Source organism: Podarcis raffonei, chromosome 12 (genome assembly GCF_027172205.1).
Source record: "Podarcis raffonei isolate rPodRaf1 chromosome 12, rPodRaf1.pri, whole genome shotgun sequence".
NCBI lineage: Eukaryota > Metazoa > Chordata > Lepidosauria > Squamata > Lacertidae > Podarcis > Podarcis raffonei.
Genome location: NC_070613.1, coordinates 6,932,177 through 7,003,094, shown reverse-complemented (window position 1 = coordinate 7,003,094; position 70,918 = coordinate 6,932,177). Strand labels below are relative to the sequence as shown.

Sequence of the window (70,918 nt, the reverse complement as noted above, 5' to 3'; positions counted from 1 at the left end):
GCCAAGAAGCAGAATATCTGAGCATGAACTGATCTGATAACCTCCGTGGAGGGAAGGATGCAAGCTGCCATCCATCACTGTTTATGAGCCATATATCACATGCCCTGATGTAATTTGGTATTTGTCTTACCAGTTTGACAGATGGATATTCTTAGAAGCAGAAGGAAAGGGTTTGCACACACAAATTTGCAGATGGCAGGAAAAAAATGGTGAGTGGTTGCAAAACCTTTGTTCTCATCATCAAATGTGTCTGATAGGAAAATAGCAGCTGGTGTTGCACCTCTATAGGAAAGAATTCCCTGAACATAGAAAAGAAGCAGGTCAGAGTTCTAAACTAGCCATCTCCTGACACACAGAGCCAGTGTGGTGTAGTGGTTAAGAGCAGTAGATTCGTAATCTGGGGAACCGGGTTCGCGTCTCCGCTCCTCCACATGCAGCTGCTGGGTGACCTTGGGCTAGTCACACTTCTCTGAAGTCTCTCAGCCCCACTCACCTCACAGAGTGTTTGTTGTGGGGGAGGAAGGGAAAGGAGATTGTTAGCCGCTTTGAGACTCCTTCAGGTAGTGATAAAGTGGGATATCAAATCCAAACTCTTCTTCTTCTTCACACTAGGTGTCAAATGATGATGACTATTCTGCTTTTCCACCAGTCGGTGGCACCCTAAAAGTGGCTTAAAGGTAAAGGTAAAGGAACCCCTGACCATTAGGTCCAGTCGTGACTGACTCTGGGGTGGCAGCGCTCATCTTGCTCTATAGGTCAAGGGAGCCGGCGTACAGCTTCCGGGTCATGTGGCCAGCATGACTAAGCCACTTCTGGTGAACCAGAGCAGCGCACAGAAACGCTGTTTACCTTCCCGCCGGAGTGGTACCTATTTATCTACTTGCACTTTGATGTGCTTTCGAACTGCTAGGTTGGCAGGAGCAGGGACTGAGCAACGGGAGCTCACCCCATCGTGGGGATTCGAACTACCGACCTTCTGATTGGCAAGTCCTAGGCTCTGTGGTTTAACCCACAGCGCCACCTGCGTCCAAAAGTGGCTTACAACCAATAAAATTAATAAGAGCAACATGCCCATTGATTAAATTTCAAGGCATCTCTAATGAGAGGTACCTGCAACAAAATGTTGCAGGGTGGAGGCCTGCCTGTTTAGGATTCCAGACTCTCCATTCCATTTTCCCATCCTTCTCTTTTTCCGCCCCTTCCTTTCACCTGATTTTAAACTGATATTATTGTAACCCAACCTGGGTTCTAGGAAGGGGAGGGTACATCTGATCATAAACTCTTTGGCAATAACAGCAGCAAGAATATTATTAGCCCAAAAATGGAAGCAAGAAGAACTACCGACAACTGAAGAATGAAGGATGAAGTTAATGGACTATGCAGAATTAGATAAATTAACAGGAAGAATTCGAAACCGGTGGGACCAGAAATTCACAGAAGACTGGAGTAAATTTAGGGACTATTTGAAAAGTATTTGTGAAGACCAGACGACGTTTGTTGGTTTGCAAGAAGTTCTGGGAGCAGTATTATTGGAAGTATTGCAAAAATAGATAAGGGAAAGGATAATTTGTTAAGAGACTTAAAGGCAATATGAAGTTAAGAAATGTATAAGAAGTGGACAAAACGGTGGATTATCAGAGGTGCTGATGGAAGTCTAAAAAGATTGTATAAGTGATAAGTTTCATGGTGCATTCTGTAATTTATATGTTAAAATCAATAAAATTTATTATAAAAAAAAAATTCATAAACTATTTGATTCACCCAGTTGGGCAGCTTACATGCTGCCCTGAATTGGGTCCTTGATGTAAAAAATGAAATTCTTGCAGGGAAGGAGGCTTTTGAACAACCTTTTTTTTTTGTCGCTGAATTATTCAAGGGTTGCCGCCAAACGAACTTTTAAAGCAGAAGCCATTGATCTGGAATGAGGACAGAAATCCTGTTGGACGCACTGTACCAAATTTCCAAGGATTCTGGGGCGGGGGGCGGAAACAGACACAAAAATAAAAGTTGACATTGAAAAACATTGAACCCTGTGGAATTTGATGAGGAAGATGGATGACATTGTCTCTCAAAACCTAATCTTCATCATTCTTACTGGGGGGAGGTCTCTTTCTCCTTCCTCAAATATGTAATGCCTACAGCAGGCAAAATAAATCCATCCATCCGAAAGAGGACCCAATTTTTCATTTTTCTAGGCATGCCCCAACAGGCATTTTTTGTCCATATGAGAATCTCTCTTAAAGTAACGGGTAATTTTTTCCCCGTTCTCTTTCTCTGTCAGAAAAGAAGACGGAAGGATCTTCATTCTGCCATCGCAGGTTTTCCTTGACAAACGGTTTTGCAAAGAGGAAAGCTACACGTTATGCCAAAAGGAGTTTGTTCTGCACTCCCGCGGAATCCATCCCTCAATGTGGCATCTCTGGAACTCACTACCCATTAATGTTTTCCCGTACTGTAATAATAATAATAATAATAATAATAATAATAATAATAATAATAATAATAATTTATTTATATCCTGCCCATCTGGCTGGGTTTCCCCAGCCACTCTGGGCGGCTTCCAGCAAAATATTAAAATACAATAGTCTGTTAAACCTTAAAAGCTTCCCTAAAGAGGGCTGCCTTCAGATGTCCTCTAAAAGTCTGGTAGTTGTTTTTCTCTTTGACATCTGGTGGGAGGGCGTTCCACAGGGTGGGTGCCACTACCAAAAAGGCCCTCTGCCTGGTTCCCTGTAACTTGGCTTCTCACTGCGAGGGAATCGCCAGAAGGCCCTCGGAGCTGAACGATAGGGGTGGAGACGCTCCTTCAGGTATACTGGACCAAGGCCACTTGAACATCTTACACCAGGGGTCAGCAACCTTTTTCAGCAGGGGGCCAGTCCACTGTCCCTCAGACCTTGTAGGGGGCCGGACTGTATTTTGGGGGGGGAAATGAATGAATTCCTATGCCCCACAAATCACCCAGAGATGCATTTAAAATAAAAACACACATTCTACTCATGTAAAAACACACTGATTCCCGGACCATCCGCGGACCGGATTTAGAAGGCGATTGGGCCGGATCCGGCCCCCAGGCCTTAGTTTGCCTACCCATGTCTTACACCGATCCTGGCCCAACTGCACTGGATATCACTTAGTCTCCAGACCCAATTCAAAGTGCTAGTCTTGACCCATAAAGCCGTAAATACCTCAAGGGCCACCTGTCTCCATATGAACCTTTATGAACCTTCCCCATATGAACCTTCCCCATAAAAACCTTTTAAAGAATGCTCACAACGGCTCATGAATCAGCCTGGGTGGGCTTTGGAACTCTCTGCTGTTTCTAAAGCTGTCCAGTAACCTTTGAAAAATATACTAGAAAAAGACTGGATGTGGCTTCCACCTATCGAGGCCAAAAAAACTAAGGGCTTTGTTGATGTTTTCCAGACCTGAAAAGTTTTAGCTTTTAAAATGTCAAGCGGAAGACAGACACAAACCAGAGGCCAGAAGGCAGGAATGTTGACCTTGTGTTGTTCATTCTGAATCTCTGAGAGCTGTGGGTTCTCACCATTGTAGAATCGCATCTCATCATCAGCTGCATGAGTTGCAGAATAGGAACTTAGCAACTGAGCCATCAGAGGACCTTTTTTATGCCTTCTTCACAAGAGGTCCAGAGGGTGGCAACACAAGAACCAGCCTTTTCTGCATTGGCTCCCCGTTGGTGAAATGCTCTCCCCAGGGAAGCCCGCCTGGTGCCTTCGTTTCACATCTTTAGGTGTCAGGCGAAAACATTCCTCTTCAACCAGGGCTTGGGCTGGTTGACAGTTGATGCTCTTTTAAGTGTGTTGTGGGTGAGACGGTTTTTGGTTTGCTTCGTTCTTATTTTTGTTATGCACCGTATTTTTCGCTCCATAAGACACACCTGACCATAAGACGCACCTAGTTTTTAGAGGAGGAATGCAAGAAAAAAAATATTCTTTAAAGGGAGCGCTGAGCAGAGCCTGTATGCATCCCAGGCTCTGCTCAGCGCTTCCTTTCACGAACCGCGCAGAGCATGTGTGCGGCGCTTGCAGGCTTTTCCCTCCTCGGGGAAAAGCCCCCAAGAACTGTACACACGCTCCGTGTGGCTCATGAAAGGGAGCATGGCTCTTGGGGGCTTTTCCCGCCTGCCTCCCGCCTACATTCACTCCACACATTTCCCCTTACTTTTTAGGAGGGGAAAAGTGTGTTTTATGGAGCGAAAAATACGGTATCTTGCGTGTTTTTATACAGTGGAACCTTCGTTCTTGAAAGGCTTAGTTGAGGAACAAATCGGCTCCCGAACGCCATAACCCTGGAAGAAGAAGAAGAAGAAGAAGAAGAAGAAGAAGAAGAAGAAGAAGAGGAGGAGGAGGGAGGGGGAGGAGGAGGAGGACTTTGGATTTGATATCCCACTTTATCACTACCCAAAGGAGTCTCAAAGCGGCTAACAATCTCCTTTGCCTTCCTCCCCCACAATAAACACTCTGTGAGGTGAGTGGGGCTGAGAGACTTCAGAGAAGTGTGACTAGCCCAAGGTCACCCAGCAGCTGCATGTGGAGGAGTGGGGAATCAAACCCGGTTCACCAGATTACGAGTCCACTGCTCTTAACCACTACACCACACTGGCACTGGAAGTAAGTGTTCCTGTTTACAGACATTTTTTTGAAGCTGAACGTCCGACACGGCTTCCGCTTGAGTGCAGCAAGCTCCTGCAGCCAATCAGAAGCCGCACCTCAGTTTATGAATGGTTTCAGGATTTGAACAGACATCTGGAATGGATTAAGTTTGAGAACCAAGGTACCGCTGTACTGTCATTTCACATTGAGATCTACAGATGTAGGGCAATATACAAATTTTTAAAATAATAATAGTAGACTAAAACACGGCCACCATAGCCAGTCGCTGATAGCCTTTACCTCCACGAATTAGTCTAATCCTCTGGAAAAGCCATCCAAGTGGGTGCTTCTTGTGGAAGTGAGTTCCACCGTTTAACGATGTGCTGTGTGACTTAGGGGTTTATTTTGTCTGTCCTAAATCTTCTAACCTCCTTCATGGATCACTCCCTTGTCATGGTGAAGGGGCTTGAATAACTCAGAGAAGCTATGAGTTATGCCATGCAGGGCCACCCAAGACGGACAGGTCATAGTGGAGAGTTTTAACTAAACGTGATCCACCTGGAGCAGGAACCGGCAAGCCACTCCAGTATCCCTGCCAAGAAAACTCCATGGACAAAGACAACAGGTATATAAAAGTTCCATGATCACTGCAGATGGTGTCAGCAGTCACTAAATTAAAAGAAGCCTGCTTCTTGGGAGAAAAGCAATGACAAACCTAGACAGCATCTTAAAAAGTAGAGACATCACCTTGCCGACAAAGGTCCATATAGTTCAAGCTATGGTTTTCCCAGTAGTGATGTATGGAAGTGAGAGCTGGACCATAAAGAAGGCTGATCGCCAAAGAATTGATGCTTTTGAATTATGGTGCTGGAGGAGATTCTTGAGAGTCTGCAAGAAGATCAAACCTATCCATTCTTAAGGAAATCAGCCCTGAGTGCTCACTGGAAGGACAGATTGTGAAGCTGAGGCTCCAATACTTTGGCCACCTCATGAGAAGAGAAGACTCCCTGGAAAAGACCCTGATGTTGGGAAAGATGGAGGGCACAAGGAGAAGGGGATGCCAGAGGACGAGATGGTTGGACAGTGTTCTGGAAGCTACCAGCATGAGTTTGACCAAACTGTGGGAGGCAGTGGAAGACAGGAGTGCCTGGTGTGCTCTGGTCCATGGGGTCACAAGGAGTTGGAAACGACTAAACGACTAAACAACAACAAAATCTTCTAACGCTCGCCCTCTTCAGATGTGCACAAGCTCTAGAGTTAGGAGGAAAGATTCCTCTATCTGCTTTCTCCCCACCACGCCTAATTCTATGCACTTCATTCATGCCCCTCACTCACCTTGCAAACCGCAACAGTGCCCTAAAGGCACCTTCTGATATCCGTAGCCCAGACGCCTAACTAAATTTACGGTATATTATTGTTATTAAATAATAGGGCCATCTGCCAATATGGAAAGTGAGTTTCAAATATCATAAATGGAGAGAGGGACCCAGCCTTGACAAAAAAGAATTGCCATGCCAGTTAAGATTGGGTGTGGGGGAATTTTATTAAATTCTAGAGCACAGACTTTTAATATGTTCTGCACAGCTGGGGAGTATGGGGGGAGAACTCAGCTTTTTAAGCTAATGAAAATAGAATTTGTCTCAAGAGCCCTAGAAGAAAGCAATATACTTCTGAGGCCGATGGGGTGTACATTGCTTTTTTTAATCTTTCCCCAGACGTAAACGAAATCTTTTTCTACCCTCAGTCTCTCTGTCTCTCTCACTCTCTCTTTTTAAAAGAAAACTTATGTAACAGAATTTAAAGATAAATGGAGCTGGTTGAAACAGGATGGAGATCAGCATGGGTTGCCAACGTTTTCACTGGCCCTGCTCCTGTGCCTTTGCTAGCACCCTAGGGAGCTGGGAGTAGTTGAACACCATCCGTTAACATCAGGACAATATCCCTTGTGAGTGCATTCTTTCCAAGGCTGCATACAGAACAAGCATTTAAAGCACATTTAAAGCACACACACACACCCCAAGAATCATAGCTGTCAACTTACAGATTTGAAAATAAGGGACCAGCAGCCTCAAAAATAAGGGATCAGCAGCCAAAATAAGGGATTTTGCTTAGCTTATACAGAAATCCAGCACTGATGGAGCCATGCTGCTTTTGCTGCGACTGTGTTTTGCAGGGGGTTGGACTAGATGATCCTAGGGGTCTACAACTCTGACCAAAGAAGATTGGCAGACAAAACTGATGAACGACGTCAAGATGGCAAAACTTACAGGCACAATTAGAAACCAGGAAGAGGACCTCTTTAATAAAGAATGGGGAAAGTTTATAATTTAGTTGAAAAGCTATTGTAAAGAGTTGAGAGCCAGTGTGGTGTAGTGGTTAAGAGCGGTAGACTCGTAATCTGGGGAACCCAGTTCGCGTCTCCGCTTCTCCACATGCAGCTGCTGGGTGACCTTGGGCTAGTCACACTTCTCTGAAGTCTCTCAGCCCCACTCACCTCACAGAGTGTTTGTTGTGGGGGAGGAAGCTAAAGGAGAATGTTAGCCGCTTTTAAGACTCCTTAGGGTAGTGATAAAGCGGGATATCAAATCCAAACTCTTCTTCTTCTTCTTATATACATTGGTAGGATTGACGGAAAACTTGTAGTAAAAATTTGAACTATGGATGGACAAATGATTTATAAAAACAGAGTTATGAAAGGGATGCAGAGGGGGAAATCACTACATTAAGATGCTGCACTGGTTGGAGGGGATGCTAAGCAGCACATTGGGGCTGCTCTCATCCTGGCGCGAGGAGTTCCATCGGCCCTTCCCCACCCGAGAGGGAGGGAGGGAGACTCTTGCCCACGCCGCCTGCAAGCCCGGTATAAGGTGGTTGCGGCGCCGCCGCGGCCGCTGAAGTGCCGCCCTTCTGCGTCCCTCCCCATCCCCTCCTCTTCCTGCTCCCTCAGGCCGCCTCCTCAGCCGCTGCCGCCTTTGGCTTCCCCTAGCAGCGCGGCGGAAGTCTCGCGAGAGAGGGGCTGCCTGCCTGCCCGCCCGCCGCCACCCGTCTCCTCACGACACGCCCCTGAGGGGGAAAAGGGAGAGATGGAGACGCGGCAGCTCGTGCGCTCTCTCTATCTCGGCGGAGGACCCCGAGCCGCTGCTTCCCTCCCGAGCTGGGCGAGCATGAAACCCGGGAAAGTTAAGGAACATCATCAATAAGGGACAGCAGCGGGACATGGCGCTGGGATAAGGGAGGTTCCCGCCAAATAAGGGACAGTTGACAGCTATGCCAAGAATCCTGGCAGATGTAGTTCCCAGGATTCTTGGCGGGGTGTGCTTTAAATTTATGATTTGTGTGCAGCCTTGATGTCCAGCCAGCTCCATTAGGCCACATCCGTACTACATATTTAAAGCACTACAAGACCACACTAACAGTCATAGCTTGCCCCAAAGAATCATGGGAATTGTAGTTTAACAGCGCTGAGAATTGTTTGGAGACACCCACCCACCCAATTTTGTTACAGCTGGGGCAGATGAAGGTGTCTGGTTGTACTGCTGCAGATGCAATCAGGCCTTCTCGGTGGTGGCACCCGCCCTGTGGAACGCCCTCCCATCAGATGTTAAGGAAATAAACAACTATCTGACTTTTAGAAGGCATCTGAAGGCAGCCCTGTTTAGGGAAGCTTTTAATGTTTGATGCATTATTGTATTTTAATATTTTGTTGGAAGCCGCCCAGAGTGGCTAGGGAAACCCGGCCAGATGGGCGGGGTATAAATAATAAATTGTTGTTGTTGTTGTTATCTGAAGGCAGCCCTGTTTAGGGAAGTTTTTAATGTTCGATGTTCGATTGTGCTTTTAATTCTGTTGGGAGCAGCCCAGAGTGGCTGAGGAAATAATAATAATTGCATAGGGGGTATTATTATGGCGTTTCTTCTCTCTGCGCTTCCTCCTCTGATCACTGTCTGTGTCCAGCCACTGCAGGGAAATGTCTGCAAAGAATTCATTTATTAATCAATAAAAATTTATACCCCGCTTAACCGGGACCTGCTAGGGACGGGTGGGTAATAAATGTAACAGGCATCAGCAAGCATCCTCATATTAATAGCAGAAAGACAAAGCAGAGATCAGCTCCATCCCTTCTCTGCCCTACCTTGCCATTGTGTTGATGGTTGGTGTATCACTGCCCTCTGCTGCCCAAGAGGATATCATGCAAAAAAGAGTTCCCCCAGATTCTTTTGCACCAGGACGGCAGTTTATTTTAATCACATGTCATAGCTGGAGAGCTGGGGGGCAAGGAAAGTGGCTTTCATGCCTTTTAGTCAATGCTTGTGGACAGGGTGGATAAAAAGCAATGATTTTTTTAGAATAATAATAATAATAAAATCAATTGTTTAAATTTAAATCGGATTTTTTTTATTTAAATTGGATTTTTAAAATAAAATACTTTTGGAGGGAAAATCTTTCTAAAGATCATTTTCTATTTAAGTTACATTATAGCCCAAAGGCTACTCATCCGGAAATAAGGATTTAAGTTTTTCATGCGTGCTAAAACTCAGTCTAAGGTGTTAAAAAAAATTAAATCGTTTAACCACATCAGTTAACAAGGTAAGGTAAAGGTAAAGGTACCCCTGCCCGTACGGGCCAGTCTTGACAGACTCTGGGGTTGTGCGCCCATCTCACTCAAGAGGCCGGGGGCCAGCGCTGTCCGCAGACACTTCCGGGTCACGTGGCCAGCGTGACAAAGCTGCATCTGGCGAGCCAGCGCAGCACACGGAACGCCGTTTACCTTCCCGCTGGTAAGCGGTCCCTATTTATCTACTTGCACCCGGGGGTGCTTTCGAACTTCTAGGTTGGCAGGCGCTGGGACCGAGCAGCGGGAGCGCACCCCGCCGCGGGGATTCGAACCGCCGACCTTTCGATTGGCAAGCCCTAGGCGCTGAGGCTTTTACCCACAGTGCCACCCGCGTCCCCTTCAGTTAACAAACATGGATACTATAATGGATGCTATAATGTTATTGTTTTAGTTAAATAAATTGCTTAAATTGTTATTAAGGAAATGATTTGTTTTTCTCCTTCCAATATAGTACAGCAGAAAAGTTGTCCAAATACAAACAGTTAACTTATTAAACCTCACAATAATTTCATAATTATCTGTTAATTTTATTTCTAATTGTATAACCAAATCAGTAATTTTTGACATAATGCTAAAAACTACTCTGAGAATTTATTATTCAAAAAATGAAACCTTTGCCTGGTTGTAAATATTAAGATTATTCTGGCAAGAATTAGTCTTTCTGTAAAAAGAAAGAAAGAAAGGTTTTAATCAAGTCTTACTGACTAGTGATTTAAATCAATTTGATTTAAATCAAATCCACCCTGTTTGTGGGTGACACTGGAAAGCACAGAATTCCTACAGACCACAGGTCTTTAACCGGTGGGTTAGAGCCCGCCAGCGTGTCACGGCCTGATCCCCAAAGGTGGGTTGCAAGAGGAGCACTTTCCCCCATGAAAAAAGGCATCCCCAGATGCCTGTTTGGGTTAAAAGTGGGTCCTGGGTGGAATTCACTTAAATAGCATTCTTATATCATTCTGTGGCCTCCCAAGCCCCTTCCTCAGTAGCCAGTAACATCCTATAATAAGAATAAGAATTTATACCCTGTCCTCCCCGGCCAGAGCAGGGCTCAGGGCAGCTAACACCAGTAAAATTACAATAAAAAATAATAGGGGGGGGAACCAATTTAAAATACAGGTTAAAATACAATTTAAAATGCAGCCTCATTTTAAAAGTAGCCCATAGATCAAAACCAGAAGGGGAGGGAAAGATAAGGGTCAGACTGAGTCCAAACCAAAGGCCAGGCGGAACAGCTCTGTCTTGCAGGCCCTGCGGAAAGATGTCAAGTCCCGCAGGGCCCTAGTCTCTTGTGACAGAGCGTTCCACCAAGTTGGGGCCAGTACTGAAAAGGCCCTGGCCCTAGTTGAGACCAATCTAACCACCTTGCGACTTGGGACCTCCAAAGTGTTGTCATTTGTGGACCTTAAGGTCCTCCGCAGGGCATACCGGGAGAGGCGGTCCGTAGGTACGAGGGTCCTAGGCATAGGGCTTTAAAGGTCAAAACCAGCACCTTAAACCTGAACCTGTACTCCACCGGGAGCCAGTGCAGCTGGTAAAGCACTGGATGAATGTGATTCCGCAGTGAGGACCCCGTAAGGAGCCTCGCCGCGGCATTCTGCACCCGCTGGAGTTTCTGGATCAGCTTCAATGGCAGCCCCGCGTAGAGCGAGTTACAATAATCAAGCCTGGAGGTGACCGTCGCAGGGATCACTGTGGCCAGATGAGGGTGAGAGAGGTAAGGGACCAACTGCTTAATGTGCCTTTTAATTTCAAAGCGGTGCAGCATGCTTCAAAATTTCCAACCATCCTCAGAAATGTTTTAATCTCCCCATTTCCCTCTGCGTGTGACGCTCCACTTCTGACGATTGGAACACACCCAGGTCGCTTTTATCCACAACTTCAAAAGGGAAAGCTGCTCCTAATTGCTTCCTCTGCTGACATCAACCGGTGCGCCTGTTTCACAAGCTCAAATAAGAGAAGCGACAGGAGTGTTGCATGTACAGATATCTGGAAGAACAAACCATTGAGCGCATCCAGGCCCTGCTTTCTTTTTCGGAGTGACGGGAGGTGCAGGACCAAGAGGGAAACAGATCGAATGCACAAAGGGATTTGGACCAATTCATTCAGGATCTCATAAAGGAAAACTGGGGAGCGGCGGTAGCTTAGTGGCAAAATGCATGCTTTGTGTGGGAATGTTCAGGGAGGCAGAAGGGGATATATTGTTTATTAATGTCCTTCCTAACTTGCGCTAGCAAGTTCTATAGACCTACAGATCTTTCAGGACCCTGAAGAGTTGCAAGAGGACTTCTGAAAGAGGCAGGACTTACCAGCCCGATGCTGTACAAATCACAGGTCACAAGTAATTACAAAAAGGTCATTTATTCTTTGACTTTTAATTGTCCGTTAGTTTATATACATATGTACACCCATGCAAAAAAAATGACTTCGACAGCGACGAAAGATCAGTCTTTTTAGAATACAGTGCAAAAACATCTCCAGAAAAATGGTACCTCTTTTTCCACACGCAAAAAAAGGATGAGGAATCTCTTTGGTTTGAAAATAAAAAGGGGATGCGAGCTTGCTTAAAATCCTAACCTGCCTGTTAATTGTATAAATTAAAATGTGGCATTAGTTGGCTGTAACTAAAACAAAACTCAAGTGTGAAATGAGGAAGCAGGAATAATTACTAAAGCAGCACAAAACCATCCTATATGTGTCCTTTTCAAAATACATTCTTAACTCTGCCCCTTTTCAGCATGGTTTTAAATAATCAATTTGTTGGATTGAGTTGTATACAATGCTAGTCATACCCAATGAAATTAATGGGCATGGCTAACTTAGGTCCATTCAATTCAATGGATCTACTCTGAGTAAAACTTGGTTGGATATAATCCCGTTACATAAACGAGATACAGTAGTGGCATAGCCGTAACACGGGAAAATTGTTCCAAATACTGCTGTAAAGATCCAGCATTCAGAACATGATCAACTCAACATCTGGGTTCTGCCGTTTCTGACCGTAAGTTGTGGGGCTCACAGGATAAAACATTTCATTAAGCAAAAGAAACCATCTTATCAAGTTGTTAGGAGAAGGGTTCTACTCTAGCCTTCTCCCTTACACGCTGGTTTTCCATGAGCAGGGAATTTATTTAGCATTGGGGAAATTTCCACCCTGAAAGCCCTCAACCATAGACAAACTCAGGCACAGACCACCTCAGTGAGAACTAGGCTCATCTAATCAAAGAACTGTAGAGCTGGAAGGGGTCTCAAGGGTTTTCTCATCCAACCCTGGGCAATGCAGGAATCTTTTCCCCCAGTGTAGGTCTCGAATCCAGGAATCCAGGACCCTCAAATCCAGGACCCTGAGATTCTCATGCTCTACTGACTGAGCTATGTCTCATTAATTTCCCCAATCAGCCTAGCACATGCCGTTTTTTATTTAAATATGTGAAAACAGCGTATCAAACTTGCACTTCCTCCTTTGTTAAAAGACACAGTATCAAAATAATGGTGGCCATTATGGTCAAGAGGATGAGGCTGTGGGCTTTGGCCTGGCAATTCTTGGCTCGCCTTGACACTGGTTTGGGCAGCCTGTTAAAGGTAAAGGTAAAGGGACCCCTGACCATTAGGTCCAGTCGTGACCGACTGTGGGGTTGCGGTGCTCATCTCACTCTATTGGCCGAGGGAGCCGGTGTATAGCTTCCGGGTCATGTGGCCAGCATGACTAAGTCGCTTCTGGCAAACCAGAGCAGCGCACAGAAACACCATTTACCTTCCTGCCGGAGTGGTACCTATTCATCTACTTGCACTTTTATGTGCTTTCGAACTGCTAGGTTGGCAGGAGCAGGGACTGAGCAACGGGAGCTCACCCCGTCACGGGGATTCGAACCGCCGACCTTCTGACCGGCAAGTCCTAGGCTCTGTGGTTTAACCCACAGCGCCACCCGCATCCCGGGCAGCCTGTTACCCCATCTGTAAAACCAGGAGGCACTAAGCCCACTGGGCTAAGAGGCTGCAGGGAAAAGCAAGACCATTAAGCACTTTGCACTGTGTATGTGGCTTCCCTGCAGCTTGCAGATCACCAAAATGAAAATGGCTGACTGACAGCAGTGCCAGCTTTGAACCAGCCAAGGGGGCCCAGGTGGAAGCACAGAACTAGCTGCACAGTTGGTTACCCACATTGCACAAACTTCTGCCTTACATTTGACCCTCCGGATTCCCCTATGTCCTGTGGAAATCTGTATTGGGATTGGCACAGCTGCTCAGCCTCACCAAAAACCTGAACGCCAAATACGTCGGCTTGAAAAGAAATCTTGCTGATTTCATCGACGCTTCCATGCATGAAGTAATTACACAATTAGAGAAGGAAGCATGTGCATGTGTGAATGCCCCACAGGTGAAAAGAAAAAGGAAAAGCGTGCTCCTAAAAAGAAGAGAAGTGCACTTTCTGGCATACTAATTTTCTATGCTGAAGGGAGTTTGTGCGTTGGTTCATTCAAAAACGCCATCCCCACCCAATCGCTGTACCAAGATATTTTTCTGATTCTTTGGATAATCTCTAAGCTTGCTGAGGATCACAGGCTAAGTTTTGAAGACCTTTCAAGAAAAAAAAATGAAAACACAGATGGAGCTCATTCCACTGATATGCTGAAATTAGAAGGGGAACAAGATGTATTTGGGAAAACAGACAGAGGAGAGGCAATGGTTTTGGTAGCGAAGAGGAAGCAGGAGATGATGTGAGTTGCTTTTGTGACTTGAGGTGGGTGTCAGCTATTAAATGCACAATAAAGTCTCAGTATGAGCTACCAACAGGTTTTAGAGAATTATTAGTTTCTTCAGTTTGTGCCTCCAGCTGTCTGCAGACTAAGAAAGTTAATTCTCTCCATCCGTTTCCCCCCTCTCTCATAGTCAAGAGAGAAAATACAAAATCCTGAGTAGGGGGATGAGTCCTGCAGGATATGCAGTGAGAATGAATGTGGGAATGGTTTGCAGTCCAACAAATGACTCTAACCCCAAACTATCACAAGTAAGAGATTGTCCTGTAAAACATCTTAATCCATCACCGAGAAAAACTGCATCAAAACTTTACACGACAAACTTTGTTCCAAAAGTTATCAAAAAGGGTTCACAAATGGTGTAAACGCTGGTATATTTCTACACATTAAATACCGGACTGTACAGTGCAGCAGAGGCTGAGAGGAGCACAGGTTCTAGTTACTACTTTCAAAAGTGCATGCTCTTAAATTAAACTCTGTTCACAAATCTTAAATACATCCAATGAGCTGCAATAAGAGTATCAGGAGAGAGAGAACCTGCTCTAGTCTCAGTTACAGGGCAATAGCTTCCATTAATATGAATCATATATTCTTACAAAAGTTAATAAATGTGCCTGAATTGTATCAGGGCGGACCATGAAAGGGAGATTGAAAGTTCCTTCGGGAAATTTTCTGCACACGGAAAGCTGCATTAGGGAGGCTATTGGGAGCCCCTGCCATAGAGCAAGTTGCTTTTTCTTTTTAAAAGGTGTGGGCTGCAAGACAGGAAGGCAGAGAAGCTGGAACTGGAGTCCAGGCTTGTTTCCCTTCTCTATAGACTTGTCAGAAGACTATCTCTCTCTCTTTTTAGTCTCATTTCCTTAGCCCACACGACTAGAAACATTTTCGTTTATTTAAGTGAAAGCTAGAACTCTTTAAGAATCACAACAGATGCACCAGTTGCCAGAGGCCACCCTAAACCAGTGCTGTTGCTGGCAGACAACTTGCACCCTGGTTGCTATTTAAAAGCTGTCCAGTTAAGCTGAAATGTTTTTATCTGCATAGGGAGCAAATGATCCCCATCAGTGAGACAATGCCTAGTACTGATATCTCCCACTTGTCTGTTCTGCCAACGGACCTCTTTTTTTTTACCCTGTTCTACCTCCAGTGCCTTTGTACAAACAACACACAGGCCAGGAAGAAAAAGTGCTGAATAGGATGTGCAAGGAACGTCCGCCTGGACGATTCGCAAAGGAACATCAGCACTACTGATGGGTGGTGCATGTTGGGACTGGTAGGGCAGAAGGCAGGGAGCCCAACAGCAGGTGGCGCCAGAGCCAATGACAGGCAGAACCAATCAACTCTATTTTTGCCCCTATCCTCCTTCCTGTTGAGTTACACAAGAGCAACACTGAGACGAAAGAGGAGGAGGAGGAGGAGGAAGCTGACAGAGCCAGTTTCTGGACAGCTTGCGAGCAAGAAAGCAGGCAGGTGGGGCCTGGCTGAGAGCACACCTGGGCTGGTGGGCAGTGCCTATTTGCCCCAATGGACCACCTTCTACTGATAAACCTCCTATTCAGCTCTTTAGCCTTTTCCTCCTGTTACCTCTAATACATACAAAGCATTTGCCCAACAACTCGTTCATTACTATTAATCTAAATGCATGCAAACGGCATCTATAATCTGCATTCGAGATTATATCAGTTGCTACTCCCCTAGTGTAGTCACAATAAGCTGCCTACCATTTAAAGCCATCTTTGCCATAAAAAAGCCACAAACCATTCTATTAGCTCTACCTGTGCCTTAAAACTAGTGGGAGTCGAAAGCCTGGCCTTTGTGGTGCCGTGTGGGTATTTGACTGACTGGAACGTATTTAGGGGGGGTTTCAGCGTGAAAGCAACAATCACCATCCCTGTACGGCTTGCCTTCGCCAGTGGGGCATGGACTGATGTTCTGGGGTTGTCTAGAGCTCTCCTCCTCTCTGCTTGCAGGACACCACAGATCAGATTATTTGTTTTATGGTTGCTGGAAACTGCAGCCTATCTTTCTCCCGGAATCCCAGAACAGGAAGGACCTATCAGGCCCTCGGCTCTGCTTCACTCCGGCAAGGGCATCCAGATCATTCTTTAGATTATGTGCGTTGATCTGAAAAGGAATGGTGCTCAAAGGACCCTGCCTTGAGTTGGACACAGTGTATGCCTGTTTCCTTGAGCTTCTATAAACACACAACAGTGGGCTAAAACCCATTCTTCTGGGAAAGGCTGGGTGACAAAAGAAACCCTCGCCATTTTACACAAGCTGGTTTTGACCAGCGTTAAACACCCCCTTTCCCAAACCAAACATTTTTTTAAAAAAACAACAACCCGCAGCTGGTATTCCACGATCGTTTTCATACTCCAAAGTCTGGCGGTTTCTCCACAACTTGCCGTGTCAGTATCTGATGGGAAGAAAGGGAAGCCACTCCTAGGTGGAAAAGTATCTGCCAGATGTTCCTTAACCCATACAGGTAGATGTTGCATAGACAGATTGTGACGAAAAGTACAAAGACCTTTATCTTCCTGGCTGAACTGTAGAATAGGTAAAGGCAGCACTGGAAAAGGAAGAAAACCAGAGAGAAGTTTAGCAACCAGGCTATGAAAGGAAGGGATATATCTTCATATGCAAGAGCTCCTAGGTCCAATCTCTGGCTTCTCCAGGTAGGGCTGAGAATTTCTCCTGTCTGAACCTTCATCTGGTTGTAAATATTAAGATTATATCAGCAAGAATGAGTCTTTCTGTAAAAAAAAAAGATTTAAATCTAATCTTACTGACTAGTGATTTAAATCAAGTCTTACTGGCAAGTGATTTAAGTCGATTTGATTTAAATCAAATCCACCCTGATTTCACTCCAGTCAAAACAACAACCCCTTATACAACAACTGCAATTTTAACGACTTCCATTCGTATTGACACATTAAACGATTTATCAAGCTACAGGTGAAGCATTCAAACTATATCCTTGTTCTTCCTGTCTGTGGCAATTATTCTGTCTATGATGCTTCTTCCTGTCCTTGTAAGATATTATGCCTATCTTTTCCCAGTGGTTGCTGTTCACCATCATGCCTTGGGCTAGATAACTCGGCTGGTTAGAGCGCTGTGCTGATAACGCCAAGGTTGCAGGTTCGATCCCCATTTGGGACAGCTGCGTATTCCTGCATTGCAGGGGGGTTGGACTAGTCCAGGGGTGGCCACTCCCAAGAGAATGGGATCTAATGGTAAAGGTAAAAGGACCCCTGACCATTAGGTCCAGTCGCGGACGACTCTGGGGTTGTGGCGCTCATCTCGCTTTACTGGCCGAAGGAGCCAGTGTACAGCTTCATGTGGTCATGTGGCCAGCATGACTAAGCCACTTCTGGCGAACCAGAGCAGCACACGGAAATGCCGTTTACCTTCCCACCGGAGTGGTACCTATTTATCTACTTGCACTTTGACGTGCTTTCGAACTGCTAGGTTGGCAGGAGCAGGGACTGAGCAACGGGAGCTCACCCCGTCACGGGGATTCAAACCGCCGACCTTCTGATCAGCAAGTCCTAGGCTCTGTGGTTTAACCCACAGCGCCACCCGCGTCCCATGAATGCGATCTACTCACAGTTAAAAACTGGCAGTGAGCTACCCCCTTTTGGGGGTTCAGGTCAAAGTTGTTCAGCTTTTCTTAGGGAAGAGGAAAGCCCTCTACCTGTTGGACGTGCCTGGACTAAATGATCCTTAGGGTCCCTTACAACTCTATATTCTATGCAAGACTGTAAATCATGTCACGTCTGGTTTTCGTGGGAAGAAAATAATATACTTACCAACAAAAAGCAGGCTACAAAGGGCAGGAGAAATGCTATCACATTTCCAATTCCTTTGCGGTCTTCCTGTTGGAAGATGACATTTGAAGGTCAAATTAACTCAGTCGGTGCAAATAAGTCCACAAAGTTATTAGACCATAGGAGGAAAAAATACTCTCTTGCCTGCCGATCTATATCTGTGTTAAGTCATGTGCATCTAAAAGGAGGGGGCACAAAGCATTTGGAAAGCCTCCCTGACTGTGTGCAAGCCTGAATGAATTTGTTTCAAGAAGGTACACAGTGGTCTTTATTTTATTACTTCAGCACTCAAAACAACAGAATCAGGAAGGAACTAAACCGGTATTTAACTTACAATTAAGACTGTGTACACAGTGAGTCATGCCACTGAAGAAACAAACGTAAACCAAAGTACTCATCTAGTTCAAAATTATTCCACAGCATTTTTTTAAAAAAGCAGTTTGTAAAACAATATATTGTTATTGCTCTGAACAAACAACAGCCCCATTTAGGGGGAAATGGTGTTTGCACTCAAGTCAAATCCATCAAAGATGTCAAGAGCTCTTCTGCGAAAGAACAGTTCATCTGTTTTGTACGCAGTCAGGTTTAATTGGTTCACATTTTACTAGCTTTCAACTTAACAGAACACTTTGCAATATCTAAGTTACCCTTGCTTTGTTAAAAAGACAGAGCGGAGGCCCCCACTGGGCAAAACATGTAAAATAAGCCTAGATATTTATTTAACTCTCTTACTGGTTTCATTACTGCCTTGGACGTTGATTCTGCAGTTGTTTCCCAGTCGAAATTTATCCGTGGCCAATTTGCAGGTATTAATTTATTATTTTAATCTGTATGTCCCACATAAATGTGACCAAAGTGGCTAATGACACGAAAGCAAAAATTGCAAATCAACACACTGTTACAATTAAGGTCTAAATGCCCGATAATGTCATCATGATCCAAATAAATAATTCATGTTGAAAATATGGATATTATAACATTTTAAATTTATAATAAACTATCAGAAAACGTAACCCACTGATATTGGTGGGTTAAAATATATAATGCATAGTCAAATATAAGTGCTTCTGCTGCAATCAGATAATAACGAAAGTATAAACAGCAGCCAATGCCAAACAGCATGAAAAACAAATAAAGTGCTTACATTTTCTTTTCATAGAGGCTTAACATGTGCACAGTTCCTAGCGGGTTCATTGTGTACTAGAAAGTCTCAAAAATTGAAGTTGCTAAAGTTGGACATCTGAATCTTAAGTAATTATATTTACAGTCACATGTCTGTTGTATAAGCAACTAATGTTCCCTTACCAAAGATCACCACATTAACCCAGCAAGGTTAAATTATACTGTGCTGTTGTTGTTGATGATGAAGATTATAGCCCACCCATCTGGCTGGGTTTCCCCAGCTACTCTGGGCGGCTTCCAACAGAATATAAAAAATTATCATGTCAAGCATGACTGTGGAAATCAACCCTGCTTGTGGGTTTCCATTAAGATATATATCTTGGCCGCTGTGAAAACAGGATACTGCACTAGATGAGCCACTGGCCTGATCCCGCAGGGGTCTGGACAGGTACCAAAGAAATTCCTACCTCCACCCTCCTCGTCCCCATGTCATCTCCCCAGTTACCTGAAATGAATACTCTGCCAGGTGAACGCCTCGGATGAGATTCAGTGCTCCACACATTATGTTGAGAACAAGAGATAAGATTCCCAAAGCAGACACAGGTTGCATTCTGTGAGCAGGACCTTCAGGCCAATTCAAGAAGGAAGGGAACGAGAAAGTAAGAGATGGGTAAGCACTGCTATGACATTTACAGCCATTTCTCATGTTTCTTACGTACCCTGGTGTCTGAACTAGTTCCACACAGCATCATTTGCAAAAGCACTTCTTCCTGTATCCCCTCTTGAGAGATGAAGAGCTGGGTAACAATACTGATCTACCCAACAGGGTTATTTAGCAAAAGTCACGTGAACCACTTTTAGTGTGCTTAAAGTTTCACGTAAAGTTCTGATAGTACTATAAAGTAAAGGGACCCCTGACCATTAGGTCCAGTCGTGGCCGACGCTGGGGTTGCGGCGCTCACCTCGCTTGATTGGCCGAGGGAGCTGGCGTACAGCTTCCGGGTCATGTGATTAAGCCGCTTCTGGCGAACCAGAGCAGCGCACGGAAACGCCGTTTACCTTCCCGCCGGAGCGGTACCTATTATTCTACTTGCACTTCGACATGCTTTCAAACTGCTAGGTTGGCAGGAGCTGGGACCAAGCAACAGGAGCTTGCGGGGATTCGAACCGCCGACCTTCTGATCGGCAAGTCCTAGACTCTGTGGTTTAACCCACAGCGCCACCCACGTCCCGATAGTACTATAGCATCCAAATAATATGCCACAACTATTACAGAAGTGAATAGGATGCCTTTGCAAGCTCTTATTTGTTCTTGTATTTTTGGCTGTGACTACGGCCTATCAGCTGGAACTATTAGTGAACTGCAGTAAAGTTAACTAGCAAGTAAATGTAGCCAACCAGCCCCTGAGTATGGCTGACAAAGAATCCACCTTTGCATACTGCGACTCACCAGATTCCATGTGGAGCTCCGTGTGGCCGTTCACAATCCCGTTCCTCAGCTCCGCATCTTCCAACTTCACAAGTGCAGGAGGCCGCAAGAGGAGCTCTTCCTGGATCTTTTCCAAGTTGAACTTCGTCTGTGCGCAGTTGGTGTAATTGAAACGGCCTTTGACTTTTTGAATGACATTGTCTGCATCAGAGAAGCAAGAAAAGAAATCACTGAAAGTAAGAGAATTGCCATGGGGCTGGATGCAGAGGAGTGGCAGGAGGTACACGCTGGGGAAACACCCCCCCCCCAAGAGAAGAAAGCTCAGAGCAAGGGAAGAGGTGGTGGGATGAAGAGGGAGCAGACTGAGATGAGGAGGTATTGGGAGCTAAAGAGGTAACAGGGTTTAGTGAGCAGGGAGAGTCTGCGATAGAAAGCAGCCCAGAATCAGAGGCAGAAGTGGAGGCTGGAGTGGGGCGGGCAAGAGGCAAAAATCAGGCAGGCTGCTGAAAAAGCCAAGCCCCCTCCTGCTGCAACCAGCTCTCCACCCCGCTGGTCTCCCAGAACCAGAAGAGGTGTGAAGAGGGCAGAGCAAAAGGCAAGGCGACAAAGTCTCAGATTGTTTGGGAAGGACCCAGGGTTGGAGGAGACTTGGGGAACGGTGGGAAGGCAGGGACCTTTCGTCCTCAAAACTGCCTCATGGGGGCAAGATCTACCAGAAAGCGTTGCTGTGCTCACTAGGCCTGGCCTCCTGAGTAGTTTTGTTTCTTTGGATAAAGAGTTAACTTCACTGACGCCACGTGAGTCACAGCTGACCTGCTCCTGACAAAATGCATGAAAATATGCTCCCTTGGTGAAACACATGCAGCCCATGGAACTAACCTTTTCCAAGTGCCAGATTTGTACAGAATTGGCATTCGGCACAGAATAGATGCAGCCCGGTCAAATGTGCCACAGCTTCCACTTGCACTTGTCCGCTTGCAAGAGAAAACAATAAGGAATGTACCTTCCCAGGGGCTGGCTGGGGGGAGAAGCACTGACCGCCTGATACTACCATAGGGCTACTGGAAGTACACAAGTACATCCATCAGAAATCACTGGGAGAGGGTCTTGTTGGCCTGGTGGCAATGACCTACTTCCACCATTGGAGGCAGTAGGCCTCTGAATACTCGCTCCTAGGAATCACAAGTGGGGAGAGAGGGCAGTTGCACTCAGGTCCTGCTTGCAGGCTTCCCACGGGCATTTGGTTAACCACTGTGAGAACAGGATGCCAGACTAGGTAGGCCACTGGCCAGAACCAGCAGGGACCTTCTTATGTTATTATGCAGAGGAGAAGGACACACAAGGAGTTTCTACAAAATTAAGAACTGCTGCTTTCACTGAACAAGTAGCTCATCTGAAGCAAATGGGCCTTATCTGTAACCTAACTTGGATGGGCTTAAGTCCTTGAATACTCCAGCACCACATATGTGGGCAAAATGTTCAACGCCTTCTACTTCTTTTACCATCAGCAGTCTCCAAGGGCAACCCCAAATAAGTATCACAAATAAAGAGATTATTTCACTGTTTGGGCAGGATGGTTATCGCTATGCTTCCTCTCTGGCAGATACTATCCATTAAGGTTAGGGCTATTAAGATATATCAGCTAGTATAAGGCAGAATGTTAGCCGGGCTTCTTGATTTATTTGAAATGCGATGCTTGCTACCGATTCCTGAAGAGGAGGAGGAGGAGGAGGAGGAAGAGAGACAAGGCAAGAATGGTACGCACCAAATTCTAGAAAAGCATACGGTCTGGAAGCCAGGCCCACACTGGTGGCATCATAGGTAGTGGCAAACTCCCACTGGAGCTCTTCCAGAAAGCAGAACGCCATGGCAGCTGGGAAACTGCTGGTGCAAATCCCCATGCAGGCCACGTCTCCAGAAGAATGAAAGCTGAGAAGAAGAAAAACCCAGGATTCACTACAAGCACCAGACACAAACTTAACTAAGGGACCAGAACAGCAAAAAACAAATAAACACCCAATAGCTGTAGTCACAGCTCTGCACCTAGAATCCCAGCACTGTAGGAGATGGGTTTGTTTGCTGTTCAAGCACAGAACTGCATCCCTTTCCTGAAACAGACAGGCTGTGAGCCTTACACTTCCGCTGATTTTAAAGAATATGTCTCAATATGCAGAGGTAGACTGCTGCCCAGAGTTGTAAAAACACTATCCTTTGCTGAACCTGCTGGTATCAGAGACCACAGCTATGGATGTGTGCTTAACTTGCATGTTATCAAGAAGTAACCTTGGACAAAGCAGAAAGAGGTTACAGAGAGGCTTGGCCAGACGCCCTAATTGACTTTAGCACCCCACATTTTTGGAATCTGAAAAATCCAATATGCTCTATGATTCTCACATGTCATCTAAGAGGCATCTAAGTGGCATGTTCATCCACTTAAAAAAACATTGTTTGTTTATTCAGGCTTTCCCTGATGACTGTTGGTTGTTGTTTTGTTTTGTTTTTCAGATTGTGACACTATGCATCTCTTAAATTTTAGCTGGGATTTTATTACCATATCTTTTCTAGTAACTGTAGATATATATTTTAATGAAGCAGAGTACAAACACATAAATAAAATGTTACTATCAAGGGAACATACATGAAGGTACCCATCAAGGCAATTTCAGGGAAAACCTACATCTCTGCCAAGCTGAAACATGACTTACTGTATACTGAGGTCACGTTCTTTGGCTGTCCCACGCTCTGGATACTGTGTCAGAATGGATGACAAGGTCTTGAGCCTCTTCCTGCATTCCAAGAAGTCCTGGTCTAGGTGGAAGTCCGTGGAGGCAGAGAGTGGAAGTCCATCCCTCACCCGAACCACGCAGGCAAAGAGGATCATGGACATCCTCCACAGGAGAACTCATGGGGGCAACCTGGAAATAAGTATTTCGTTTACTCAAATGTATTCATTTGCTCCTCTTTGAGCAAAACCTCCCACCGCGGCTAACACGGTTTAAAATGAAGAATTACAATACATACACACACAACACACACACAAAATATATATAGCAGCATAAAACAGCAGCAGCAATGTGTTGCTGTTTTCCCCCAAGCCTGACTAAAAGTGGAACTGTCTCTCTTAGGAGGTTGTGAACTCTTTTTCCTTGGAGGTTTTTAAGCAGAGGTTGGATGGCCATCTGTCATGGATGCTTTAGCTGAGATTCCTGCATTGCAGGGGGTTGGACTAGATGACCCTTGGGTCCCTTCCAACTCTACAATTCTATGATTCTACGGAAAGCAATGCAGAGCTCCACATTGGAGAACCACGCATGGCTCCTTGGACTATAAGAGTAACAATAGATAAAATAACTAATGTATTTTTGAACGCCACGCAACAGCGAAAAGACATCACCAAGCTGTGGAGAGCATTCCAGAGTCGGTGTAACACAACTGAAAAGGGGGGTTTTAAGTAAGCAGAGGGATTCAGCTAAGGACCCGTGAATATATTCTATTTAGTTACTTTTACACATCAAATTTAAGAAAATATATCGAAAAGGAAAGGAAGTTCAGCGACAATAAGCGTGGTGCGCTCACACTGAAAAATAAAAAAAAATGTGAATATCTTTATCACCAGGGAAGTTCAGGAAGAAGTGTCTTTTCTGAAAGGGCAACAGGGGTGGGTTTGAGTTTGTTTTTAATTTCAAGTAGGCTGTCATTTCAATTGAGAATAATATTCTGTTGGGAGCCGCCCAGAGTGGCTGGAACAACCCAGTCAGATGGGTAGCATACAAATAATAAAAGTATTATTTACTATTATTATTATTATTATCATCGGCATCAGAACTATCTACTCCTCTCTGCAAGTGCCCTAAGGCTAAAGAACACAAGCAGCACTGTCAGTGGGTTGGGTTTCTCATATTTTGTAATAAAAAAAAGGAAAAGAAAAATAAACCACATTACTTAACCACACATCACAGTCTATAGAACAGAAGCATAACTGTCTAATCTTAAAAGATAAATAATCCACCACGTTGCACAAGACTCCAGCCAGGTTCCAAAGGATAATTCCAACTATGAACTTGCCTCAATGAATCTCAGTTGTCTGCAGCGCTGTATTCAGGTTGAACAGGCCGTTCCTAACAACTTAACATGTTAATGTTCTGTTTAGAGCTTGATAAGCTCTTTAATCCTGCAGACATTGAAAAGCTCTTTAATCCCAGCAGGTTCATATATATCCAGTTCTAAATGGGCACCGAATGCATTGTTATGAATACCAGGGCATACAGGTAGCACTAAACTAACTCATTGCTTGCCCGCCCTTTCCTTCCAAACATCAGCAGTTCTGCAGCAACAGGATTCCTCCTCAAAACTGGATTTCTACACACACTTTATCCAGAACAAGCTGAGCTACACCTTAAACCAATACTTTTTCCCCCCATTTTAAGCCACTCTTTCCCCACCTACAGTTCAAAACTATCTAAATACCCTTTCCATAGCTTTGCCTTGATACTGTAAACCAACCCATGAGCTACTGAAAGTAATGGGGCCCTTTATATACCCAGCTGTCCTTTTTCAAAAACGAATTGTCATTGTTTTTTGTGTTTTTTGTGTTGAGTATATCTGGTAATTTGCGGACCTGATAGGTATCGAAAGCCATTTGCACATAACAAAATATGTATTTTATCAGAGTAATTGTTGAACTGAAATACAATTAAGAAGTTTATCTTATAGTTTGGAAATGTACATTCAGGTGTGTTTTTTCCTTTAAATTTTTTGGGGGCCCCCAAGAGAGTGGGGCCCTAAACTGTAGCTTGTTTAGCATAAATCCGGCACTGCATTTGCTACACGTGCAGAGTGTGTGTGTGAGGGATTTATCATGCAATTTGTTTCACAACCTTCACCCAGGGCCGGATTTAGGTTTGAGGAGGCCCTACAGAGCCTAGGACTTGCTGATCAGAAGGTCAGCTGTTTGAATCCCCGCAACGAGGTGAGCTCCCGTTGCTCGGTCCCTGCTCCTGCCAACCTAGCAGTACAAAAGCACACCAGTGCAAGTAGATAAATAGGTACCGCTCTGGCAGGAAGGTAAACGGCGTTTCCATGTGCTGCTCTGGTTCGCCAGAAGCGGCTTAGTCATGCTGGCCACATCACCCGGAAGTTGTATGCCGGCTCCGTCAGCCAGTAAAGCAAGATGTGCGCTGCAACCCCAGAGTCGGTCACGACTGGACCTATTGGTCAGGGGTCCCTTTACCTTTACGCTACTGAAGGTAATGGGACCCTTTCTAAGTGATATTTTAGGGAGCAGGCGAGCAGGCAGGGCCCATGACTTACATCATAGGAGCCTACACAACACAAAACACTGCTGCTGTATGTAGGTTTTATTTTATTTGTTTTTCATCTTATATTTTGGAAATGTACATCCAGGTTATTTTTCCTTTACATTTTTTTTTGGGGGGGGCAAGAGAATGGGGCCCTAAGCTATAGCTTGTTCAGCATAAATCCGGCACTGCATTTGCTACACGTGCAGAGAGAGAGTGTGTGTGAGGGATTTATTCATGCAATTTGTTTCACGCCTTTCACCCCCAGAGTGGCGCATGCGCCCCACCCCCTTTCTCCCATTCAGCCTCACAACAGCCCCGTGAGGTAGGCTTCGCGACCCGGAGAACTCTGTGGCCCAGAATTGCGCCCATTCCCCCTTCAACCCCAGGCAGGTCCCTCTCTCTCTCTCCTCCGCTTGCCGCGCCCCCTTCCGACGGTCACCCCCGGCGCGTGACCAACACGCTTCCTTCAGCCAACGGCCCCATTCCCCGAGGCCTCCCTCCCCTGACCCTCGCGGGGCTCCCGCCTCACCTCGCCCTCTCCCCTCGGGGCCGCGCCGTCACAGCGGCCGCGCAGGCAGCGGAGGAAGCGGCGTCCACCACAACAAACGCGCCCGGCCCGTCCATTTCCGGCTACAGAGATGGAGGCGGCCGGAGCGGATCGCCATAGAGGCGCCGGCGGGAGAGCGTCGCGCGGCGGAGGCAGCCACCTCCCGTTACAAAGTCCCGCGTGCCCTAAGAGGTAGAAGTCGAATGCGCAATCTGAACTTCCGGTTGTGAGTCGAGGACCCTCCACCCGCATAGGTTTATAATAAGACACACAAAGACGTTGTTTTAGGTTAATGGGCAAAATTAGGCCACAACTTTTATTGGTTACAGCATGTGAGTTGTATTGGTTTAGGCCGCGGGAGCGGCCGCCTCCCGTTGCAAGTCCCGCGTGCCCTAAGAGGGTAGAAGACAAATGCGCAACCTGAACTTCCGGTTGCGAAACGGAGGGGCGCCTCCGTGCGAAGAGTCCCTGCGTAGACCGAGGAGCGGTGCGGCTCCAGTTGTAGTCCAACATGTGGACTACAATTCCCATCAGCCTTGGCCGTTGGCCGTACTTGTTGGGGCTGATGGGAGCTGGGGGGGGGAGTGTCATCGAATCATAACATTGTAGGGTTGGAAGGCATCCCGAGGGTCATCTAGGCAAACTCCAGCCCTCCAGGTGTTTGGGACTACAATTCCCATCACCCCTGACCACTGGGTCCTGTTAGCTAGGGCTGATGGGAATTGTAGTCTGAAACATCTGGAGGGCTGGAGTTTGCCTATGCCTGATCTAGCCCAATCCCCTGATGCTCCAATTCTTGGCAATCTCCCTGATGGAAAACAGCAAAATCCGCACCATTACGAAAGGCTGCTAGCTATTTTGTGGCATTTTGGTCGGACCTCATAAAGGCAATGCGCTGCTGAGGATTTTGTCGTTGTCCTTCCTCTCCTGCGCTTATGAATCAACCTTTGTTTCCTATGGGCAAATAAGGAAAGGCCAGGGCTGTAAGCGAGGCTGCACATTTTGGACAGCGCCCAAGAGATGAAAAAGCCAGGATCAAAGGGGAAAGGGCCAAGACCATTGCAAGGGTTCAGATACTCTCATCCCCTCCAATATTTCTCCGATGAAAACTGGGACATCCTAAGGAAAACTGGGACATTGTGGGATCAAATAAAAAACCGGGAGGCTTCTCTAGGGTCGCCATAATTTCTGGAGCTGATCTCTGCTCCTCCCAGTATTTCCCAGTGGTCACCTGGTGGTACTGGAAAGGAGGAACAATCCAGGGCCTGGGAGTAAAGATCCAACTGAGGAGAACTCCAGAGAGGCAACCACCCACCCACCCATCTTAACTGCAACACAGAATAAATAAATAGCATACTTGAAACCAAAGTTCCTCAATATCATCATGTCAGGGTAGCAATATTAACTAGGGTTTCACATACTGTGGTAGAAAGACCTGCTGCAAGAGTCAGGCTTCTTATGGAATAAGGACAAAGTGAAAACAAAGGTATCAAACCCTCAGCGTTGTCGGCTCAAATTTTGTTATATTGTGTGATCAGGTGCAGAAATCTACTAAAATTGTTGGGAGTCATGGAATCAAATGGCTTTGTTTAATTTTGTGGGTTAAACACCAAATGAAACGTGAAACATTCTAGTGGAGAGATGCCAAAAATTAAGACTTCTCTGCCTATCCCGTGTTTGTGAAGTGCCCCATGTATAAGGATGTTCATAGCAGATTTCTGGTCTAAACATCTGTCAAAATTAGGGCACTAAATGGGGTATTTGGAATTACCTCATTTTTTGCTCTATAAGACTCACTTTTCCCCTCCTAAAAAGTAAGGGGAAATGTGTGTGCGTCTTATGGAGCGAATGCAGGCTGCACAGCTATCACAGAGGCCAGAACAGCAAGAGGGATTGCTGCTTTCACTGTCTTTCTTACGTTGAGCAGCTGCAAAGCAGTACTGCCAAGCTGGCAGGGCTGATGGGAGTTGATGTCCAAAACATCTGGAGAGCACCAGGTCAGTGAAGTCTGAAGTGATGCAATGCCACATACTGTATACTTCTTAAGCCAGCTGCTGCCTTTTTTATCTCTATAAAACAAAGCAGTGATTAAAAGGGAAAGGCAATGACCTTGGCTGCCTAAGCCTTTTGAGAGTCTCCTGTAGCGCATAGTTAACACATATAAAAGCATTCATTGGGAACAGTCTTTCTTTGTCTCTCTCTTTTTCCTGGATTTCTCTTGGCTTCCACCAAGTGTCACTCTATATGACACTAATCCTCCTCCATCTGCAGTCAGAACAACAATAACAAGACTTAACATTTATTTAGCTTATCTGAAATGTTCAAAGTGCTTCTCATCCGTTATCTCTTAATGGATCCACCTGCAGCAAAGTACTCAAGCTCGCTTTGCAAAACAGAAGGCCAATGCTTTTCCTTGCAGTGAAGCACTAAACTGAGTTGCTTCCTTATAAGTGATTCCTTTTCTGCTTTTGTTGTTGTTGTTGTTTAGTCATTTAGTCCTGTCCGACTCTTCGTGACCCCATGGACCAGAGCACGCCAGGCACTCCTGTCTTCCACTGCCTCCTGCAGTTTGGTCAAACTCATGCTGGTAGCTTCGAGAACACTGTCCCACCATCTCGTCCTCTGTCGTCCCCTTCTCCTTGTGCCCTCCTTCTTTCCCAACATCAGGGTCTTTTCCAGGGAGTCTTCTCTTCTGATGAGGTGGCCAAAGTATTGGAGCCTCAGCTTCACGATCTGTCCTTCCAGTGAGCACTCAGGGCTGATTTCCTTCAGAATGGAGAGGTTTGATCTTCTTCCAGTCCATGGGACTTTCAAGAGTCTCCTCTAGCACCATAATTCAAAAGCATCCATCCTTCGGCGATCAGCCTTCTTTATGGTCCAGCTCTTACTTCCATACATCACTACTGGGAAAACCATGGCTTTAACTATACAGACCTTTGTTGGCAAGGTGATGTCTCTGCTTTTTAAGATGCTGTCTAATCCTTCTCCCAACCAGATCTTGGTTGAAATGTCCATGTTCTCTTCTTCAAGAGGTTTAGAGGAATACCCCACTCATGTTGGATGGTACAACATAGGATAGTCCAGCTTCTAACATTCATAACATTTTTTTAAAATGATATGCAATTTTTACAGGCGTAGCCAATGTGGTGCCCTCCAGATGTTGTTTGATTCTAACTTCCATAATCCTTTACTATTGGTGATGCTGGCTGAGGTTGATGGGAGTTGTAGTTGGCTACCTGTTTAACAAGGTAGACTCACAAAATACTGCAAGCATTTGTGTGTGTGTGTGTGCGCTAGTTGCGTTGATTCTATGAAACAATACCAGTCACAGTTCTGCAGAGGCCTGTGATACTCATGAAAACATTGTCCAGTGTCCACACAACAGTAGAAGTTCCAGTAAGGGGAAAGAATGTATTTCCTGATTGCAAAAAAATACTTATTATGGTTTGAGTTGCAAGCCTTTCTTCCAAAAATAGACACAATCTCGAATGAAGTCATCTGGCAGTGCCAGCATCACTGGAGGGCAATGCGATCTGCTGCTACTGCAGAAGCAGAATAAAAAATACGGGAAGGTCTTCGGGTGCGTGTTAGGGGCCAACTAGCAACAATGGGCTTGTGGGCCCCGGAATTCTGGCGCCAGTCAGGCTGGATCCCCTGCAACAAGTTGCAGAGTTGCACAGATGGCCAATAACAAAGTAGTGGCAGTTCAGTTTTTCAGAAAAAAACCACACAATTTTCTGAAAAAGCCCTGCCACTTTACTTTCACCCTCCCTATTTGTCGGCAATGCACAACAGTCACCTGGTGTCTGGATTTGTACCAATGTAAATCCATGAGATGAATGGTTTAGTTTCCGTTTCCACTGAGTTGCCATTTCCCCAGGCTATTAGTGTCCTTTTGAGATTACAAAGCTCTCAAGAGATTGCAAGGAAATGTTTTATGTCCTCTTCACCTTTTCAAGATATCTTTAAGAGATGCCTGGAGGCTTTTTGCTCTGACCTGTCTGTTTGTTTCACAGCATTGAGCTTCATAATCAAATTAAGATAAGATATCCTTCATATATACTGTAGTACAGTAGCTGTTTTAGTAAGCTAGTATTATGTACTAACTGAAGTTTCTGAGATGTTTTCAAAGGCAATAGTACGTGCATTTTAAGGATGCCACGTCTTTACCTAGAAATGGCAGCTGCTCTTTTAAAGCTGCAATCCTGTGCATAATTACTTGGGAATAACTCCCATTAACCTGCAGCTGGAATTCTGAGGGTGCATCTAGGATGGTTGCTCATTATGGGGTGGGAGCAGGTTTTTTGCAGTGTCCTGTATTTTTCATAAAATGTGTACCCCACTTAACTGGGGGACAACCCCCAAATCAGTTTACAATGCTACATTGGAAAGCAGGGTAAGAACAAGAACATTTTAACATTTCCAGGAACAGAGTTTTCGTGGCCTAGCTTGGAATTTCATTCCAGAATGGAAAGATATAAAGCCAGCACTTTTTTTGCATTTAGCATTAATGCAACAAGGGCATAAAGCCATGGCCAGAAGTTTGCACCTAAGCCTTGCCCTTTATGTTGGGAGCAGGAGGGGGCACTTTGCACATGCTCAGAGGCACACAGGCCGCAGAATGCTTTTTCCTCCCCAAATAAGACTTTTGACCTGCACAACCTCCACAACGTTCAGAGATACAGTGGTGCCCCGCAAGACGAACACCTCGCAAGACGGAAAACCTGCTAGACGAAAGGGTTTTCCGTTTTGGAGGCGCTTTGCAAAACGAATTTCCCTATGGGCTTCCTTCGCAAGACGAAAGCCCATAGGGAAATCTCCGGGACAGCGGGGAAGCGCAGCGCGTCTTCCTCACTGTCCTCGGACCTCCTCCGAAGGCTGGCGGTGGGGCGGAGAGACCTCCTCCCGCCGCCAGGCTTCGGAAGGCTGCTCTGAAGGCTGGCAGTGGGGCGGAGAGACCTTCTCCCCGCGCCAGCCTTCGGATGGCTGTCCTGAAGACTTGTGGTGGGAGGAGGGTTTTCCTCCCCACCGCCAACATTCAGAATGCTGTTCTGAATGTTGGCGGTGGGGAGGAAAAACCCTCCTCCCACCGCAAGCCCCGGGAACAGAGGAGAAGCGCTGCGCGCCTTCCCCTCTGTTCCCGTACCTGTCCTGAAGGCTTGCAGTGGGGAGAAAAGCCCTTCTCCGCACCGCCAGCCTGGCAAGCGGTCTCCATAGGAACGCATTAATTGATTTTCAATGCATTCCTATGGGAAACCGTGCTTCGCAAGACAAAAAACTCGCAAGAAGAAAAAACTCGCGGAACGAATTAATTTCGTCTTGCGAGGCACCACTGTAACTGACATTTAAAAAAAATCTTCCTGGAGGGCACTCTGCACACGCCCAGAAGCAACGAGACCGAGGAAACAGTTTGCACGGATGTGTACGTGTGTGAGAGAGAGGGCTGTGGGAAACAAAACATGCCAATCACTCTGGCGACTCTAATTTTAAGCATCTGGTTTTCTAAAGAAGACAGCATTTGATAAACGAAATACAATTTACAAAGATATCCTCCCCCCCTTGACGTATTTGCCACATCCCCAAAAAAGGCGGGAGGGGACAACCGCGAGACTAGACTTTTTATCGCGATATTACAACGTGGCCGCCGTCGTCTCCTGCTTATTTATTTATTTACTCCTCGCGCGCTCCCGCCAAGCTCTCTTCTAATAGGGAGAGCAAGGTGGGCGGGGACTCACTGCCTATGTGAGGCGGGGGGCGGGGCTTGGTAACGTCACCTCGCGGGGCGCTGCTGCTACTGCGGCTGGAAGAGAAATAGAGCGGGCGCCACCGATTGGAACCAGGAGGGAAAGGGGCGTGAACCTTTTGGAGCTGGCCAATGGGATTGCGAGAGGGTGGGGTCGGGGAGGAAGGGCGCTCGCGCGGCCTAGAGGCGGAGTGGGCGGGGCCGCTCCGTTTCCTCAGAGAAGTCCGTTAATGGCGTCCGGCGGGTAGCAGGGCTGCTGCTGCTGCTGCGTCTACTTGTGGAGTTCCCCCCCCGCTTGGGTGGTGAGGGGAGGCGAGCAAAAAGGGTCGGGGCAGGGGGCCCGTTTTGGGGTGGGGAGCGGGAAAACAAAGAGCAGGTTCCGTCAACGCCAGCGCGGCCAGGTAAGAAACGCCGCCCTGACTCCGCGGCGAGGGGCGGTTGACTTCCCGGGTGCCTTTAATCTCCCCCTTCTCCTCAGGGAATCTCCACACCACCCGCTTTTGCACAATGGCTTCCCGCCCCGCCCCTTTTTTATTTTTTGCTATTTACTCCCCAGGCCTTATCTAGGCTAGTGTTGTCGGCTCTGGCTGGCAGCAGCTCCCCAAGGCCTCGGGTTATTGTGGTTTTGGTGGCAGGTGTGGGGAAGTGGTCTGGTAAAGGCCTTGCTTTGGAAACGCCCCATGGTCCGTCCCTCACCCCCCCTTGCAGGGAGCCCTCCCCTTTTGAGGATGACAGCCAGCCCAAAATATAAACATTTAGCGGAAACAGCTCCCCTTTGAAACGATAGGGTCTCCTCTCCTCCCCCACTTGTACGTGGTTTTGTCTGTTTAATAAAACAAATATACGCTGCTTGAGGGCTAGAATCAAAAGCAAAGTAAAGATCAAGTAAGATCAAGGGGCTGGGGAAGGACAAACATACTTTAAAACATGCAGAAATGCTAAAACATGAGATTAAAATTGCTCAAGAAAGTCAAATTCTGGACATTCTGAATGGTATTTATAGAGGAGGAAGCCTTTTGGGGCTTACAGTAACACATTTCCGTTTGATCTTGAAAGAGTACAGTATTTAGTCCTTGGAATAAATCGCATCCTCCTCAGGATTGAGAAGTTTTGCTACTGTGTATAAATTAATTCGGCTCTCATGGGGTTCATAGTATGCCAAGCAGTGAGACATATGTCTACTTCATATGCCCCAGAAATGTGCTGTGTGTTATTAAGTATATTAAGTATGTTAACTGAATCACCTTAAAATGCTTGTAGGAATAGGTTGTAAATAGTTGTGGTAGCATATTCAAGGACTAGGAAGGGCCTCTGTCACATGCAGATTCCAAAGAGAGGAGAGCAGTATTTTTTATCATCCTCTTTCTAAGGTGATGCAGATCGGAAAGGAAATATAATTTGCCTTGCAAACTCCCTCCTCAAAGTTGGGGGTGCAAGTGTTCGCTCTTCCGTTTAGCAGATGAGGAAAGCTAAAATAGTACATCTCCGCTCATAAATTCCTTAAGGGGCTTGAGTGCTTGATACTCTGTTCCAAAAGCTGAATAAAGCCCATTGTTCTCTACCCTGGAATCCTTAGTACTAGAATTAGCAGGCTCTTCTTCTTTCTACTTCCTAACAGAATGTGGGAGCTTGTCTCCTCCCTTGTTCAATTTTTAATTAAAAATAGAAAATGTAATTTCCATGTGGCTCCTGTGAAATCTGTGGTACCACTTATCATTGGCTGCTACGTCATGGGGGTGGAGGATTGTTTTCAAGCTGCAATAAATAGCCTTCAGCTTCTCTGTGATGTTCTATACAACTATTGTTGAGCAGCTGGAATTCTGAAATGCTTCTCTTTTTCTCAAGGTGGTGAGGAGGAGAGGTGCTTGGGCTTCCTGCTGCCATGGGGGCGCAGGATCGGCCTCAGTGCTTCTTCGACATAGAAATAAATCGGGAACCAGGTAAGAGTTGGAGGGGCTCAGAGATTGCTGTATGATTGAAAAGACGTTTGAATTAGGTCAAGCCCTGAAGCAGAAGTATGTGCAGCCAGTGTGTTCCTTTAGGTTAAATGTCTAGATAGATGACTGCCATATTTCACATTACTGTGGAATTGTCTTTTCCCCCTCTGTGCAGCACTTTGAATATGTAATAGGCATTGTTAATTTTTAGCTGTGTGAATTGTTTCAATAGTCATATGTGGTGTCTTAAGCATTTTAATATCAATAGATAAACTGAACCAGTATTAGAGGGTGGTGTAGTAAAAACCTGTCTGTAATCCCTGTGAGATGAGAGAGCTTTGTACAAATAAGTGGCTGGGTGGGGGATAAAAATATACATCGGGATATGGAAGGATTTGAATTTGAGAAGGGTTGATAGGGTAGGGTTTAAACACTTGTATGTTAAAAACTCTGTGTATATTGTGAGAGGCAGGAGTTAATTTAGAGATCCGCTGGGGGTAAACTCCAGAACTTCTCAGTGTGATAGGATGAATAAATATTGTAAATTGATGTATAGGTGACACCCCACTTAAACAGGGGTTATATTCCTGGGTACCGAAAGTGTACGTGAAATTGCATATAGTGGGTTCAGTGGTGGGTGAGATTGAAAAAACCAAATTTCCTGGTTACCTGCTTCTGTTCCACCTGCTTTTATTTATTTATTAATTATTATTTTGCCAAGTGCATAACGCTGAACACACCCAAGTTGAACACAGCGGGGGGTGCCTGTATATGTAATTTTGAGGATGCATGCTAATCCCTAAAGGGTATGTGTTTGCTCTCATGGCCAGAAGGGAAAGCAGAATCATGCAAAACATTGACAAGTGATTCTTCACTATATTTATACTCCATTTCTCAGGCAAAGGTCACAAAAAGTAAATTTTCTTAAGGATATGTGGTCATGTTCTCTTCTGGTCTCTGGCAGTCAAGTTTCTAGGTTGTACCCTCTTGGTGGGAGGCGACAGGGGAAGGTGCTGATATTCCATCAGGTGGAATATATTAAAAGCACACAACCGGTACTGTGATATTTATGGTTTTCTAACCGCAGGAATCTCCATCCAGGAACTTTGATTTTAATTCTTCTGGCATGCACTTCTTCACATCTGTCATTTTTCCTTATTAATGGGAACTGGGATTTTACTGTTTTTTAATAAATGCTGGGATTGTCATGATTCTGACGAAAACCCAAAATGCTAACTATAAAGCTACCTTTTTCATTTTGTATGTCATCTTATCTTACTTGCCAGTAGTTATTGTACTAGAGAAATTATTCAGTGTTTTCTATCCCTAGAACATGCTTACCTGTAAGAACTGGTATGATAAATCACTTGTAAGAGATTATATGGCCCCCCTCACAAATAGTTTAATGAAGAGGCGATGCCGAGGAATTTCATTTCAATAGGCTATTGATAGTATAGTGTGGGTTTTTTTAAACTTGGTCTTTCTAACACTTGTCCTTTACCTATCTGCAGATTCCAAATTTGCAATTTCCTTACATTTTTCAGGCAGAGAAGAAATTAGTGAGGTTCAATACCACCCCAAATGTGTGGTAATTCTGTACTATTCATTCTCCTTCACACAGAGTGCTATAGGAATGGATGAATGATCTGTTCTTAGTCAACATCTTTTGGACTCTGCTTGAGCTGTCCCTGTTGAGCAGCTGAAGTTAGCAGTGTAGCTTAGGGAAATGGTGATAACCAGTATGTGGGGAAAGTGGGGGTCATTATTTTGTATTGGTGACCCCCAACTATAGACACCTCAGCTTGCTAGACTGCCCAGATTTCACAGTAGTGAAAGTGGTATGTGCAGTATGGATTAATGATCTATACAGATGTCTGAAACATTCTTGCTAATCTTCAAAAGACAAGTGAAAATATACCAGAAATATCAGGCCTTCAGAAACATCTATGCTGCTCTGGATTCTGTTCAGTGTCTTGTTTTTTTGTTACTACTTTTAAAGTATTTGGATATTGATTTGATTTTTTTTAATGGTTATTTTTGCCTTATGTGGATGCAGTAGTTTCTTTTTTTACTGCTTCATGCACTTTTAATGGATCAAACATTATACATTAGAATAATAAAACAGGGACTCAGCACTTTTTCTGTTTGGTGATAACCTTCTTTCAAAAAACATTGGTAAGTTCTTCAGTATGTAGCGATTTAGGGTGGAAAGGGAAGCATCCTGCTCGAGGAGCAAGAAACATTTGAGGGTAAGAAGCAATATTTAGTGACATATACCTGACAGGAAATCTAAATAGGAGAAGGGACGGATTTCAGATGAGACTGTCCATCTCTCCACTTTTGACTTGCCTACAGTAGAAGATAAATGGATTTTACTGGCATGTACGCAGCGGGTGGCGCTGTGGGTTAAACCACAGAGCCTAGGACTTGCTGATCAGAAGGTCGGCTGTTCCAATCCCCGTGACAGAGTGAGCTCCCGTTGCTCGGTCCCTGCTCCTGCCATCCTAGCAGTTTGAAAGCACGTCAAAGTGCAAGTAGATAAATAGGTACCACTCCGGCGGGAAGGTAAACGGTGTTTCCGTGCGCTGCTCTGGTTCACCAGAAGCAGCTTAGTAATGCGCACCACATGCGCGTCACGACGGGACCTAATGGTCAGGGGTCCCTTTACCTTTTTAAGATGTTCTAATTACCATAGTGCTAAATTAGATCCTTTAGGAGTAGACTTAGTGGTGTTAGTACCTCATGCCATCTGCATGTCATTGTAAGAAAATTAAAAGATATAAAAGGCTACTTCTAAATTGTGTGTTCTCAGACTTCATGTGGGTGCCTAGTATAACTTTATTATAGCAGCTGAGGGAAGTGGCAGAGTGTACAGGGATTCATATTTCGGAGTTGTAGAAGCAGTTAGGTGATCAGGGTTTTCTTAAAGACCCTCATGTTCTTCATAGTCATTCTACAGAATACTCTTCTGAGTCTGTTCTGAAAGTATGCCGTATGAACTGATTAGAACGTGTATTAAATCTTTTTTCTTTTCTTTTTTTAAAATAAAGGACACTTGTTTCAAAATAAGTTATAAAGAAGGGCCTCTCTAAAATCAATGATGTAGTATAGTTGATATGCTATATACTCCTCCACCTACCCTCACATTTACTTTAATGTTCAAAGTATTTCTAAGACTATATGGTCAGTAATTTAAAAGTAGTGGTGTGAATTTTTTTCCAAGTAGTGAGAAAGACTTTTCTGTATTTGGTGCATAGTACTGAGGAATAAAATATTGCTGAGTGGAAAGTTCCTGATCTTCGTTGGTGGGGAAGAATGATATGAGATGGGCAACACCCAGGCTTAGTTCGCACAAGCGTCAGATGGAAAAAAATGAGGCAAAATACCTTGTCCCTGACGTGTGTGTTTTCTGTATGAACGGATTTTGTTTCTCATTTGTTCTTGGTGTGGAGAATATTCAGTCTTGCAGTCTGAAGTGTTGCAACTTAAAAGAAGTTACCTCTGCATCAGGAAGGACTAAGCTTTACTTTTCTCTTCATATGGAGGTCTTTTTTTGTGAACAACTTTCCTTTTTAATATACACTTGATAGGTCTATAATTCAGATTAAAAAAACCCTACCTTTACTATACACCTGAGATTCTGATATAGTATGGTATTTTTTTCCACTTGCTTTCTCCAGTTGAAAATGCCTATGATGTTACTCAAGTCTTGGGGGGGGGGTGCATTTCACTTCCACATAGGTGAATGATTGAAGCTGTAAGCCCGCCTTCCTGCCCCTTGTGAAAATCCTTCAACCCTCCTCTCCTTACTGCCAGGAATCTGCACAACTGGGAAGAGATAGAAGGGTTGAATGAGTGTAAGCTAATGGCTGCTGTTGGGGACAGCAACACGGAATCAGCCCACTCTTCACAGGTTTATCCAAAGCTCCGCTGCAGAGTAGCAGTTATGAGAATTCATAAGTGTCTTTCCCCTTTTAATGCCATTATGCTTACTGGCAGGGAGGGGAGGTTATAGAGGAGCCAACAAAGGCAGGTCCTAGGTCACGAATCCTACTCGTTCTTATTGTGCCCTGACTCGCAGGACACACGAAGGCTATAGCAGGCTGTGCTGTTAATAACCTACTGTTATTAGCATTCGCTGAAGCACTTACATTTGCATTTTTTCAAGCTTCAGGTAATGCGCAAATGAAAAAGTTGCTTTGCTGATAAGTACTAAAGTACCAGGGACGCGGGTGGCGCTGTGGGTAAAAGCCTCAGCGCCTAGGGCTTGCCGATCGAAAGGTCGGCGGTTCAAATCCCTGCGGCGGGGTGCGCTCCCGTTGCTCGATCCCAGCGCCTGCCAACCTGGCAGTTTGAAAGCACCCCCGGGTGCAAGTAGATTAATAGAGACCGCTTACTAGCGGGAAGGTAAACGGCGTTCCGTGTGCTGCGCTGGCTCGCCAGATGCAGCTTGTCACGCTGGCCACGTGACCCGGAAGTGTCTGCGGACAGCGCTGGCTCCCGGCCTATAGAGTGAGATGAGCGCACAACCCTAGAGTCTGGCAAGACTGGCCCATACGGGCAGGGGTACCTTTACCTTTACATTTACTAAAGTACCAAGGGCTCTTGAAGGCAACCTATATATCAGTGAGTTCTAAAGGAAGTGAAGATATTCTGGGGAGACGACTTTGTAGTAGGTGCTTACCTGGGCTCCTTTTCCCTCCACTGCCTAAGTCTGTTGTGTACTAAAGGATAACAGATAATAACTTGGATCAATATTAGCCCTGCATAAGAATCAGGCTTCCTTGATCACCTGTGGAAAATAAAAATGGTAATCAAGCACATCATTACTCTCTGGTTGTACATTCCACCCCACCACACCCCAGCTATTCCTGACAGAGAGACAGAATACATGTCCATTCAGTCTTCTGTTTTTGCCATTGCATTTAAACTTTCCAAATAATTACCTTTTAAATAATTACAACTAAACTTGTATTGTGTTTTGTTTATCTCCAGCAAGAATATATGGAAGTACAATCACTGAGAAAATGTCACTATTTTATCCTGGATATTACAAAATTGCAAAGTAACTATATATTTATTCTTATTACAGTTGGTCGTATCATATTTCAACTTTTTTCTGATGTGTGTCCAAGGACTTGCAAAAACTTTCTCTGCCTATGTACAGGTAATCGTTTCTTCCATAATTGAATAATTTCCATTATTGAATAATTGTTTCTATGTTCAGGTAACTTGTGGCTTCTTCATTCCAGTGCCCACAATTGCTGACAGAGGTGCATTTGACAGGAGGCTTCTTTGCATGTTTTGTTACCCCTTTTTACTGTCTACTACTCCTTGCACTGAAAACCAGAGATCTGCCAAATGGGAGTTGTTCTGGTAATGCAAATGTGATATCTCTCTTGAGCCCAGGAGATTAAATCCTATTTAAACTCTCCTAATCTTTCTGAAAACAACCCTGGAAGGAAACAACATCTGCCAAGTGATAGAAGAAGAAAATGCTGATGTGAGCATTAAAAGCCTAGAAGTTGGCCACATCTCATTTGCAGTGTTAAAGCTTGAGGGAAGAGTGGAAGAAGAATTGGCAAATCTCTATCTTGGTGTATATAGTAAAAAAGTACCTGTGTTCCTTTTATCTATAAACCCGATTATTTTGCAGTGTGTTAATTCTTGGCTCTGTATTTCTGTTCAACTTTAGAACAAGATTATTGCTTTGGGAATTTTTGAGATAGTAGCTTATATATGTTTCCTCCCTGCAGGGGAAAAAGGAATTGGAAAAACAACTGGGAAAAAGCTCTGCTACAAAGGCTCCACATTCCACCGTGTGGTTAAAAACTTCATGATACAAGGAGGAGACTTCAGTGAAGGTAGAGTCTGAGAGAGATTATGATCCCCCCCCCACCTACCCCTGCCCCCACTCAAGTAGTGAGGAAATTTGCCTTGTGTTTTTTTAGAATTAGGTTTTTATTTTTTTATTTTTTATTGGAAGTTTTACTACTGTAGTGTTTGCTGCAATGGGCTCCTTTGGGAGGAAGAGTGGTATACAAATTAAAGAAATAAATAAAATTAATCCATCTTCAAAGCAATATAATAGTAAGATGAGATGCTAATTGTTAATAATAATAATAATAATAATAATAATAATAATTATTATTATTATTTATACCCCACCCATCTGGCTGGGCTTCCCCAGCCACTCTGGGCGGCTTCCAACAAAATACTAAAATACAGTAATCCATCAAACATTAAAAGCTTCCCTAAACAGGGCTGTTGCATTTATCTGAGATTTAAAACATTGGCATGTCAGTCATCTATGCCCAGACATGATAAAATTCCTTCATGGAAGTCAAAGGTGTAAGAACTTTATTGCTTCTGAATGTTATCATGTAGCATTCTTCATGCATGAAGAAGTTCAGATTAGAATTTGGGCACAGATGTGTTTTGACTGACAAGACAATTTGTTTAATTTCAAATGTCGCCAGAAATATTCATATGGTTGTGCATAATCTGCTGAGTGTAGATCTAGTGGATTACATACATGCGATAATCATGTGCCATCTCACAGAAAGTTCACACAAGTGAGATGTGAAGAAATCTTCTTAGGTGAAGTGACCTTAAGTGGCACTTAGAATAATATGTTCAGAATTGGAGTGTGAATGTCCACTACTGCTCTGTTCATTAAACTGCACTTTGGTTGCTGTGGGTTTCTTACGCCTACATTTATCCTGCCCTTTAGGCTTACTTGGAAAGTAAATGTGAAGTCCACCCATGCCAGATGGAAAATATAGGCCCCATTTCAATAATATTTACAAAGGTTCCCCCTTTGCCTCTTCTAAGGGGACGTGTAGTACTTCCCTTCAAAATCATAGGCTCATGCCAGTTAGCACACTTGGCTGCTCTTCTGTTCTGGCCTGAGTCTACCACTGCTGAGAGTTTGCTTGGTGTCAAATAAATTTAGGGCAGGGATGGAGAACCTGTAGCCCTTCAGGTGTTCGACTCCACCAGTCTCAGTCAGCATGGCCAGTGGTTCCCCTGCAACAGCAAGCTGTGAAATACATGGTTCTGAACAAAGTGTTGGGGCAACTTTCCATCCTTGTATGTTAGCTTTGTTTTGGATAGTCGATTTAGCTGTAAGCTTTCTGTAATTGAGCTTTACCATGAGGTTGAATGATAAACTATGCAATTAAAGCATTTAACTAAGCTGGTCCTATTTAATCTTTTACACATCAAGAGTTCAGAATTATACCTGTACACAGACCTATCACTATACTAAGCATGTGAATAATTCCATTTTGACATGGTTTAATTCATACTTTTTAAATAACTAGGTAATGGAAAAGGAGGTGAATCTGTTTATGGAGGATATTTTAAAGGTAAGGTCTAATAATTCTTGATCTCTTGCTTCAGTTTTGAGAGTTTTTATTCATGATGCATTTAATGAGAAGGTCTACTTAGATCACCTTTGCATGAAAGTAACGTTGCATGGATACTATCTATGTGCATGACTTGTAAATGAATATATTGTAATGTTAGCATTAACTGTCAAAACTTATTGCGGCTAATGTAGTGGTTAAACATGACTTCAGCATGGAGGCTAGGCAACTTGATTCATGACAACTCCTATCTTCCTGCCTAAAACTGTCAACATATTCTTTTGTTTATAGAGAATGTGGTCTTTTGCAAAATGAAAAGGTAAGAGACAAATGCTCAACACAAATTCAAACTGTTCCCCTGCCCCCTTCCTAATAAACATTTGGACCACTGATAATGAATTTGTGGCTGGGTAAATATAGTTTGGAGAAAAGCCTAAATATAGTTTGAGAGACTCTAAGGTGGTCTTCTCCTTGGCAAAAGAAATAATTGGGATTCGAAATACTTGTCTTGAAACATTTCCCCTTCCCCTATCCCCCACCCTTTCAAGGTTTGTACGTATATTGAATTCTCAAAATATTTTTCAGCATGTAGCTGTTTTTCATAGGAGCAATACATTTATGTTTGTTCTTTACTAAACCTGTGAATGAACTGTTTCCAAGAGCTTCCTATTATTAGTCATTGATTCTTAAACAGAAACTGGATGGTTCTGGTTGTAATATTGGTTGCAAACTTGTGTTGAAAGTGGTTGGTTGGAATATGCACCAAATCAAAACATGCTTACCAAAGCTAAACTCTAAGGATGCTTAAATATAGTTAGGTGGCAACAGATACTGGTCTTTAAGAGTAGTGCATCGACAAATCCTTATTCTAAAGGTTTTTGGTTCTTTTTCTCTAAGATTTTATGATGGGTAAGTACAAATATTATGGTACTGTGTATTTGCAGCTTTGCTGTTTAACAGTTCAGCCATAATTATACTTTTGTGTGCATATGAAAGGGATTATCTGACTAAAATTAGTTTTGCTCGGCTCCTCTATATCCTTCGTCAGATTAACATTTTACTCCTAACAACGTACTCAGACCAAAGCTTGAAAGGAGGGCACAGGGCTTTCTCTTCTGTTTTGTGGAAATTATTTTCATTCGCTTTTGCAATTGGTGGAAAAACTGTACTGTAGTGGGTTTTGAGAGATAATGTGTCTTGGGTGTTGTTTTCTCTGTAGATGGTCAGTATTGCACTCAAGGCAGGTTTTATAAACAAAAGTATCCAACCCTCACTGCAATTATGCAGTTCAGCCTTTTAATATGCTGGTCATTAATGGTCTGTGAATTACTGCCTCCCAGCACCATTCTTACTCTGTTGCTAATATATTGCTAATTTATTAGTACTCCAGGGGGGTTGTCATCATTTTAAGTCCTGGAATGGAAGAGGGCTATGCTTAGAGTCAGCCAAATATGTTGCCTTATTTCACAAAGGAAAGGGGGCATTAAGTGACCATTGAATTTCTTAAATTGTGGAAAGCCGCCCTATGGTATTTCCCGACCCCCTTCTCCATAGTCAGTAGGGTTGGACTGAACAATCCAGGTATAGTTTGGTGATAGTGTGCATAGTTTGCATGTCCAAGATACCAGTATTTGCAAGAGATCTGTTTCCTGTCAGAGCAAACAAACCTAGACTGAATGGACCAATGTGCAGGCTAACAGTCGAAGGCAGCTTGATAAAATTATTTTTTTTTTAAATTGTAAAGCTGTTATGACTAACAACAAAACTCCTAAGTATTATTTAACGAATTTGTTGATTGTACAACCTATATCTGCTCTTATTATGTGGTTTTCAAATTTCCCTGGTGAACAGCTGGAGAATTCCTCCTTGTTAAGCTGCTGATCTTTTTTGAAGTACTTCATTCAGCCCAGAGAAGCTAACTAGCCTGTCTTTTCTTCTTTCTTGAAACAGATGAAAACTTTATTCTGAAACACGATAGAGCATTCCTTTTGTCGATGGCAAACAGAGGGAAACATACCAATGGTTCCCAGTTTTTCATGTAAGTAGATGTAATGTGAGAGCTGAGTTTTCTTAAATGAAGAAGCGCTGTTCATGAGAAAGATGGTATTGCCAAAACCAACCATCAAAAGTATTTGTTGCAGAAAAAAGCAAAGGGCAGTCAAAAACTCATTCATCTCATAAATTACAGAAAACAATTCTTTTTTAGATATGTTTTTTCTAGAATAATTGAATTTGCTTGGCATTTCTGTAGCATAAAAATAGTATTTTTTGAAATAATTGAAGTAAATTATCTTTTAAATCCCACTTCTGTGACAAATTTTGTCCCAGTTCAGCTCAGAACTGTCAAAAAGCCCGTATCAGAAGTATCCCTCCATTCCCTCATTTGCCAAAGGTCTAAAAGGGGAATCTGTACATGTACAGCTAGATACACAGAGGCTGTTTTTGAGACCTTTGTTTGACACCCATAGAGGGGAGTTGGATTAGATGATTCTATATAATCTGGAGCAGAGCAAGCAGGAATGTTCATACTGGGCATGGGACTAGAGGGTCCTGCTCCCTTCCATGGATTCCCTGAATGCATAGGGAGAAACGTCCAAAGCAGACTACTCAATACAATATACATGTATGCTAGCTGACTGATCATCTTGATGATAGTTTTTACAATCATTTTATTGCATTCTGAATATAACAATAAAAGGGAAGAGAAGACAAAACAAAGCATCTTATTGACCAGAGTTAATTGCAAAACGTAAAATAAATTTTCGGAGGGAATTTTGACAGTACTTTAGGTTTGTCATAAAAGATTTCGATATCATAACATAGTACATACATTCCAAATGGGTTATCCTGCACATCTTAAATCGCTTTAAGTTTGGACAGATAAACTGAACGGCAAAGTAATGTACTTCACAAGTTTTCGTCAACAAAACTTCATCCCTGATTCATAAATATATTGTGAGTACCGCCCAGCTCTTAAGCTGAAGTGACTTCCCAGTCATTCTGTTTTCAATGTGCCCCTTTCGGTATTTAAAATATCTTCCATTATTTTATATTAACATTTTTAGAAACGCAAGTTTTATTCACTGTAGGCTTGTGTTTAGGAGGATCTGGGTTTTTTCTTTTGTTTTCAAGCTGGTGTGTTTTCAGAAGTGCTTTAGAAGAATTGCAACCCAGGTTGCGCTATTCAAAACTTTATAAACTTTGCCATCTTTCTTGTTGGGTAAGAATGAATGGCGCTTCACAGCTGAGTTAAAGGAGTATCTTGTCCAGGACTAGACTCTTCTTGTTTCAAGATATCTCTGCCTTCATGAAGTTCAGATAAGAGGCATATTTAGGTTGTTTCCTTTTCTAAAAAAAAAGTCCGAAAAATGGAAATTGAATATAATCAGAAGAAGGATTGGAAATGGATTTGCTTCATTGGGCAAAGAGGTGTAGGTTTGTTGTGAATTCTGTTTATCTAGTTTGGCAGAAGGATGGCTCCTCTTGAAACTGAACACTTGGATTAATCGTATATTTAGTCCTGAGCACAAGCAGTTTGTTCACTATCCTTGCTACCTTCTCTCTTGCTCACACTTTTTCCATTTTTAAGCTTATCTGAACTAGAGAAATAACAACTGATAGTACATTGATCAAGAAACTACCAATGGGCTCTAAAGTTTCTTTCATATTACCTGCAGGATTGTTTGGTTAATAGGCAAACTATTGGGAGCTGGATCTTAAAGACCAGCTTTTAATAACAGCCAACACCAGAGTTTAAATTGTCTTAATTCTGTAAAATGCCGATAATAAATAGGTTTATATTTCACTCTAATCCATGAGTTCAGGGAAAATTTAATTTTATGTAGACACGCTTCTCAGGTTCATACATATAGAAACTGATCCCAGTAGCTGTCATATTTCTAAGACTGTAATCATTTGTCATCTTTTCTGGGGGCTCCTTACACATTATTGTTATTTGAACTGGAAAGGGTTGAGTAGCTTAGGCTCTATGAGTTTAAAAAAGATGGATGCATCTCTGGCACAAGGAGAGCAGAGCGACCTCTGTATTTTCTCTGTGCAGCTATTGAAAGCTGTTAACTTCAAAATCAGGAGTTGAGTGCTCTGGTGTTGAGCACATTGCATCCACGGGGAAAGAGTAAGTAGTTGGTGCAGATGAGGTACAGAGGGGACTTCCCAAGAAGCCTGCTGCATCAGGGTCAGCAGTGTTGCTCTGAGCAGAGAGGCAGCATGGAGCTACAACAGCTCCTGTACATCTTGAGTTCCATGTGCACAGAATTGCAGCTGAAGCTCCTAGCCTACATGGATGCAAATGATTATAATTTAGAGGTGACGCGGGTGGCGCTGTGGTATAAACCAGAGCCTAGATCAGAATGTTGGGAGTTCGAATCCCCGCAACGGGGTGAGCTCCCATTGTTCGGTCCCAGCTCCTGCCCACCTAGCAATTCGAAAACAAGTCAAAGTGCAAATAGAATAATAGGTACCGCTCGAGCAGGAAGGTAAATGGCGTTTCCGTGCGCTGCTCTGGTTCGCCAGAAGCGACTTAGTCATGCTGGCCACATGACCCAGAAGCTGTCTGCAGACAAACGCTGGCTCCCTCGGCCTATAGAGCGAGATGACCGCCAACTCCAGAGTCCGCGACTGGACCTAACGGTCAGGGGTACCTTAACCTTTGAAGTGCAGTATTTTTAGGTGCTTCCCTCTAAGTAGCTACCTCCAGTGAACTCCCCGAACAGTATTTTTGTCTGTGTGCGTGCGCGCACCAGAAATCTCTCTCTTTTAAATTCTGTTTTTTTAACAAAAAACAACAACACCACACTTTTTGGAAATCTAGGAAACTTCTAGGAAACACTCTGAAATATTTTCATGTGTTCACACCTCTCCGTGCCCATAGAATTAACACCCCTGCTTTGCAGTCTGAAAGGACTATGTAGGTGGATGCAGGCTGACTTTCAGCACACACTAGATTGTAGGGGTGTGCATTGTAGTTATTGAATGATGAGATGAATAGGGATGATTCAGGTAAGGTTTTCAAACACCTGAGTTATATTAAGGCCTTAATAAGATGTCTCAAGTTGGATCAGAGATTCCTAATTCTTGAGTTGCTGTGCAAACTTTGAGTGCCCCCAAATCCTGCAGTTTTAAAACAGTGGCCTCTCTTTCTCTTTCTCTCTCTCTCTGTGTGTGTGTGTGAGAGAGAGAGAGACAGAGACAGAGACAAAGACAGAGAGACCAAGCTGAATAGGTTAACACTCTGAAGTCAAGAGGAGAATTGGACAGGTTGGAGGATATTGTTGACTGACAAGTCTAGTTCTTAAAAACTGAAATATTTTTGTAGGGCATTCCATTCACAATGATTTGAGGGAAGACCCACACATCTGTGCAAATCAATGGAGAGAAACCTCCTCCCCACATGGGTGAAGACTAGGCAGAGCAGAGGCAGAAGCCCCTCTAGCCAATGGCCTTGAGGTAACAGACCTCCAGAACAGATCAGGCTCCTTCCCAAAGCCATGGATAAAAAGTTGACTCTTGTGACCATTGCACAGCCCTACTAAGTGATCAGTCTTAGGCTATTAACAAAACTACTTTTTATACCAGGAGCCCCACAGATTTTGTGGCTTTGGTTTCTTAAATACAGTAAAGATATATTTTATGAGAATTAAAGGAGCACGTGTGGAACTCCTGCATACAAAAGGGGGATTTTACAGTGCTTTGTGGAAACACCCCTCAAAAATCTCTTGCTGAAGATCAGGAACACAGAATGAAGGACTGTAGTTGGAACAAAAAATCAGCAAGCTGCCCCTATGAGTGGAAGATATTCTGCTTACGCCATGAGCTGTTAGGATCCTGGTCCAATGTTTTGTAAATATTTTCATGAGTTACTATTCTCATAAGGATGTGTTTAAGTGCTGTATACTGAGCTACAATGTTTTCAATCAGGCCAGGAAGTACAGCTTTTAAGCCATATTGTCCAGGTTCCACAGTACCTTGCAGTTCTGGAATTGAGTCGAGTTCCAAAAGAAGTTTTGTGATATGGCCTAGAGGAAGATCTGCTGTTAAAAGGGAGGTGGTGGAGGGTGTTAGAATATTCAGCTGGGTGCACACAAGCTCAGGGGATACCTAAAATAGATTATAGCATGAGTTTGTGAATGCACATTTTTCCTTCCCCCTTGTGCATGCACACACACACAAATAAGTAAATATTTGGCCTTTAAACACTGTTTTAAGAATTCAGTGTTTGTCCAAACATGCAACTGGCTTGCAGTTAAATCTGCTGAAGCTTAGTTTATGAACAGCTGCAAGTATTTGGAACAGTTCTACAGCTTTTTCTAAAACATAGCTGGAGGGTGGGGAGGTAAAATTTTTAGATGCTAGAGCTATGGTAGACAGGGATTGTGTTTTGGGAGCGGAGGCTAGGAGGTGTTCAACCTTGTGACTTTTCTACTTTGTGCTTTCACTTGTGGACGGTGGCATTCTACTAAGAGAAATCTAAAGCAATGGATTTTACGGCTGGTGTACCTGGTCTTGCTTGTGATTAAAGTTTCTGTGTATGTACAGTAGTGCATTTCTTGGAGCAGTTAATTTCACGGTGCAAGGTCTTTCAGTGTAGCTCTCCTACAATATTTATCACACCATTAAGAAATGATTGATTCCTACTTTCTTAACATCTATACAGTTCTGTTCAGCTCAACTTAAATATGAATAACACAGCTGAATTGCTGTAATGAGTAAATACAAATAAAACTGACCCAGTGTGTTTGGTGTGACACATGGGCCAATACACACTTCACAATAATCCATGGTTTGTGGCTTAATGCCTTTCTGGGAATAAGCAGTCTGCTAGTACATAATTCTGAATCACTCCTGTTTCGTTTTGCTCTGCCTCGACTGGAGACCAGAAGAACAAACCACAAGCCTTGGCTTAGCATTACATGCAGACCAGCTCTCATTCTCCCCACCCCCAAGAATCAATGAGTGCTGGTTCACAACACTGCTTATTCACAGGAAGTCCTTAACAAGGACTTCCAGCCCTGTAAGTCTTAGTGAATTGTATTTCAGGTAAACCGCTTAGACGTTTTTACAGTTAAGCGGTATATAAATTATTTTAAATAAATATGAGTGATAAACGATCTCTTCAAAAATGCTTGCTGATAATCTTTGACGTATTGAAAGAATAACAGTAACACCTCCAGTGCAAAAGTATTGAAACTGCAATATCATCACATGGTTCATTTCCTGGCACAAAAGTTTTTAAGACTGGATCATTCGTTACTGTTTTTCTGACCCATCACTCCTGACTATGTTAAGTTTAGGGAATGCTGTCTCTTTTCATATGATTGGCTTTTTTTGTATGTTAAAGCTTTACTGCCTTTAATGTTTTTTGTACTGCTAGAGTTTCTTTCTGTCAGGTGAAAAAGACTTTAAAATGAGTGTCCATAGTTACTCAAGAAAGTATGGACTTTTGTGTTTTTAACATTCTTCGTTAGCTTATCTTCCTTTCAATGGTCTCTTATAACAGGGGTGTATAGGGTTGCAGCTAACTTAAATTTAGTAGACCTAAGGTAGTCATGTATATTAATTTCAGTGGGTCTACTTGGAGTCTGACTTGCATTGGATACAACCCATAATATCCTGTACAATACAAATTCATCCTCAGATGCCAAAATCACCTACACTGAATTCTACACATGTGCATTGCATACTCTTGAAAATTTTCAGTAAAAAGATCTTTTCTAGGCAAAGGTTTAATAGAGTGCATTGTTTGTAGTGACACTTCAGTACATAAGCAAGACATATCTTTACTGGTATAACCCTCAACTTACTTTAACCTTCTAAATATGAACGTGAAGAAAATTTAGAGCCCTTCTTTTTAAAGTGTTCTTGGTTTTGCATACACTTTGAAAACTGCATTCACTTGAAAAATATTTTAAATTTGTATTAAACATAGACTCAATTTTGTCTGGAATTGTACTACAATTTATTTCTTGCCATTTTTGTGTAAAATTTACAGAAACAGTGTTACATCGTGCGCTCCAAAGGTAATGTCTCATTCCTCTAAGGCTGTGTTCTTTCTCTTCTCTTTTTTCTGTCTTTCTTGTCCTTTTCTGATCATATGTGCATTAAATCTTGTGGTATTGAAGTTATTCTTGGGGGGGAAGTACCTGTTTTGAGCAGAGCAGTTTGGTCTATATGACAACACTATTTTAACCTCTAAATAAGTATTCATTCTCTCGGCTTGGGGGAAAAAACCCCAAGGTGTTATTTTGTGATAGAATATCAATTACTTGTAGAAAGCTAGTTGCTTTGCTTTTTGGGGGAAGAGGAGCAAGCAACATTCTCTGTGCAGTGCTTTTCACTAGGATGAAATTATGCTTACACCTTTGAAAATGTGTGGAATGGCTACGTCACCAGCTTGTGTTCTTAAACTGCAATTCTATAATGGACTTCCAGAGGAAGGAAGGAACATTGGTAAAAACATTGTATTTACAGGCACCTGCCATCTTATTTAACAACATGCAAATACAAAGTTTCAAGTTTATCAGAATATCTAAAACACGGGGAGGGGGATAAATAAACAAATAAAAATTATTCTAATTGTCGGTCAGAGCACTTCTGTCTTCCTCAATACCTTCCTGAAAATGTTAATAATGTCTGTGTAGTGAAAATATTCTAAAATCTCTTAAACATTTAGATAAGAAATACTATTTTATGGTGAAATATTCAAACCCTTAATAGTTAATTATCAGACTTCCATTTGGAAGCTGGTGGTGTTTGGACTGTAGTTTCTGGTAACTATTTTATGAATTGTAATCAAACTTGTCTTAAACTTCTGTTTTAATTCATAGAATGTGGATTGTTTCACAGTGTGCATTATTCATCCTTGCAGCAGCTCTTCTAGATTGGTTCCATTTTATTGATAAGGGAACCGAGGCTGAGTGACTTGCCAGTAGCTACCCAGTGCATCCATTGATGCAGTAAAACTTGAACTTGTAATTCAAGTTCCTGTATATCACATACTGCACCATTTGAGCTCTGTAATGAATCAAATTATCAAAATGATCATCCCTTTTACTAAAGGGCGGTTCATACATACATAATATTGGTGGGATGTTGGCTGCGCATTACCAACATAGTTGGAACAACAGTAATCATAACAGGATGCCCAAAGCCAAGTACCAGCAAGGTAAAACTTGGTAGCACATTGTGCTCCTTCGCTAGTTTTTCAATGTTCTTTGGTGTCAGGAACACGTAACCACCTGCTTAATATTCACTGTTCTGGATAGTTCTCTGAAAGGTAAGCATTTGCTCAGGGGTAGCCAGACGTCTTTCAGGACGTATAGCAAACCACAGGTTTCCCATGTTTAGGTTTGTGTGGTGCAAAACTTTCTGTCCTTCCTTCCACATTTCTGCTCACCATGTTGTATACCACTGCTGTCTGGCCACTGAGGGTCCCAGTATTGCTGTACAGCAGCCTTGCCCCAGCTCCCACAGTTCAGGGCCAGGCCAGTAAGTCTGCCACCCTTTCTTACTCCAGAACAAATGGGAAGAGTCCTTGGCTGCTACTTGGTGACAGTGCCTTGATCACCCTGGTCAAGCAGAGACCAAATGGGCAAGCTCCGAACCTCTCTTTCCTGCACTCAAACAAGCATTGCTTTTTGACATGGTTACCAAAGCCAGCCAAGAACAGTGGACCCTGATAACGGACCTGCTGGTTTATAGGAAGCTTTTAACAGGAATATTTGATTATCTTGAAGAGTGGAACATAAGTTAAGAGGACTTAGGAGGAGGACTCTTAATCAAAATAATGAACTCAGCGGCGGTTCTTGCTTTTTGTGACAAAAATTATCTGCGTGGTATGCAGAAGGGGTGTGTGCTATACTTGGGTTATAACTTTCCCCCTGAAATCTGTTGTATCATCCTCTTCTTGAGCCGTTGACAGATGGGAACTGTTGGAATGTATGATTTGAAGGGGTTTAGTAGTGACCAGTATGGTGTTTAGAGGGATGAAATTTCAAATACAGCATTTACCTCCTGATTATTATTTTTTAATCTCCTTAAAATCTCCTTAAAATACAAATACAATTGTAGGAGTAGACAGAAACAGGACTTGGAGTTCAATAAATTAAGAGTCTCAGCTAACGCTGCAGTCTTATGCAAACTTACCTGGATGGAAGCCCCATTGAATTCAATGGGACTTAATTGTGATTTAGATGTCAACAAGATTTCAGTGCTAGCCTTTGGTGTTACTTGACTGTCTATAAATTTTACCGATCCTTTTCTAGAACAGTGGCTGTAGACCAGTCTCTAGTGAAAAGATTTGAAGCTGATTTGCAGAGCCAGAAGAATAGCGGGAAACCAGTTTGTTTTGCAGAAACTGATTTTATCCCCCTTTTTTTGTCTAATAATTAAAGTTTTGTGTAGCATACGGTGTTGATACAAGCACCTAAATTATTATTGCCGCATTTTAGTGTTATTGGTACGAACCAGATGGCAATGCTGTGCAGTAGAGCAGTATGAATCTTGTTGCAATAGATGAAATTTGTGCACATGTACAATTATTTGCCCAATATCAGCCACAGTGAAACTGAGCTATTCACGTATGTGCTCTGTCTGCATGCATATTGCCTGGAGGAATAACTGAAATGTGGCTTTATGCTGTAGTAATAGTAATTATTGAAATATATTCCATTTCCTGAATTTCATATGAATCTTAAGCTTTGTATGCAAAAATTATTAACTTGGCCCTGTTTTTTTCCTTCCTTTTTTGTTTTATGTGCCACTCTGCCTTTTTACTTCCTCATCTGAACAACTGATTTTTTCCACACACACAAAAAAAATCGTCTTATGTTGATGTTAAGCAGAACTACAAAGCCTGCTCCTCATCTTGATGGGTAAGATACAGGTATTTGTATTCTTGCACTTTAGGGCCATTTGGGCCAAATCAACTGGAAATTTCTCTTGGACATGGACTTTTAAACCAGGAAGGTTCAAATCTCTGCTCATTCCAAAAGTTCAGTGGATTCTGTAAATTATACATGGTGGTTCTGCTTTTCCACCCCACTTTTTATCCTTGTATCATATAAGATCATTTAGAGTTGTTATTCTAAAATTAAAAGGGCAATAATGCCTCTCCTATTCTCTTTACGATATTCACATGAGAAACATTGGTTGCTGTAGGAAGGACAGCCTGAACACATAAAGAAAATGAGCAGGATAGGCAAAAACTGCTTTTTAAAAAGCCCAATTTACTTCACCTTAAAAACAACCTATGTGTGTACCGTATTTTTCGCACCATAGGGCACACCGGACCATAGGGCGTACCCAGTTTTTAGGGGGGGAAATCAAGAAAAAAAATCTCCCCCCCCCCAGCCCCAAAGAGCAGCGTACAGGCTGTGCACAACCTCTCCCTGCCGGAGGGGTTGCGCTCAGCTATGGCACAAGCCAAGGCAGTGAGCAGGATGGATCCCGCTCGCTGTTTTGGCTTCCTCTTTAGCCCCGCGCAACCTCTCCTTGCTGGGAGACGCTGCGCAGGGCTAAAGAAGCCATAGCCCCGTGCAGCCTCTCCTTGCCGGAGGGGTTGCGCGCAGCTATGGAAGAAGCCAAGGCAGCGAGCGGGATGGATCCCACTCGCTGTTTTGGCTTCCCCTTTAGCCCCGTGCGGCCTCTCCTTGCCAGGAGACACTGTGCAGGGCTTTCCTGGCTTTACTGGGAGGTGGGGGGATTTCCTCACCTCTCCCAAAAGTCCGCAGAAGCCGCGCAACCCCTTTAAAGAGATCGCGGCTTCTCCTGGCTTTTCTGGGAGGTGGGAGAAGGGACTGATGCGGCCAGTCAGTCCCTTCTCCCTCCTGTGGAAAAGCCCGCAAGAGTGCACGGAGCTTGTGTGTGGCTCTTGGGTGCTTTTCCCGCCTGCCTCCCCCCTGCATTCGCTCCATAGGATGCACACACATTTTCCCTTGCTTTTTAGGAGGGAAAAAGTGCGTCCTATGGTGCGAAAAATACGGTAATTAAAAGTGTGTAATGTGTGACTCCATATGTGTCTGACATAAAACATGTAACAGGGCATAGCATATTGGCTCTGCATTTTGCCAATAATTTTAAAGCTTTCTTAACACAAGCTCTTTTTAAATGAATTTTCTGTGTTAAGGATTACATTTGTTGCATGAAGTCACTCCAAGCTATTACTGCTGGCATATAAACCAGTGCACTTTTTTGCATCTTCTGTTTCTGCAGTGTACATGTTGTCTTTGGATTGGTTATTTCTGGCTTTGAAGTAATAGAGCAAATAGAAAATCTGAAAACTGATACTGCCAGCAGGCCATATGCAGATGTGCGAGTTATTGACTGTGGGTTGCTGGTTACAAAATCGGCAAAGGATGGTAAGCCATTGCATACTTCCTCGAAATCTATGAGATAATATCATAATTTGTATTAGATCTAGGTATTCTGCAAGGTAAAGAAACCCTTTTTTACGTGCTTTTACTATGTTTCCATTTTGTAACATTATACTGAGTTTGGTCATATTGTGTTGCTACATTTGGGAGAATGTGGGCTGCATATTGGAAAATGCTCAATTGTTAAACCTAGAATAATACAGGAATAGTAGAAGTGTGCTTCCTTATTAAATTTTAAATGTTTAAATAATGGATCAAATTTTCTAAGCTTAAATCATAGTAAAACAGGACATTTTCATGATAAAGTTGTCTACATAGAATGAGTTTACTCTATAGCGTGAGTGCCTAACCCATTTTCAGGCCAAGAGGTCAGTCCTCATGTGGGCCAAAGTATAGATGGGTGTGTGGTCATTTAATTTTTAACAATTAAAGACAAATCTTGGTGTATCTTGGGGTCATAAACCTTTTGGCATCATAGAATAAGTGCATGGGACCTGTTGAAATGGTCAGGTTTTTGTGTGTTTTTTAAATGACAAAATGGACTGGGGGCACATAGTCCCTTTAGGGACTACAACAAACCTTAGGGCATCATGACAGGGGACCCATAGGAGCAGTAATAATAACAATACGACATATTGGAGTAGGGGACCACAGAAAATCCCTTGGAGGCTGGATGGAGCCTCTGGGCGTGTGTTTGTTTTTTTTAAATAAATTTTATTAACCGGCCAATCACATCGAATCAAACCACATAAATTCCAAATTACAGAGCCGAATTTTTAAATTTTGTTGGGGCGTCCCATACTTCCAGATCCGAGGAAGGATTCTGATCTAAATGTCCAAATCAGTCCAAATAAGTCCAAATAGATGTTCCAACAGTCCAAACACATGTTCATAGTTCTTTCCAATCTTCTCTTGCTGTTTCCACATCACTTCTTATTCTTATATTTTCTCTTTGTCCTTTATAGTCCTTTACGGTCTCTTCTGATGGTCTCCTTAAGCTGATAAACGCCAATAATACTCCTGTGTGAATTTCCCGTCGTCATTCCTCAAGTCCAGATAGTTCCCATAAATCGTCACCTTCGGAGATAAGATCACTTTTTCCATCGTAGATTTATAGCTCTGTCGATCTTAAGACCTCTTTGAGGAGTTTAAAAAGGCTCTCTTTCACTCTTTCTCCCCCCGGTCTTAGTCCTCCGACAGAGCTTCCCAAAATGGCGTCGGCATTTTTGACTGCGTCATAACAAAGCTCTTATACATTCCACAGTCTTCTATAAACATGCTTTGGTTCGAAAGTTTATCTCCACACAGCCTTAAATTCACAGCTTAAGTCCTTACTCATTTCTGGCTTTTGACTCTTGAAGGGAGGGGATTCTTGGGTTTAATCACATAAGTAAAAAAATAAAACATTTCCCCCCCTCCCCCATCAGTCATTTGCCGTACCGTATCTTGACGTATCTTCTCATAAATTAAATCTTGTTTTTCCAGAGACCTCTTCTGTTGCAGCCTTCACTCCTCATTTCCTGAAGTATGTGCATTTCCTTCGTGCCAATTTATTTCTTTTGAAGTTCTTGCAGCTAGTGGCGCAGATCAGAGACAGCGTCCAGGAGTGCCGAGAACCCACGGGAGGGTTTTTGTGCCTAGTGCCCCCATCCCCCTCAAAAATTCGGGGGTGGTATCGGGCACAGCAGGCAAACGGCCCCACTCACCATCTTGAGTGGGTAGGGAGGCTAATTACTCCCAACATAGCCTCCAAATTACCTCCTGTGGGTCGGAGAGATGTTATTGTCGGCCATCTTCCTATGCGCCCCCTAGTGGCCCCCCGAGCCTCTGGGCGTGTGTTAGCCACCCTTGCTATAACACAATGCGTCTGTCAGCACCCTACTCTTCATGATTTTGTTTTTTAAGATGGCCTATTATTTTTTACTCTGCGTAAGACCGTGATCCATCCAGATGTAGGCATAACTTTTCCCACAGGAGAGTGTGGTGCTCATTTTCTCCCCAGTGTACCCTTGGCCTCATTTGTACCACAGTCATCACTACCAGTGGCATAACCTGTGGACCAGGTTGCTAGACAGAAGAGGGGGGCTGGCTGTATTGGAGGTGCACACTGATCCCTGATGGAAATCCTGGCCAGAGAAAGAGATGTTATGGAGGGCCTTGGAAAGAAGAGGACTTCATTGATGCCTGTGCAGAAACTATCCAGTGGGCACTGTTAGACTAGCCAGTGTAGATAAATTGCATCCCAAAGTCTTTTATATTGTGTGCGCGTACCCTCAGCAGTTGCAGTTTTTACATTAAACAATAAAACACTATGAGTATCCATTCTTATGCCCTCTTTAAGACAGGAAAATGAAAGCAGGAAGGAAAAGTTAAGAACCTGGATGAAAGAAGTCTTCAGGGCTATTTAAAAAATAAGGCAGGAATTCAGATGTATATTTGCTGGGGGTGACGTTGAGAGTTAAATACTTTTACAATATCAGCTGCTGATATATAGCACAATGTCTGTCTTCCCACAGATAACCAGCACGTTGATTTTATATGAGTGTATCTGGATGCATTTTCTCAAGGCAAATGGCAGTAAACCATGGCTGCATTGTCCAGCATTAAATTGTCTAGCATTTGGTTAATGCCAAATTGCCAGTGTAGCCTTTTTATGTCTGCCCAGTGGTCAATCAGTATGGCTAGAACTAGCATACTATCTCAGATATTTAGAAACAAACAAACAAAAAAGTGTAATGATCTAATCATGATCCCCAGAGTTCATTGTGTTTGTGGTTTTACCCACCATGCTGAATGCAAATCCATATGTTCCAAGTGTGAATTATCAAAATGTATTAACTTTCCCATCCTAAGCATTGGAGAAGAAGAGAAAGGTGTCTGCTCACTCAGAAGCTTCAGATACTTCCAGCAGCAGCTCGTCTACTTCATCAGAATCATCATCTGACAGTGAATCTGAAAGTGAGAGAAGTAGGAAAAGGAAACGCAAGCGGAGAATGAAAGCTAAACAGTCAAAGAAGCGACGAAGGGAAGAGAAGAAAAAGGAGGAACCCAAGAACAAACGGGCATCAAGCCAAAGAAGGTATCTAATACATTATCACAAGAAGAGATGAATAAGCTTTTTCATCAAGGTTTTAACGTTTTATTCACTTCTGTTCGTAGACCTGTAAGCTTCTCTTGAGTACCAAGTTTTAAGATTCTTGGCTTGCAGTGAAGATAACTGTCTCACTGTCAGACTTTCTGCATGAGGAAATAATATTTCAGGGCATAATCTGTGAAGTTGACTTTGACATGTTACATAAATGGATGCTGACATTTAGGACTGAGGAACCATCTCTAACCATTTAAGCTAAAGCTCATCACAGTAAAATGAGTAGGGGTATTCATGGGTCTCAATATTTGCCTTGTATCTGTGCGTTCTTAAATTCTTATCTCTTTCTAAGTTGCTCTGTGTTCTTCTGCTTTGACCTGTGTGTGAGTTTCCAAGCTACTCTGTGTAAAATCAAACACCTGTGTTCTCCCATTTGCTATCATGGAGAATCTAAAAAGAGCCAACCCCAAAACTTTTACATGCCTACAACTAGGTCTTACAGCATGAAGCTCTTTAGAATGTGGCTGCTGAATTCTGGAGGGCTCTGGTTTGGTTTTTTGTAAAAGCAAAGCATTGTGAGGTTTTAAGAACAAAAATGAAGCTTTCAACTCTTAAAAACAACATAACATCCATTTCCACCAATACTCATGAGCTCTTCTGCGCTCCGCAGTTATTATTTTGGACAGCCTCGCTTCTTGCAAAGCCCATGAACTTGGAGCAGGAGGGAAGACCACAGCTCCAAGGGCTGAGTATGGCCCCCTGACTCCCATATATAGCTTCTGTAACTCTTCCCCAGGCCACACCCTTCACTGAACCTGCACCATAGTGTTTTTTGCTTGGCTGCAAAGCATCCTTAAACTCTGATTATTCCTTTCACTTGTCTGAATGAAAAATAGAGAGGGATGTGTGAAGATACCGTATTTTTCGCTCTATAAGACACACTTTTCCCCTCCTAAAAAGTAAGGGGAAATGTGTGTGCGTCTTATGGAGCGAATGTGGGCTTCGCGAGCTACCCCAGAAGCCAGAACAGCTAGAGGGAGCACTGTGCAGCGCTCCCTCTGGCTGTTCTAGCTTCTGGCTTAGCTGCGCAAAGCCGCCACAGGGCAGCGGGGAGCCTTCATCCCGCTGCCCTGCGGAGACTTCGCGCGGCTATCCGTGGCTTTTGCAGGAGGTGGGGGAAGGGACAGAGTACGGCTCTCTCCCTTCTCTCACCTCCCGCAAAAGCCCCCAAGAGCTGCGCTCCCTTTAAAGTGTGTGTGGGGGCTCTTGGGGGCTTTTCCCCGAGGAGGGAGAAGGGCAGCGTGTGTGCGGCTCTTGCAGGCTTTTCCCCAAGAAGGGAGAAGGGCAGCCCATCACTGCCCTTCTCGGGGAAAAGCCTGCAAGCGCCGCACACACGCTCCACGCGGCTTGTGAAAGGGAGTGCTAAGCAGAGCCTGGGATGCATACAGGCTCTGCTCAGCGCTCCCTTTAAATAATTTTTTTTTCTTGCATTCCCCCTCTAAAAACTAGGTGCGCCTTATGGTCAGGTGCTTCTTATGGAGCGAAAAATATGGTACATCCCTACAGTGCAAAACTCTCATTCATTCCTCCACCCACTTTTGCCCTCTGGTCCTGCTCACCGTGGGCATGTGGCCCTTGGGGCAAAAAAGCTTCCTCATCCCTGACCTATGGAAATAGAGGAGAAACAGCTGTATATGACACAGAGTAACATAGAAACAGTGGGGAGCAGGGGAGAGTCATTGACACCACACTTCGATAAGAGGGAGCCCCTCAGATTGCTTAGTTCTTTAACCTACATACAGAGCCATTGCATACCCTTCCATATGGGAATCTATGTCACAACTGGAGCTCTTTGAATTACACTTTTTGCCCTCGAGTAAATTAACGCTGCTTATCTAAAGGAATAGAAGCAGATAACCTGCAGGCCTTAATTCTCTGCTTTTCTGGAGAAGTAAATTGTGCTGACTTAAAGAAATTCAGGAAGTTAAAAAGTTTAGGAGTTTGATTCATCATCAGGCTATTAAGTTTGAGAAAAGCTTCTTACAGTGCAAGGAAACTTGGTGTAGAAAGTTGTCACATACAGAATATAGTCTGACACATGCAGTTCTCATTTGGGTTTCAAAAATTGTGTGTGCGTGTTTGTGTATTCTAAATTGCTCTTTCTATTCAGCCATCTTAACAGAAGCGAAGAAAATGAAAAAGCAGTGGACTCAAATGTGAAGAGGGACAAGCCCGTGGTCCGTCCTGAAGAAATTCCTCCAGTACCGGAAAACAGATTTTTGCTCAGAAGAGACGCACCAGTTATAAATACAGAGCCTGAGCCGTATGCAACAATTTTCTTCTTGTTGTATTTGTTACTTCTCTGTGGGACTGCTCCTTTTAAGCAATCCTTGAGCCAATTGTGTATTTACAGTTAGGGAGTTAGTGGAGGATCGTTGTAACTTGCAATAATACCTCAGCATTACAGGGATGCAGTTCATATGCTTGAATTTCGATGGGATGCTTGTGTACTCCCATGGCTGGGGGGGGGGAGTATTTTACATGTAGGAAACCAAGGTCTTTATTTTTTGATGGAAGAAATGTCTCATCTAGCTAGCTATTATACCAGTTGCTGTTAAAAAATTGGGACAAGGGTGCAGAATAGTCACAAAGTATTGGATTCCAGTTTTTGTTTTCTCTGAATGTTAGCCAGCTTTTGGTTTAGAAAGATCCTCATCATAAACTCTCTATGTCCTGACCATTATAACCTGGTCCCCAGATACTACTCTCATACCTAGTGGGGTATATGCAGCAGAGGGTGAAGAAATCCTACATGCCCATTTCATTCTTGGACCACGTGGTGTAGGCCCCTGGTGAGGTTAGTCTCATAGCAATTCAGCATCTTTGGGGAAACTCCTTTCAGGAAGAGTCAGATTCTTCTCTATTGGATTCCTTAAAGAGGTGTCTTTTCTTGGGGGTACCCCAGTGAAAACTTTGATGTCCAGGTGATCCAGCTGGGGAGCCAGATGAAGGAATGCTTTTACAGTATGTGATTGCACCTCTCAGCTAGGAGCTGTAGAGACTCGTTTACCTTGGGTGAAAATTCTGTAACTTTGGGGAGGGGAGGGAGTGCCAACCAGATGGTTCTGAACTGTGTCTTAGCAAAGAAAAAGCTATGCAATTAAGTGTGTGGCCATTTGAGTCACTTGCTCAGTTTGGGCTGTCTTTAACATTTGACTGTAAGAAACATATATTATTGCCAGTGCTGTTTTCCTTATACCTGTATAATTCTTAATATTTAAGGAAGCTGCTTGATGTAGCCCCGGTTTTGAATGACCAGAAGCCTTCAGTATCTAAATCTGGAAGAAAAATCAGAGGGAGAGGCACAATAGTATGTTTTCCATATTTTCCCCCGCCCTTCAAGCTTTGTAACTTACATGAGAACTTTATTTTGGCCAGTGTTTGAAAGCTACCTCTGTTTGCTGACCACTTGCATACAAAAATTCATACTTGTCCCTGGATGCGGAAGCAGGAATGAAGAGGTTAATTGCAAAGTATTATTCTATTTCTCCTAGTGTGGGATCCAGGACAGCTCCCAACATGAATAAAGAATGAGTGGAGCTAAAAACACACCAAATGGTTATAATTTCTTTTTAAAATAAACAAGTTACCTTATAAAAATAGCACTGAATCAAAACAAAAAATAGTGATATAGGCTTCTCTTCTAAATGGAGATGGGGATTGATAGTAAGGCATTATAAATTGGCTGAGAATGTGAGACCTCAAAAGGTGGAGTAGCAATAAACAACTGAAAAATATTATCAAAATGTATTGCAGTGTTTGCCTGTTGCTCGCAGAACCTTTATATGGCAAAGAACAGAAAGAGTAGAAGTGGAGATGATTTTTTAAAGCCCACTAGGCAGATGCTGTAGTTTAGCTTCTTGTGGGCTCTATGTTCTCCTGTCACGAAAGCTCTTTCTCCAAGTTGAACAATGTCTCCGCTTGTACCTACATTTTCTCTTCCTGCAGAGTTCCTCTGGCAAGGTTTGCTTACCTGCACAGAAAATCTGCAAGTAATCTCCAGATTTGGGTGTAACATATGCTCAGTATACGGTTGCCCCTAGACATTTGTTTTTAATCGTGGATAAGCCTTGATGATTGTGTACGAGCGCTACTGTATTACGGATTTTGTATACAATTCTGCTTCTGCTGTTGTATTTTTCTAGCGATACCATACACCACCTCGTTCTCGCTCATGTTCAGAATCTGATAATGATGAGAGCAGTGAAACTCCTCCACACTGGAAAGAAGAAATGCAGAGGTTAAGAGCCTATAGGCCACCCAGTGGAGAAAAATGGAGTAAAGGAGACAAGTAAGACTAGCTCTCTTAAATTATTCTTGTCCCATAAAATAGTCGATTACATATAGGCACAAGATGAATAAAGAGAGTGGTAATAGCAGATTCTGTAAGGCATCTATTGCACTGCAGTTTAGATAGACTTTGTACCTGGTAAGAGAGTTTATTTTTCGATGGCTACAAATAAGAGAGTAGGGCTGATTGGGTAGGGAAATTTTACTTGGGTGCTTTGCGTCTAGTTTACATCCTGTTATCTGGAACAGGGTGACATATGTTAATCTTACTCGCTTGCAGAAACTTCTTGAGTATTAAAACAGTTTGGGGCTGCATTGTAAAAAAACCTATATGAACAGGTTAAAAATAATTCTAAAATGGAATGATTTTTGTTTATGAAAATCTGTTGAGTTTGCTCCCAAAATATGTTTCATGAAACTTTACTTATTTGCATTTTGTGAAGCTCCTTTGCCCCACCCTCCGGGCTGTTTTCATTCCCAGTGAACAACCATCGCTTTAACCATAGCTTTAACAATGTTCCCCCATGGGACTGCTTTTGGAATGAATTCCATGGATACACACTTATGCAAAAAAAACCGATTCATCTGAACAGTCAGCCAAGTTAGTTGCTCTGAGGACATGTTCCTGAGTATTAACACAATTTTGTTGGATCATATTTGAGCAGCTCCTTTGAGGCATGTGAACTGAGGCTTTGTTTATCCACTCAGACGTAGTTCTGTCATTTTGGTTTTCTTTACTTGAGGTAGAGATACTGCTCACAATTTCATGTGCGCTAATTGTTGAGGGCCTTTGTAGGAAGATGGCTATACTGGCCCAGTACTTCCAGGCTTCTGCAGATCATGTACCCGGGTCTTTAGACCCATGCTGTATGGCTCCTGAAAACTCTGCTAGAGAACTTTAGAAGCTAAGCAAGCATAGTCAAGGAAATGCTTGTTATTAATTAATTAATTAATTAATTAAAATTTATATTTCATCCAAAGATCTCAGGGTGCTCACAAGATACAGATAAACATTTTATTCATTTTTTTCTTAGGTTGAGTGACCCAGGAAGGTGGGATGAAAGAAGTCTGTCTCAGAGGTCAAGGTCATGGTCACATAATGGTTATTCTGACCTAAGTAGTGCTAAATACGGTCGCCACCACAAGAAACACCGGAAAGAGAAAAAGGCAAAGCACAAAAAGAAGGCCAAAAAGCAAAAACACTTAAAGAAGCAGAAGCAAATTAAAAAGAAGAGGTTATCTACTTCAACAGAGAAAGAATCTTCTCGTTCTTCTGCTAGAAGGACAAAATCACCTTGTGACCGGGAGAGGGTGTCCCGCTCTTCCTCACTTTCTTCTAGAGATGACTCCTCCAGAAGGGACTGGTCTAAATCTGATAGAGATAAGCAGAGCTCATTGTCCCTGTCAAGCAGGGACTCCCGGTCATACTACAGGTCTAGAACCAGATCCAGAACCAGATCTAGATCTTATTCCAGAAGAAGTTCTAGGTCAAGAATGGCTTTTAAGTCTTCTCAGTCTAGGAGCAGATCAAGATCTAGGTCCAGTTCCAAGCATCTGAAGATGGTGTCCAGTTCACCAAAAAATGTCGCAGCTCGTTTAAATGAATTCAAGCCTGTTGCAGTCGAACCTGTCATGGCAGCATTGCCACAAAATGATAAAGTTGTGATACAGCCCGTTGTTGCCGAAAGCATTCCAGTCATATCACTTAGTGACAGTCCTCCGCCTTCTAGATGGAAACCTGGGCAAAAGCCTTGGAAACCATCCTATGAGCGAATTCAGGAAATGAAAGCAAAGACCACTCACTTGATGCCTACCCAGACCGCCTACAGTTTAGCAAGTGTCAAAGACGCAAGCACATCCTCTTCATACCGTAAGCGACGAAAAAGTTCAGATAGTGATCGCAGTGATTATTCAAAAAATCACAGCGATAGAAGTTCAGAGAGTTGGCGAAGGTCGAGGAGCAGGACATCTCGAAGTAGATCCTACTCCAAGTCTTACTCCAGATCCAGAAGTCCATCCAGCTCAAGATCTCGGTCAACTGTTAGATCCCGTTCAGTGCATAAATTCCCCAGTGACCGGTCGTGCTACAGTGGGTCGTCATCTTATTTTTCTCTAAGTGAGGATGAACGACAGAAAAGCAAAACGAAAGAAAGTGGGCACTTGTCAAAGAAGAGACAAAGCAGTTCTGAAAGTACTCTTCTGTATGCAAAAGATGCGGCTTCTCAGAAGCACAGGGAGAGCGTGAGTAGATCCTCTCTGGACTTCTCCACGGATAGTGAGCAGGTGACAAAACCACAGCCAGTGCAGGAAAAAGGGCCGTTGCAGCAAGAAAAAGCAAGCCGGAAGCGAAAGAAAAGCAGCACTGCTTGCGATGGGAATGAAGAAAAGCCCGGGTCTGAGTGGGGCAGTGACCATTCAAAAAAAAGACTTTTGGAGGAGAAACTGAACTCCCCAAGAAGTGGTCGAAAAGCAAAAAGGAAAACGCGTGCCGATAGTAAGTGGGACTCTGAATCAAATTCAGAAAGAGGCGGAAACAGGAACTCTAAGGAAGATTCAAGATTGTCTTCTAGCAAGGAGGAAGGTGAAGCCACCTCGGACTCTGACACAGATCTCAGCCTCGCCAAGTGCAAGACAAAGTTGGATTCCTCCTCAGGTACACTCAAGACGAGCAAGCAGTTCTCCCCTTCTGAGACGGAGAGCTCCCATTCCAATTCAGGGGCCAGGGGGAAATCCAGAAAGCAAAAACACGGCTCCAAAAAGAACCTCAAAAAGACACATTCCAAAAAAGCGAAGGAGAAATCCAAGGGTAAAAAAGAAAAGAAGCATAAGGCCCAAAAACGAAAGGAAACATTTCACTGGCAACCGCCTCTGGAGTTTGGAGAAGAGGAGGAGGAGGAGGAAGAGGACATTGCTGTAAAGCCACGCACCAAGGATGAGAGAGAGAAGCCAGTCGTGACAAAAACAGATAAAAAGCAAGATCAGGATTCTGAAAATGATAAAATCCCCCAAGACCAAACGGGGAAAGACAAAAAGCTCAGTGAAGAGAATAAAACTGGAGGCCATACATCACCTGCCGTTAAGAACGTTTGTAAAGTTAATGGGGAAGAGGCAACATCAGCACATGCTCTAAATTCAGAAAAAAATACGGAAATTTCAGAAAGCGCTGGTGCTGCCAAAGTAAATAATGAAAATGAGGTGGATGTTACCCAGATGGATGACATGGAGATTTGCACTCCAGAGCATAATTCGCCCGTGAAGGTTGATGTGGAACTTTCTCCAGTAAGTCTGAAGGTGAACTTGCAGGACATTAAAGTTAGCAAGAGCACAGATGTGCCAAGTAGCTCTGAAGCGGAGAGTTCAAAACCAGGACTTGATGCTAGAGAATTGACTGGTAGCAAAGAAGGCAACACACAGAGAGAGAAACAAAGACCTAAGCCCGTCACGACCATTGCTGCTGTGGAATGTGTGCTGAAGACTGAGCTGGTGGAAAACCCTCAGAGCATCGTGGCTGATAATAAATGGAAACCGTTACAGGGAGTAGGGAACCTGCAGCCTGCAGCTCCGGCAGCTTCTAGTATTCCTTCCGAAGCCAAAAGCGTGGCCTCGTCGTCTGAGTCAAAGCCACAAGGTTTAAGAATAGAAATTAAAAGCAAAAACAAAATCAGACCAGGCTCCCTGTTTGATGAAGTTAGGAAGACTGCCCGGCTGAATCGGAGACCGAGGAACCACGAGAGCTCTAGCGAGGAGGATTCTCCCACACGGGAAAACAGCCAGTCAAGGAGCCATAGCCGGTCACGAAGCAAGTCGGACCCCAAATCCAGGCATAGAGCTAGATCCCATTCCTACAGTCACTCCAGAAGTCGATCAGGAAGTTCCACCTCTTCTTACAGGTAAGTAAAATTACTTGCATTTTACAAATAGACATAGCTATTTCTTTATGGACAGTCATCAGGATGCACACATGCCTGTTCCGTCCCTGTTCCTCCCCCTTCCAGTGTCAAAAACGGCACGCATGTCAGTGGTTGTGCGTGCCTTAAGTGCACACAAACACTCAGTTGCCTGTATTTCTCTCATGAAATGATGGCAAAGAATAAAACATAACAATTGGTAAAGGTAGAGGGACCCCTGACCATTAGGTCCAGTCGCGGACGACTCTGGGGTTGCGGCGCTCATCTCGCTTTACTGGCTGAGGGAGCCGGCGTACAGTTTCCGGGTCATGTGGCCAGCATGACTAAGCCGCTTCTGGTGAACCAGAACAGTGCACGGAAACGCCGTATACCTTCCCGCTGGAGGTATTTATTTATCTACTTGCACTTTGATGTGCTTTCGAACTGCTAGGTTGGCAGGAGCAGGGATCAGCAAGTCCTAGGCTCTGGTTTAACCCACAGCGCCACCCGCGTCCCAACAATTGTTAGTAAAAACAATTAAATCGTTCAGAAAACTAGAACCTGCAAGAAACCGAAACCATGTCAGCATTGTAGGTATCTGCGTTCTTGTTGTTTAGTTGTCTTAGTCATGTTCGTTTAGTCATGTTTAGTCGTCTTAGTCATGTTCGACTCTCCGTAACCCCATGACATCTTAAGGCAGCCCTGTTCAGGGAAGTTTTTAATATGTAACGCTGTACTGTTTTTAACACTGATTGGGAGCCGCCCAGAGTGGCTGGGGAAACTCAGCCAGATGGGCGGGGTATAAATAATAAATTATTATTATTATTATTATTATTATTATGAACCAGAGCATGCTTTGGAAACTCCCCCCCTTCTTCTCAAAGCTTCTCCTTTTTTTATGTCCATGGAGTTTTCTTGGCAAAAGACTGGAGTGGATTGCCAGTTCCTTCTCCAGGTGGATCACATTTAGTCTAAACTCTCCACTATGACCTGTCCATCTTGGGTGGCCCTGCACGGCATAGCTCATAGCTTCTCTGAGTTATTCAAGCCCCTTCGCCACAACAAGGCAGTGATCCATGAAGGGGAGGTATCTGCGTAGGCTTGTGCAAACAAAAATGTTTTTAGCATGTGTCGAAAAGAGTGCAGTGAAGGCTCCTTCCTGATACCCATAGGCTATGTCAATGTTCCTTGCTCAATGGGGCTAGCCTATTGGTCACTATGTGCTCCGAAAACCATAAAACGAACCCCTGTGAATAGCTGGGCTTTACTTTGCACAGCTTTTAAGTATATGCACTTGAAATCTCTAGGTCACGGAGTTACACACGAAGCCGGAGCAGAGGATGGTACAGCAGAGGCCACTCAAGAAGTCGAAGTAGTTCTTACGACAGTTGCAGGAGTCACAGGTTAGTACCAGCAAAAGGGAAGGGGAAGTGCTGGAGAGAATGAAGAAATTCCTGCAAAAATCTGCTTGAAGCCTCGTTTGGTTTCTTACCAGAGGCACTCTGTAGATTTAGTATGGTTTAAAAATAAACACATATTTTGTCACTTGGGGAAATAGTTATAACTGGCTTTAATACCGGGACATCTTTCTTACAGTTTAAAAATGTCATGTCATTCTTTTCTTGTTTAATAGTCGCACTTATAGTAGAAGTCGGTCCAGAAGCAGCTCTTACGATCACCACAGTCGATCAAGGTATGCTAAGAGATCATTTTTTAAATATGACTCCAGTATATAATGGGTTAGTAACAGCAAATTTAAATGATGCATTGATAATAAGGTGCTGTGGCTTACTTTTCTAAACAGACTTTTTTTACTTCAAAATTGAAAGAGAATAATGGAAAACATAGCTACATTGAATGGGTGCCTTTTATAGATTTTTTTTTTTCGTTTGAGTTCAGTTTTTAATTCTCTAGCATATTGTATTTAATCCAGATATATTTTCTGTGAATAAGAAAGCTTTGATGCCTCTAAGTTTATTGAGGGAGATTCAGTGTTAAACAAAGTAAGTCATTGCTTGGTTTTTCACCCATAAAAGCAGGTCCTATACATATGACAGTTACTACAGCAGGAGCCGTAGCCGAAGTAGAAGCAAAAGGAGTGACAGTTACCACAGATCTCGCAGTTATGACAGACGGTCCAGGTATGTGGTTTTTGGCAGCTAGAATGAGGAACTTACTATAGACAAATGCAAATGACATTTGCCTCTCACCTTCTCTGTTCGAACTACTTGTGTCCGTAGCAGTAATGCAAATCGTTTACGAATCTTGTGCAGTTGCCAAAATTCCACAAAAATAGGAACGACCCAAGCGCTCCAAACATAATTATAATGTAAAACAAAACAATATAAATCAGAGTACAGTAAAACATTAAGTGTCCAAAACCATTAACAGTAGAGCAAAAGTAAAGTGCCAAGGCAACATAGTTACCCAATACCAAAAGCCTGGTAGTGCCACAACTTGTGTATCACTGCAGAAAAGTTCTGTGTCCCATGCAAGCTTCAGCTACACGTGTGACAACAGCAGAACACAAAGCAAGATCATTTCTAATTACCTTAACAGGCGAGCTGTTTCCTATTAGAAGAGGTGTTCCTTGTCACCTGAAATCAAGTCATTTAGGGCTTTGATGGTAATAAGCGTCTCAGACTGTACCCAAAAACTACAGTGGTGCCTCGAGTTACAAACGCCTCAGGTTACAAACTCCGCTAACCTGGAAGAGTTACCTCAAGTTGAAAACCTTGCCACAGGATGAGAACGGAAATGGTGTGCTGGCGGCGTGGCGGCAGCAAGAGGCCCCATTAGCGAAAGCACGCCTCTAATTAAGAGCAGTTTCAGGTTAAGAATGCACCTCCGGAATGAATTAAGTTTGTAACTAGAGATACCGCAGTAATGTGATCACATGTTCCACTGTGAAGCCAGTGTGATCACATACAGTGGTACCTCGGGTTAAGAACTTAATTCGTTCTGGAGGTCCGTTCTTAATCTGAAACTGTTCTTAACCTGAGGTACTGTTTCTGGGTTAGCGGAGTCTGTAACCTGGAGCGTCTGCAACCCGAGGTACCACTGTATTCCAGTGACAACAGTTTGAAGTGTCCAAACACTTTTCAGAATGTCTCACCTAGTAGATCGCATTATAAGTAAGCCACTCTGGATCTGACCAAGGTTTGTGCAGCAGTGGCCAGATCTACTTTCTCCAGAAACCATAGTGGTGGAAGGGTGCTTCGAGCTACAACTACCATGTTGCATCCCAGGAGATTGATCCCAGGCTACACATGTTATCAAAATAGCCAAAACAAATCTCCTATTGAACAAAGGCAAGTCTGTCTGGTCTCAATTAGATTTCAGTTTGTTAGCCCACATCTAATCCTTAACTGATTCAGAACTTACTCTGCCTCACTGGACTCATAGAGGAACAAAGAACTAGGTTATTACATTTGATTTTTATTGGTAGCTAGTACACAGCAAAATAGGTTACCTTTGGTGACAGCTGTTGAACTTGAGAGGTGACACAAATGTCTCTTCTGTCTAAATGTTTCTGAGAACACCTGATCACTGCTTTTTATTCCCAGTAGTGGTCCTGATGTGTAGTTTTCCATTAACAACCTTGATAAGTGTTAGATCTCATTATGGTGCCAAGGCATCAGCTTTCCACCACATGGCCTGAAAAGGTGTAATTGCCCCATGTTTGGGTGTTGAAGAAAATCAATATTTTAAAAATTGTCCCTTCTTACTCTCTTACGCCAGGCTTTTTGTTCTGTTACCTCTTTTTTATGATGCTTTGAATCAAAGTAGGTGTTGGCTGTGTACCACGTTAGGTGGTAGGTTCAAAATTGGCAAAAGGCAACCTGGGTGGGTGTATCCTGAAATATACCTCTAATTAGAGTAGTTGAACTTTCATCCATTTGAGAGTTTGAGAAAATCCATGCTTGAAATAAGCAAGCTTTTGTGGTGGGAAAGCATATTTAACATAATGAAATGTATTTCGTTTCTTTGCCATGCCACTCTGCTCACAGTGGGGACCGCTGCAGAATTTTGTACTTGAAAATGTGACACTTCAGCAGTGTAGACCTTCACTTGTGTCTTGGCTTTTTTTCCCTAGGTCCTACGGCTCAGACAGTGAAAGTGACCGCAGTTATTCTAACAACCGAAGCCCCAGTGAAAGCAGCAGATACAGCTGAAAGCCATAACCATTGGAAATGCGGATTGTATTTAACAGGGGTTTCCCCCCATCAGTACTGTGCAGACCCCTTTTTCTCAGTATTCCCAAATAAAACTGACAGATGCCTAGTGAGGTGAGGCCTTACAACTCTTGAGCACAACTTTTTCATATGCTGTCTTCTGAATCCTGGAGTTAGATTTATCAATCATGAGAGATTTGGATCTGCAGATATCCTTATGTATTGAGAGAGGCCTGATGTGTCAGAATTACCTCTTGGGACTAACAAATGGCTTCTAGCCTTTTCTCAAAAATACGCTGGCAGCCATGAGACTGTGAAGGAGGAAGAGGAGAATACTGTTCCAAGATTAGCTTCTTTGTAGAGTTACCTAAAAAGCTTGTATTATTTCAGTGGTGACGTGGTATAAGCCTTTACACGAGCGGAGGTGGATAAAAAGATTTAAGGCAGGTATTTCTGTCTTTCTGCAGTACAATATGTAATACTTAGGTTCAGGTGCAAAGCTTCACATCTCTTTCTTGGAAAAAGTAAAAAAATGTATAAAGATGTATATTAAGCCTCAAAAGATGGAAGCCTAGAGTTCTATTTCAATTCTGAATCCATGCTATAAGAATGTAGGAATAATGTTGCACCCTGGATTTGTAAAAGCTGACCTAAAAAGCCTTTGACATTCTTAGTCATGTCTTTGAACACTGGGAATAGTTTCAGTGGGGACTTTCTGACCACCCAACCTTCAGTGAATGAGACTTGTACAAGATAATTTGGTGTTTGATTTTTCCCACTGGCTTCAGAATACCACCAGGTATTTATACTGTTAAGATTTTATACTGTAGCAAAGGAAGACATGGGAGTTCATTTTCAGTGTTCAGCACCAAAAAGAGTCTCAAAAGTGACAGCAAACTTTTTGTAAATGGGTTTACAAACACTCATTTTCAATTCAAAAGCACTGTATTTCTTCCAGTGCTTTGATTCAGCAGTTAAAGAATTGTTTGTAAATGAACATTTCAGTGTAAACAAATTTTCATATGAAATAGCGATGTTTTCTAACAGCAGAACTAGCCCTTCTGATAACTGGGTGTGACAGCAGAGGGGAAAATGCTGTCTGTAACTGTAGTCGTGATACTGAATTTAACTTTCTATTATTTTGAAATGCTGTAAATTTCTTAAATGTTATAAAATCCGGATTTTTTTTTTGTCAAGAGCTAACAGCTGTACATTTGAAAATGTGATTCTCCCCCCCCCCCCATTGCAATTAAAAATATAAACCATTTAAGTATATTGGATATTGGTTATTCGGTGCTCATCAAACTCATAGCATCCTCCATTACCTCAAATGCAAACCTGGGTTGATAGAACTGAGATTGTTTTCAAGCTTTTTCGACTTACAGAGATTGGGTTACATCAGTTATTTAATTCAGTCATTTAATTCAAACCAACTATTTAATATATTTAAAAAATAATTGTCAACTTGGCCTATATGTCAATGGCAAAACAACTATTTTGTAGGCTGCAAACGTGTTTTAATTGCTATAAATCCCTATACTAATACTCATGTTGAGCATACTGAAAAGGTAAGTATCTAATTGTCCCAGTTAGCCTCCACATATCTTGAGCAATCACTGAGTATGGTGTTGCTTCTTGCTGTAAATCATTATCTGCAAGACTTAGCTCAGTGCAGATCCTGGGAGCTCGCGAACAGGGGTGTTTGTGAGGGCATTTAGCAGGGGAGGCCCAGATTTCTGTCTCTTGGTTGTCCATTGCAAGAGTCTAAC

General features: G+C 43.3%; 2 protein-coding genes across 8 annotated transcripts; one reads left to right on the top strand and one right to left on the bottom strand.

Annotated features, from left to right (window-relative positions):
- Positions 1-14,244: 14,244 nt before the first annotated feature.
- SEC22C (SEC22 homolog C, vesicle trafficking protein) lies at positions 14,245-26,317 on the bottom strand. Of its 3 annotated transcripts, none has more exons than XM_053359217.1 (7): positions 26,193-26,317; positions 23,069-23,278; positions 22,129-22,292; positions 20,385-20,564; positions 19,440-19,558; positions 17,795-17,860; positions 14,245-16,554 (listed from the first exon to the last, which is right to left on the bottom strand). In XM_053359217.1, exons 2-7 carry the CDS (start codon positions 23,248-23,250, stop codon positions 16,354-16,356), a joined length of 912 nt encoding a protein of 303 aa, XP_053215192.1. In that variant the 5' UTR covers positions 23,251-23,278; positions 26,193-26,317; the 3' UTR covers positions 14,245-16,353. The 3 variants fall into 3 exon arrangements, with proteins under 3 accessions (XP_053215192.1, XP_053215195.1, XP_053215193.1); XM_053359220.1 differs by lacking the exon at positions 26,193-26,317 and adding an exon at positions 24,648-25,910; XM_053359218.1 differs by lacking the exon at positions 26,193-26,317 and adding an exon at positions 24,429-24,619.
- A 5,943-nt stretch (positions 26,318-32,260) lies between these two features.
- NKTR (natural killer cell triggering receptor) lies at positions 32,261-70,422 on the top strand. 5 transcript variants are annotated; one of them, XM_053359190.1, is made up of 17 exons: positions 32,261-32,354; positions 33,799-33,893; positions 38,983-39,057; positions 39,647-39,754; positions 41,216-41,260; positions 43,211-43,298; positions 52,120-52,149; positions 53,489-53,634; positions 56,503-56,728; positions 58,908-59,060; positions 60,020-60,107; positions 60,943-61,088; positions 62,122-64,977; positions 66,282-66,377; positions 66,608-66,667; positions 67,014-67,115; positions 69,071-70,422. In XM_053359190.1, the coding sequence occupies exons 2-17, from the start codon at positions 33,836-33,838 to the stop codon at positions 69,147-69,149; spliced, it is 4,356 nt and encodes a 1,451-aa protein (XP_053215165.1). In that variant the 5' UTR covers positions 32,261-32,354; positions 33,799-33,835; the 3' UTR covers positions 69,150-70,422. The 5 variants fall into 5 exon arrangements, with proteins under 5 accessions (XP_053215165.1, XP_053215164.1, XP_053215163.1 ...); XM_053359189.1 differs by having other exon boundaries at positions 67,011-67,115; XM_053359188.1 differs by lacking the exons at positions 32,261-32,354; positions 33,799-33,893 and having other exon boundaries at positions 38,886-39,057; positions 67,011-67,115.
- The last annotated feature ends 496 nt before the right edge of the window (positions 70,423-70,918 follow it).

Excerpts from the sequence above, each read along its gene's own strand:
- SEC22C (XM_053359217.1), bottom strand. The coding sequence starts at position 23,250 with ATGTCCATGATCCTCTTTGCCTGCGTGGTTCGGGTGAGGGATGGACTT. Across the intron at positions 17,861-19,439 it reads TGGCAGAGTATTCATTTCAG|GAAGACCGCAAAGGAATTGG; the intron begins GTAACTGGGGAG and ends ATCTTCCAACAG. Across the intron at positions 16,555-17,794 it reads TTGTAGCCTGCTTTTTGTTG|TGCTGCCTTTACCTATTCTA; the intron begins GTAAGTATATTA and ends TTCCTTTTCCAG.
- NKTR (XM_053359188.1), top strand. The coding sequence starts at position 38,895 with ATGGAAGTACAATCACTGAGAAAATGTCACTATTTTATCCTGGATATT. Across the intron at positions 39,755-41,215 it reads AGGAGGAGACTTCAGTGAAG|GTAATGGAAAAGGAGGTGAA; the intron begins GTAGAGTCTGAG and ends TTAAATAACTAG. Across the intron at positions 56,729-58,907 it reads CGGGCATCAAGCCAAAGAAG|CCATCTTAACAGAAGCGAAG; the intron begins GTATCTAATACA and ends CTTTCTATTCAG.